This window comes from Arvicola amphibius, chromosome 8 (assembly GCF_903992535.2).
Source record: "Arvicola amphibius chromosome 8, mArvAmp1.2, whole genome shotgun sequence".
Lineage (NCBI taxonomy): Eukaryota > Metazoa > Chordata > Mammalia > Rodentia > Cricetidae > Arvicola > Arvicola amphibius.
This window is the reverse complement of record NC_052054.1, coordinates 126,306,343-126,377,553: the sequence shown is the minus strand read 5'-3', so window position 1 is coordinate 126,377,553 and position 71,211 is coordinate 126,306,343. Positions and strand designations below refer to the sequence as shown.

Genomic DNA, 71,211 nt, shown 5'->3' with positions numbered 1-71,211 from the left:
TTACTTTTATATTGATAGAATTTGTGAAGTGTGAAGGCTCTGAGCGGCTCTGCTGGTTAGCTTTAATGGCTGTGGTTTAATAAGAAATCTTCTCATGAATGTGCACACTTGGTCCCTACAGAACAGATTAGGGAAAATTCACTGGGGCTGGGCTTTGAGAGTTTGCACACGTGGCCCTGCTCCAGTTTGCTCCCTTTGTTTGGGTTTGCAGTTGAAGAAATGCTCTCTCGGCTTTCCGCTCTGGCCTGCTGCTATGCCATGCTGCACTATGGACTCCCCCTCTGCAACTATAAACTTACGGTTCTTTCTTTCCTTAATCGCCTTTGGCCACACTGTCTTACCACAGGAATAGCAAAGTACCTGATACAGTCAAAACAGAATGAGTCGTGAAGAGTCTCTCTCTTGAACAAAACAGGGCTTCTCTGTGTAGTCCTGGCTGTCCTGAAACTCACTCTGTAGACCAGGCTGGCCTCCAATTCGGAGATCTACCTGCCTCTGCCTGCTGGATTAAAGGAATGCACCACCACCACCCAGCAGGAGGTGAGTCTTAACGGAGGAGGATTGTTTAGCTTGGGTGGCACTGGCTGAGAATCTTTCTCACTGGGAGTGGTTTCAGAAAGAAGGGAGTTTTAGCATTGCAAGGATGGTGGCAGCCCTAGCCGTAGGTTAGTAATACTGTGCTCGACAGTAAACAAAATTCCCTAAAGAATTTGGAAAAGCTGTTTGTCAAATAAGGCTCCAACCACTTCTGGGATTAGAAGAAAACGTTGACTATATTGTTTTTCGAGGGCCTCGGCTAACTGCCTTCTCTATAGTAGTTACACTGGTGTGTGCCTTTGGCTTGATCTGTCCTTTTTCCCTCATGCAGGTATACCCTCCCGCCTCAAGTATACGCTCCCCCAACAGGTATACCCTCCCCCACCAGATACAAAGCCCTGTCACTGAGGTACATACATACATCCCAGCCATCTAAGACATGTTCAAACTTACACAATTTAAAAGTTCTTGAACACCTTAACTTCCCCATTGTCATCTCAACCTTTAAACAGGAAGCATTTGCAGGCGGGTGGTTTCGCACACAATGAAAGAATAGCAGAAGTCAGGGTTTGCCAACAATACAGACTAAATACTTTATTAGGTTCCAAAATGAGAAAATGGTAGTGTTAACCTGTTTCAGTATAAATCTACCACCCTCCGCAAAGAGCCTGCCTTAGCATCTAAGGCGCCCCAGTCGTGGAAGCGCCGGTACTCTTGAGGTCTGAGCAGGTACTGCCGTCCTCGGTAGTTGGGCATCTCATAGAGGACCCAGCAGCCTTCCAGCACGTGCAGAGAGCGCACCTCACTGAGGTGGAAGCGGTCCTGGATGCAGGCACAATCTTCATTCAGCTCCATCATGAGGCCTTTGTGGTCTTCTCTCTCATACAGCCGCATTCTGTGGGAGCCCGTCTGCTTAGGACACAGAAAGATTAGAGAAAGGCCGTGGAGTCTTGTCCAGAACTCACCCGAGCAAACAGCGGAAGAGATTGGCTGGCTGAGACAGGAGGCTGTTGGTGTGAAATGGGGCCTCTGAGATTCAGGAGAGCCGTGTACTGACAGACCGGCTGGCGTGGCCAGCTCCTACATACCCCGTTTCTGTTTTTCAACTAAGAGGTGGAATTTTTAAGATATTGAATCAAGATTTGAGGCAAAAATTCGAATATCTTAACTTCCAATTCCCTGTGTTTGTTTTAAGCTGTGTGCTGGAGGAAATACAAATAATGTATATTGATTAGTAGTTTTTTAGTTTTACATATGTTTATATGTGTGTGTGTCCATCATTAAAATAGGATTTTTTTTTTACTTCATTTTTTGGTTTTGGAGAATTTCATACATTAGTAAAACTTACTTTGTGCCAAAAAGCCCCGTTTCCCCTAGTTTATAATTCCCTAGACTGCCTTCAAACTCAATATCCTTCAGCCTTGCTTCCTGGATGCTAGGATTACAGGTTATCCCTGTGCCTGGCTAAAGTAGAGTTCAGAAAAATCAAAGTCCTCTGTGGAGAGTTAATTTACATACCCACTTAACAGAGGGGTTTAGCTGACTTTCAAAACTAAGGAAATTCCAGAATTGGTTTCTGCCTTTACACAGTGTTTGATCACCAGACTTTTCTATGTTTGCTACTCCCCAGTAAAGTATAATTAACTCTCTTATCAGAAACTCCTTTATAGATAAAAATCAGTCTGATGGGTATAATGCCTTCTTGTGACTAACCAGAGTTTCACTTACAAATTTTGTTTTATATTCCAGCATAAGACTGCATTCATTGAGACAACTTTTGATTAACCTAATGGTAACAATGATAAAGTGGATTTTTTTCTACATAGATTCTTATAATTCTGTCTTCCTGCCTGTGTCCCTGTGAGTGTAGGCGGGCACTTAAAACCCACTTAACCCTTAGGTACTTCTACAGAAAAAAACTTTCTCTCTGGACCCCACATCAGTAAAATTGTGAGGACTCTTGGGAAGCAAGAAATGAAGAAAAGAAGTCAACCAGGACTCACGTGGGGGATGAGGCGGCAGGAACGGACAGAGTCGCTGAGGCCCATCCACTGCTGGTAGTCAGGGTAGTCCCCACGCCTCAGAAAGTACTGGTGGCCCTGGTAGTTGGGGCGCTCATAGAGCATCCAGCAGCCACTGTCCACTCGGATGGAGTTGCAGCGGCTGAAGTAGGTCTGCAGGTTGGGGCAGTCGGTGCTGCACTCATAGCAGCGGCCCTGGAAACCGCGGTCCTCGTAGAAGGTGATCTGTAAAGGAAGAGCAGTTATGGATGAGATAATTTTCTCCTTGTGTTAAGGCGGGTCCCTCTGACATTTTGTTTAGTTTGCGTTCTGCTCACCTTCCCCATGGCTGACTGACCGTGGTGAGTTCAGTGTCGAGCCAGAGAGCGGCGGGTCTATATAGCAGGAGGGCTGCTGCGTTAGCGGAACAGCACAAAAGGGGCCCCGGGCTGAGGGGGTTTTACATGCTGCATTCAGTGGCCGTGATTGTGGATTCGCCTGGTTCTCTGGAGTGTTCCAGTGCTGCCCTGGATGAGCTGCTGGGTGCTGTTTTATTTGGATTCTTACTGTTTTTTAAATTTATCAGCAAGTCAGCCTGAACTTTTGACCTGAAGTCTATGTCCTGACATTTTGATTTCATTAAACTTGGTAAGTCTGGGAGAAGCCTGTGCATTTGTAGAAGCACCCTCTAAGCTGAGAAGGTTGGAATTCTGCGAATACTGCAAATGTTGGCCAGTTTCTCAGTACGCCAGAGATTTGCCAACGTTATTTCTCCTTCCAACTGACTTTCTTTACAGGATTTGCTGGTTCATACAGGACGCAAATCTAGATCCTGATCTTTGTTCTTCTCGACATGTTGAACCAATGCTCAGGACCTAACCACTAACTTTCCCTTTGGTGATGGTACACGGTGTGACTCAAAATCAGCCCCCTGCAATCAGCTTGTGCTAAGAACAAAGGGAAAGGAGCCTATAGCCCTAAGATCCAAGACTGACAAGGATGTCTGAATTGCTTTCTCATTTCCAAGGCCAGGGAAAGTTCTAGAATTTCCTAGGAAAGAGTGAGATTTGAACCCAGGCTGCAAGGACACCACAGATCACACCTCAGAGAAATCGTCTTGTGGGAGATTGAATGATGAGAAGGAAAGAAGAGAACGAAGCAAAGCAAACAAATGAGGAGGAAGGAAGGGCATCCTCCATCATTCGGCGACCCGGGCACCTCTACCCAGAACCCGCTATTCGCCTATTAGATAAGTACCCTCAGATAAGGTTACTCAGAGTGATTTTGTCCACACAAGGACGAATCTAAAGCCAACATGCCACCCACAGCATGCTGGACACCACCTTTCTCAACCCAAAGGACCACCCACTTCTTTCAAGTGCTTTCTAGCAGTTTTGTGAATCAAATATCATATCTCATGGATGCTAGATAGAGTTCTGCTAATGAACTAACACACGCGCACACACACACATCATACACACTTGCACACACATCATACACACCTGCACACACGCACACATACATCATACACACATGCACACTGGCACACATGCGCACACACACATACACACACACCACACACACACGCCGCACACACACACACACACGCGCACACACACACCCCACACTACCCCTGTGTCCCAACACTGTTACTTCTTTATTTACAGAGTTGTCTTTGTTCTAGCATCCCTCCAACATGGGAAAGGGTTAACAATATAGCCAGTGATACAGATCCACCCTGATCTCTACAATCTTCCTCCCTCTCTTCCTCCCCACCACCCCACAGGGTCCCACCATGTAGCCTATAAGCTTTGAGCATACTGCAATCGTCCTGTCTCAGACACCTTGGTGCTGTGGTTATAGATGTGTAATGCCAACTCTGAGCTTCCCCCCAGTTTCCCCTCTCTTTTCCCCTCCATTCCACTCTGACTCTGCCTGTGTGTGGCAGTGGTGGGGATTGAACCCAAGGCCTTATTCATGCTAGGTTAGTGGTAGCCCACTGAGATTCTCCACACAGACTTCCACTTTTTTCGAGCTTCCTCAAACCACACAACCAAGGCACACATCCTAGCCACAACTTTTCTGTTGTTAGCTCTCTGAAAACGACCTTATTTCCTCAGTGTGTGTGTTCTCCCTGCAAGCAACAAGTCGTAAACTTAACTGGTCACCGGCAGGCAGTTGAGCTAGCAGACATTAGCATTCGTAAAGGAGATTGTGTATATAACGCCTTTGGCACACTGCTTGATGCAAATGAACACTGGGAATACTAGTGACATTGACAATAGTGTTGGAGAGGCATCATTGAGGATGCCAGCCTATTAACTGACCAGAGATGTTCAGTGTTCTCAAGGGTTTCTGAAATCTTTACTTCCATAGAGCCATTTTGTGGCTGAAAAGGATGAGACTTGGAAAAGACATTAGAAATCTTGTCAGGGGACTGGAGAGATGGCTCAGTAGTTAAGAGCACTGACTGCTGGTTCAATTCTTCTGTCCTTCTGAATAAAACTTCCTTAAGTAGGCAGGCGTACCATACTTTCTTCTTCCACTCCTCTGCTAAAGCTCACTTAAGCGGCTTCCATACCTTGACTATTCGGTCCTCCTTCTCTCTACATAACCCTAGTTCCTGGAACCGGCTCAATCCCCAGCATTTACATAGCAGTCACAACTGTCTGTAGCTCTAGTTACAGGGGATCCAACGCCCTCACACAGACATAAATGCAAGCACATATACACGTAAAAAACACTAATGCACATAAAAAATAAAAAAGAAACATCTTAGTCAGGTGTTTTTTGGCTTTAATTGCTGTAAAGAGACAATATGACCACAGCAACTCTTATAAATGAAAACATTCAATTGAGGAGCTCACTTACAGTTTGAGAGGTTCAGTTCATATCATGATGGTGGGGAGCATGGTGGCATGCAGGCACATATGGTGCTGGAGCTGAGAGTCCTACATCTTGACTCAGAGGCAACAGGAAGTAAACTGACTGTCAGACTGAGGGAAGCTTGAGCAAAAGAGACCTCAGTGCCCAGCCCCACAGGGACACAGTTCCTCCAACAAGGCCACACCTTCTAATAGTGCCACTCCCTTTGGGGGCCATTTTCTACTAAGCCCACCATAACCATAAAAAAGAAATAAGGAAGGAAGGAAAAAAGAAGGAAAAGGAATCCTATCTCAGGGTCTGGGAGTGGTAGTGAATGCCTTTAATCCCAGAACTGGGCAGAGACAGGTGGATCTCTGTGAGTTCAAGACTAACCTGCTCTAAATAAGAAGTTCCAGGAACCAGGGCTATGTAGAGAGAAGAAGGAATGAATAGCCAAGGTATGGAGGCAGCTTAAGTGCCTTTCAGCAGGTGAGTGGATGAAGAAAACATGGTACGTCTGTCTACTCAAGGGAATTTTATTCAGAAGGAAGGAAGAATGAAATGATGTTGCTTGAAATGGATGAAACCAGAGATCATCGTATTAAGTAAATTCAGCCAGACTCACAAAAATGATGGTAGCATAAGGGTTTAGGATCAGTTGGGGTGGGTAGGAGGGATATTGGTAAGGTCATGATATAAGTACAATGATGCAATATTGTACAGGTGTGAAAAATGTCACAGTGTGATGTGGGATCCCCTCTGTATGCTCTGATTATGTTTCATTGCCATTGGTTAATAAAGAAGCTGCTTTTCGCTAATGACTTAACAGACTAAAGACAGAGGGAAATTCAAACAGAGATGGAGAGAGAGAGAGAGAGAGAGAGAGAGAGAGAGAGAGAGAGAGAGAGAGAGAGAGAGAGAGAGAGAGAATTGGTGGAGCCAGGGAGACACCATTTAGCTACAAAAGGAGATAGATGCCTGGAATCTTACTGGTAAACTATGAGCCTTGTGGTAAAATATAAAATAATAGGAATGGTTTAATTTAAGATGTAAGAATTACTTAATAAGAAGCATAAGCTATTGGCCAAGCAGTATTATAATGAACATAGTTTCTGTGTAATTATTTTAGGTCTGGGCAGCTGGGAAATAAATGAGCAGTCTCTGCCTACAACAATGAAATCTATTCTGTGGTATACTAATTAAAATTATTAATAATAAATAAAATAACAGAAATTATAACTTCATATTTCATAAACCTTCTTTTTGCTTAAATTTTTTCACTAAAAAATTCTTTTAATGCATAGTCTTTCCATATAACCCAGTCTGGATATAAATTCTACATGTATTGTGAACTGACCTTGAACTCATTCTCTTCCTATCTTACACTCTGAAGTACTGGAATTACAGATTGCACCACCCTGCCTGGCCCATCTCTGTATTTTTTTTCTTAAGAAAATCCCCACATAAGGTCTTTCCAACAATTTACTAAGATTCCTTTACTGTCTTTACTAGAATACACAAATTAAACATCATGAGTTTCATTGTGACTTTTTCATATGTGTGTATATATTGCATTTTGGTCACATTCACCCCCATTACACTCTTTTATCTCCCTTCCACTCCTACTCACCCTCTTCCCCCCTTCTTCTTCTTAACTAGTCTGTCTAATGCTTTCAGGGCCTTTTCTTGTTTGATGTTGTTTTTGATGATTCAGTGAGTTATGTTTGGGTGTTTCCAGAAGCATGGGTGAAGGGTTTCCAGGAGTTGCACTGCTGAAGAAAATGCCTCTTCCTCCACCAGCATCCATTACCAATGTACAAGTTCTCAGGGAGGAGTAGAACCTGGTGATCTCCTCCCAACGCCCTCACAGGATGATAGCAAGCCAGCTTTGTGCAGGTAACCACACCTACTGTGAGTTCAGGAGGGCAGTGGCTGTGCTGTCCCTGGCAGCTGGTGTCCAACACAACTCTTCTTCTTCCTCTAGCTTTGTATTCTCTCTGCCCCTTCTTCTGTGATGTTTCCTGAGCCTTGAGTGATTGAGCTGATATAGACGTTCAGTTTATGACTGAACAATTGACTATCTCTTAATTATATCATATTGACCAGTTATGAATCTTTGCAATTTCCACAGCCTACTGAAAAACAAAAAAACAAAACAAAAAAACTTCTCTGGTCAAAGCTGATAGCAATAATCAATGTATATACATAGTAGTTATTTAGAAGGCAATTTGATGGGCACATTTAGTGAAATAAGAGCAGTACTGTCCCCACTAAGACCTCTATCAGCCTCAGCCATAGGCTCTTAATTGGATTTGCATGATTCTCTCCTATGGAGAAAGCTTCATATCCAACTAGAGAGTGGTTGGTTTCCCCAACTGTGTGCCTCTATTGTAGTAGTGGGGACATCTTGCTTGACCTGCTTGCTGGTAGTGTGACACTCAGGGCCCACAGCTGGATAAAACTATTGATGACTATTTTCCCCCAGGGGCCTTATACCTTCTACCACTGAGGGCTAGTCAGCAGAGAGGAAGCTTTCAGCCCAATTCTAGTCTGATTTCTCTGTGTCTTGGGACTAGAGCCTGTGGTAACTTCTGCAATAGGGTCTTACCACTAAGAGTCTCTTTAACGCTGAAGTAGAAACACTGTTTGCTATGAAGTCCTCTTCCTTGTTCTGTAAAGTTCATGTGCACATAAAGAGAGGACCAGGTGGAGATTCCATCACATAAAGTTCAGTACTTGCAAGACAAGACAAGCTTCAGATGAACCAGAAAGTGCCCCGGCCAAATTTCAGTATTCTCTCTGAAGAGCATAGTCTTGACTTTCTCCTGCTTCTAGCTCTTTCTCTTTCCTGCCCCTACAAGCCCCTCAATGCCTTGCTTGGAGATTTCATCATACTTTATGTGGGCCTTAGTTGCCTTCTGACTCTGTCCAATCTTGCCTTTCTCCATTCCCTACTGTTCTATACCAGCATGTTAGACTAATGATATTGGACACATAGCAATCCATGTGCTCATGGCCTTGAAACACACCACTGGTTCCTCACTGGCACACCAAACCTAACCTCTCTTTTGCCACAGTGTTTGTCCAGTCACACTGGACATTAATTACATTACTACACCAATTCTCTTACTGTTCATCCAAACGAGTTTTCTCTTCTTCAAGGCTCAGCTCAATCAATTCCACTGTAAAAAACTTTCTAGAATATTTCCTAATCTTCTGGTTTACTAAGTTTGTTTGCTTGCTTTTGTTTTGAGATGGAACTTGCTGTGTAGATCAGACTGACCTCAAACTCAAAAATATCTGTCTGCCTCTGCCCTGCCCTCCCCCCCCCCTCAGTATTGGGAGTACAGGTACTACCATGCCTGACCTGGGCTGACCCAAGTGCCATGTCCAAAAGTAATTATCATGTTTCCATGGCTTTATTTAGACCATGGTTTCTCAAAAGCAGACATGGAGAGTCTTGCAGGACCAGGACTCTTCCACATTTTTCTCACCTTGTTCTGGTTAATTGGCTGGAGGAATTGGAACATAAATGAAACTAAATGAATGCCTGCTATTCTCTAGTCTGGAATTCAGTGTGTCGATAATTTCCAGGACCTATTTCACATACCCAGACTACATGGGCATGCATGCTCACATCAAAGTTCATTGTGTGTGAACTTCAGTCTGTGGCTGACCACACCTTGGGCTTTATAGACTTAACAGGCCAATAGAACAGTAAAGATAAATAATTAAAAGAGAGAAAACAGGAATCCTGCACCCCAAAGCCCTGCCCCTGTCCCGTCCCTTAGTAATTTTAATTGTCTATTTTTAATGCCATCTGAAATGGCAGGTTATTGTTTCGACATTATCAAGCAATCCAAAGCTAAGGTTTGTTAGTGTCTGAAGTCCACTGAGAAGTTGGTTCTGCCACCTGCCTTTCTATTTCTATTTCCATTAATGTAGCATGGGTGCTTGGTTCAATAAGCAGAAGTTATGTGTATGGTGACCACATAGACAAAACTGTCCCAAACAAAGAGACTGCTTAGGACACCAGCCACTAACAGCGCCCCCCTTGTCCACAACTGCAAATAATTTCCTCTTGGCAATTCATCGCAGGTGATTGTGGCTGTTCCGTTTGCTATGACTGATGCCTGGAGGTGGGAGAAAAGGATGTGCACTTCCACCAGGACCTAACTCCATGGCAGCAGGACAGGCAAACTTGGGCGAGCTCTTACACTGAGAACGCTTTCTCGGGACAGAGCAACAGCTGCTGGCACTCCTACCTGCAGTAGAACGCCGTTTTCACTGTTTGGTGCCCCTTATGTAAGGTGGTTAGTCCAAGAAGGCTTAGAGTCGAAGGGGGAAAGAGGGAAGACAAAGATTTAAAGCAGAGCAGGACAGTGACGGTGCACTCCTAGGATAGTAATCCCAGCACTCCGGAGGCAGAGGCAGATGGATCTCTTTGAGTCGGAGGCTAGCCTGGTCTACAGAGCCAGTTCCAGGACAGCCAGAACTGTTCCACAGAGAAATCCTGCCTCAAAAAAACAAAACTACAAACACGCAAAAAGATTTGAAGTAGGACTTAGCGTTAGAAACTAGGGTCTGTAGGCATCTAGAGTGCAGAATATATAGGTCGACACTAGAATTGTCTCAAGCTGTCTGCTTTATATTAACCTAGGTCTTAATTTTAAACACAGGAAGGAGGGAGTGAGTAGCTGGTGGCATTAGAAGCTGGTTTGGGTATAGTACTTTTCCCAAGCCACTCTCCACTGGTGACTTTATCTTTATGCTGGGGACAGCATCTTTCTCTTCGGTATTTCACGGATGAGAGCAGAGGATTTTCAAGAACAATGAAAAAGACTCGGGAAGCTGGGCATGACGGCACATGCCTATAATCTCTGCACCGTGGGGGCGGGGAGTGTTGTGTAAAGGCAGGCAGAGCTCTATGAGTTTGAGGACAGCCTGGTCTACATAGTGAGTTCCAGGAAATCCAGGGCTATGTAGAAAGACCCTGTTTCAAACTATCACCACCACCCTCAAGAGAGAGAGAGAGAGAGAGAGAGAGAGAGAGAGAGCCCTAGGGTACTCTTTTTTTTTCATTTCCAGTTCAGGTGTTTAAGAATAATTTCCATTGCTCAAGTGTGATTTTCTGCCTTCCATGCAAAAAGTGCAAAAGTCAACAGCCAGCAGCTTTTGCACATCTAGCTCTTGTTTGATAAGTTGCCATTGCTGAACAGAGAATTGAATTTATCTCAGGAAGTGGAGTCCAAGGGTTCAACTGGCGCTGAGAGGTTAAAGGTTAAAGAACTTGGGGTTTAGGAACAGTTAAAACCAAATATGACTATCCCTACATTTTATCTTGCCAAATATATATTCATATAAAAGCTGATCATATGCCCCAGTTTTTCAGAACAGTTCGGCTTTGACAAGAATTATTAATAATTATTAATAGGAAATTCCTTAACTCCCAAAAGTGACCCAATTTATGTGCAGATTATATGCTTACTGTGTTTATTCATTACTTAGAACATGAGGTCCTAAAGACATGGAATGAAAGAAGACCCCAAAAGAAATAAATAGCCATGTGTACATGGATAAGTACCAGGAAGAGAGGATCGAGGAAGAGACACGAGCAGACGTGTTTGCTGATATGCACAAACCACCTAAAGTAGTGTCATCTAATTTTTGTTTTTTTTTTCTGATATTATGAATGGAATCCATGGCCTTACATGTTAGACAAATTCTCTACACTGAGCTGCATCCACAAAACCAGGGTCGCCTAGTGTTAAATTTCTATAATTGTGCTTTTCTAAAATAAACTTACACCCACGGTCCCAGAACCTCTATAACAAAAACAGTTGTGTGTGTCAAAGCCGTAAGTGAGAGGTAGGCCAGGAGTCAGTGTGGCCCGGAGGGAAAGCAGTGCTCACTGGGAGGGAGTTATGATCTGCCCCGCGCTAGGCACTGGGGCTCATGGGAAAGGCACAGCGCTCATTCCTTCCCTGGAGACATTGCTTGCATCTGTGTGGGGAGAAGGGAACATATGAAGTTTCTACTCTGGGCAAGACGACATTTGAGCCAATTCACTAGCTCTCAAAGATGGGATAATTTGATGAATTTTGACCGGAACTCATCAGATTTATTTATAAACTGTATAAAAAATAACCCTATGACCACATTTAATAACAACTGTAGTCTATTTTCGATGATTTTTTTTACTCAGTAAACTCTTTTCCAGGACTCATAAGAAAACCCAGGTTTTAACCAGGTGGTGGTGGCACACACTTTTAATCTCAGTACTTGAGAGGCAGAGGCAGATGTATGTCTGTGAGTCTGAGGCCAGCTTGGTCTACAAAGCAAGTCACATGACAGCCCGAGCTGTTATACATAGAAACTCTTCCTTGAAATCCAACCAACCAACCAAAGAAACAACAGACAAACAAACAACCCTCCCCCCCAAAAAAAACCCACCAGGTTTTTTGTAGTACTGGTAATAATTAGGCCTATCTTTAAGTTTCTTTGTTATATTACTTTTATTTTATTTATTTTTTTGTATGCATGGGTGTTTTGCCCACATGTATGTCAGCACACTGTGTATGTGTGGTACTGGTAGAGGCCAGAAGAGGGCACCAAATCCTCCAGGACTGGAGTATCAGACTCCTATGAGCCTTCATGAAGGCACTGGGAGTCAAACTTGGGTCCTCTGGAACAACAAATGCTTTTAACCACTGAGACATCTCTCCTTTATTACATTTTTATTTATTAATTTTATGTATGAAGACTGTGTGAGTCAAAGAACAACTCTTGGGAAAATTGACCACTCTCCTTCTGCTGAATGGGTCTTGGAGATCAAAGCCAGGACACCAGACTTGGGAACAGGCATCTTTACCTGCTAAACCATGTCACCAGCCCAGTATGACTTTTCTTGATAATTTAAAGTTTTCTTCAATTCTGCACATTTTGTCATTAGAGAATGTAGTTATACCAAGAACATTATTCTGCTTTATATAAGAGATGCTTCCCATATTGGAAAGATTATCATGTTTGGTTTGGTGCTGTTTTTGCTCAGGAATGCTTAAGAGATTGAAAGGAAGGCAGGACTCTTCTTGTGGTGCCAGAATCACAAGCTACATATTTTATTCAGTTCTAAAGAAAAAAAAAGCAGAGAATGAAAGGCCTCAGTAGAAATCCATGACTCGTCTAAAAGAACCGACTTTGGCATTTGGAGCCCCCCAGTCAAGATATCTCCTGTATTCCCCGGGCCTCAGCAGGTACTGCCGTCCCCTGTAGCTAGGCATTTCGTAGAGGACCCAGCAGCCTTCAGTTACACTGAGGGAGTGGATTTCGCTGAGGTGGAAGTGATCTTGAAGAGAGAGACAGTCATCTGTGATCTCTGACATTTGTCCTCTGAAGTCATCTCTCTCGTAGATTCTCATTCGGTAAGTGCCAGAGTGCTGGGGACAGCAGACAGAGAGGAAAAGCAAATGAACACAGGAAGAAGCTAAGTTTCCAGCCCCAGCAGCTCCCACACCTCCTCAACATCCCGAGTCCAAGTTTGCATTCAGAAGAAGCATACTGTAGAATTCAGAAGTCTCTACCCCTGAAGCCGGTCACTGAAGAATCTAGGGCTTCAGTGGCCAACCAAGAAACAAAGCTCAGGCTTCTCCATGCCTGTCTACCAGTCCGTCGTCCCTGGCAATTAAAAGTTGCTTAAAATAAAACTTATCACAGTTAACTAAAAATGGCTTAAAATAAAACATCACATTATCTCAGGGCTTGTTGAAGAGCCAGCCCTTGGGCAAGGGAGCAAATTGGGAATTACTGGAAAGGTCACATTTTGATATAACTCTCTTATTGAAAAAATACTAATTTTCTGCAAAATGTGTGTGTTGGTGTTTGTGTGTCCACAGAGCAGGAGAGCAAGCCCCTGTGACACGTAAGGCGCAGTCTTTCCCTTGTTTCTCTTCCCAAGCCTCAGTTTCAGTCCAGATCAGAGCGCATTCAGCTCCCCAGCCTCCTGTGTGTAAACTGCTCCTTTCCGTCTTGGTGAAGTTGTGTTTCCAGGCACTGTGTGTCGCGTCTCCCACACTCCACCAGCCTAGGAATGCTGTGCTCATTCTCCAGAAAGCGTGAATCTTGAATGTTAGTGTTAAACTTGGCCGTTTTGCTGGTGTGTTCTCAAAGATAGCTAGTAGATACTGCTCGCTCCATACGAATAAAAACCAGAAGACGGGGAAAAAAAAAATAATCAAGTAGAAATGCAAGGCCAAGCAAGCCAAAACATTTTAGACGAGACTGGGAGCATTCAGGGTGGCATGGAGCTAGACAAAGGGGTAGCCCAGGCTGGCCTTGAACTCTTGCCACTACCTCTTCAGCATATCCTACCACCCAAAGCACTTTTAGTGACACAAACAGCAGTACATTGTATTTATAGGTTAAGTAGCACTGAATTTCTGTCTTGAAGTGGTTGGGATGAACTAGGGACTTATATGGAGGGGCTTATATTTTGAACAAGTAGTAAATGCATTGTCTTTGATGTCCTATATTTCTCCATTACTCTCTGATGTTTAATTCTCAGTTGCTAATGCAATGTGAAAATGGGGATGAGACCCACTGAGACAGTTTGCCTGAGCTAACCGGAGCTCAACTCAACTGGACTGGGAGTGAACGAGCATGGGATCAGACTAGTCCCTCTGAAGGGGGTTGACAGTCGGGGCAGACTGAGGGGCCACTGACATTGGCACTGGGATTTGTCTCTACTGCATGTACTGGCTTCATGGGATCCTATTCTTTTTGAATGTATACCTTGCCCAACCTAGATGTAATAGGGAGGGCCTCGGACTTTCCACAGGACAGGGTGCATTGCCCTCTTTTAGGATTGGAGGGGGTGGGGAAGGGTGTGTGGAGGGAGTGGAAGGGGACTGGGAGGAGGGGAGGGAGTGGGAATTTGGATTGGTATTTTTTAAAGTAATAAAAAATAATTCAAAATCAAAGAAAGGAAGGAAGGAAGGAAGGAAGGAAGGAAGGAAGGAAGGAAGGAAGGAAGGAAGGAAGGAAGGAAGGAGGAAGAAAATGGGGGATGAGAGTTTTATTTAAAATTCACCACCAAGTTCCTGAGAAATGAGATTCCTCTCTCAAGTATCCTACTGGACACACCCACTAGGAGTCACACCCACCCTGTTCTCTAGTTGGCGGTTTAAGATGACCTTTTACAAGATAATTTGTGTTTCCAGACACTCATTATGAAGATTGAGCCACACTCACATGGGGGATGAGGCGACAGGAGCAGACGGAGTCGCTGAGGCCCATCCACTGCTGGTAGTCAGGGTAGTCCCCACGCCGCAGGAAGTACTGGTGGCCCTGGTAGTTGGGGCGCTCATAGAGCATCCAGCAGCCACTGTCCACTCGGATGGAGTTGCAGCGGCTGAAGTAGGTCTGCAGGTTGGGGCAGTCGGTGCTGCACTCATAGCAGCGGCCCTGGAAGCCGCGGTCCTCGTAGAAGGTGATCTGTAAGGGCAGAAAGAGATCAGACAAGTGTTTCTCCCAGCCAAGGATGCTTAGAGAGGGCAAAGGTCAGGGTCCCAGGACTTACCTTTCCCATGTCGCTGAGAGTAGGTAAGAGACGCCCTATGTGCTGTGAAGCTCCAGGGAAGTGCCCCTGGTATATATAGCTGTCCCAACTGCTGCCTCCACAGGAAATCACACAAAAGGACCCATTCCGGTGAGTAAGGGGATTTGCAAGCTCTGAGCGCTCCCTCCCTCCCACTGCTTGCTGGGGTTGGTACTCTCATTCTTTCTGGTAGGTTCGGGTAACTCTAATTCACTAAAGCTGTTGTGTTGTCGCCACCAACCAGAAAAGTCTTTGCTCGTTTTTTAAAAAAGACTGAGTGAAACTGTAATTCTCTGCTTAAACAACTTCTCAAAGCAAAATGGTTTTAGCAATGTGCCTGCCTCAGATTCCGTCTGTTTGCCTTAAACTTAAAAAAAAAAAAAAAAAAAGAAGACTTTAAGCAATCAGGAATCTTGAGTAAGAGAGATCTAAGAGATAGAATCTGCGGAAGCAACCTGAAAAGCAGAAAGCTTGGTTAAAGTCAAGACCCCGTGATCATTACTGTTAGCTGGGGTACTGCCTTGACTTAGAATTGTTAACTGCGGCTTGGGTTCTCTCCTCTCTACCCTTGCCCTCCGGAACACAGGTTTGATGCACGCTATGTCCTCGCTGTGGCTCTGACTAGAAAGAAAGCAGGTACTCTGTGCATTTCTCATCTCCTTGGAGGACCTAAATCTTCCTTCTGCAGCTGGCTACCTAGAATCTGCTCCTCCTTCAAATGCTCAAAGACTTTTCTCAATCAAAGCCTCTGTTTCTTTGATGAGGGGAATCTCATCAGAGTAGTAGAGTCAGGCAGAAACGTTCCCAGCACCCTCCACCACCTTTCTCAGATTGGGGATTGGATACCACGCACATCATCCATGTATTATTATGGGAACCCCGGGGTCCCCTAGTCAACTTCAAAATGATGTCCTGTCAGGGCAGTTTTCAGATACTTATTATATTGTCCTTTTTAAAAATATTTTTCTTTCACAAATGCTTACTGATGTTTTCCCACTGCATGGCATTAAAGACTTGCAAAACTATAAAACAATACATCTTTTCATTGTCTTTGCTTGGAAAAATATGATTATTCATAGACATATACTGTTTACTTAGCACATAAGACATTTCCTGTTCAAGTCCCTGCATGGCAACAAAAACCTGGACTATGTGTGGGTTTCAAGGATGGCTGGAAATGATCCAGGTTACCATCAAGTGGCTGATGGACTTCCTCAAAGGCCTGTTGTTCTGTCTTTCAGACTGGATGTTGTATAGTTGTAATGGCTGGATTAATGTTGGTCAGGAACAGTTAGACACAGCCTTTCCATAAGCTACTCTGAACATAATATTTGTGAGTTCATTATCCCAATCAATCCTAGATGGTTTAGGGATTTTTGTCATGGGTGCCCTATAAAAGGCATTGATATGTAATAGGATTATCTATGGACAGAAGTTTCTGTCCTGCCTGATCCTGCAGCTGTTCAGTCTCAAAGAAAAACACACAGAGGCTTATATTAATTACAGTTTGGCCTGTTGCTCAGGCTTATTACTAACCAGCTCCTACAACTTAAATTCACCCATAATTCCTGTCTATATTTAGCCATGTGCCTTGGCACCTTTTCTCAGTAAGGCGTTCTCATCTTGCTTCCTCTGCATCTGGCTGGTGGCTGTGTCTCTGCCTCTCCTCTTCCTCACCCTACCCATACTTCCTGCCTGCCTACTGGCCAATCAGCATTTTATTAAACCAATACAAGTGAGAAATCTTTACAGTGTCATGAACACCCTGATCTTGGGCTACTTTTCTTCACATACAAAGTTGTAGTGATGAGCTGCGGGCTGCGTTCCTGCACCCAGCTCCTGGCTGCCTGGCTAGCTTATGCCCTGAAATAACAACACACAAACTGTATTCATTTAAACACTGCCTGGCCCATTAGTTTCAGCCTCTTACTCACATCTTGACTAACCCATTTCTAATAATCTGTGTAGCACCACGAAGTGGTGTCTTACCGGGAAAGATTCGGCATGTCTGACCTGGTGGCTGGCTTCATGGCGACTGTCTCAGAGAGGAGAGGCATGGTGATTGCCTGAGGCATCTGCCTCACTTCCTTCTTCCTGTTCTGTCTACTCCACCCACCTAAATCCTGCCCTATCAAAAAGCCAAGGCAGTTTCTTTATTAACCAATGAGAGTCTTCCATCACAAAGTGTGTTTGTTTTAAGAAAAAATTAAAATGTTTTAATAGTTATTTATTTTATTACTTTATGAGTGTTTGGCTGCAGCTATGTATGCATCCTGGTGCCCACAGAGGTCAGAAGAGAGCTTTGGATCCTTTGGGACTGCAGTTACAGATGACTGTGTGCTACCAAGTCAGTGCTGGGAATCAAACCCAAGTCTTGTGCAAAAGCAACAAGCACTGCTAACTGCTGAGCCAAACTCTAGCCCAAGGCTCCCCTCTGTAAGGTTGCCCTTTGCAGGGGTTTTTCTCGTTGTTATTTTGGGGCCCACCTGAGTGAGTAGTCACCTTCCAATAACACAATTTTTCACTTGAACCCATACATAAAGCCAAGCTATTTGTTGGAATAACTTGGAATCCACCTATCCCTTTTCCTCCAGTCACCTGACCGGCCCATGGGGTCTCCTGCATGCCATTAGAACTGTGAGATAATACAGTGTCAGTGACTTCAGTCAATTCTGCGGGGAACTTGAGAACCATCATGAACTGAGCAAGGGACAGGGACATTGTGCCCCTTCATTGCTCAGTATGTTAATGTAAGCTGCTGCCATGGAGGGGTATGATGTCAGATAACTTAGTAAATCTGTGTAAGCTGCCACCGTGGAGGGGTAGGATGTTGGATAACTTAGCCTTAGCAGCTTTCTTTGGCTGAAGGAAGTCCTGGAGGCACCTTCAGCTTTGGTCCCGACTGATGGTCTGGACAGTGTACCACAGTGCTCACTCCAAGAAGAAACTAAGAACTTATCTTGATCCCACTAGCTAAGGTGAACACAAGTAACACAGTGATGTCTAGCTTCCAGGCTTCAAGGCATGTAAAGTCCATTTCATATTGTTGTATTACGGTTGTAATATTTATACTATGGAGCTCCCCTCTTTTTCCTCAAACAGGGCAGGAACGTGGAGGCAGGAGCTGATGCAGAGGTCATGGAGGAGTGCTGCTTACTGGCTTGCTTCCCATAACTTGCTCAATCTGCTTTCTTACAGAACCCAGGACCAGCAGTTCAGGGGTGGCCCCACCCACAATGGGCAAGACCAGCTCTCCTACTCTTAGAACCTCAGGTGTTGATGGGCAGGCATCTCTTCCCCACCCATCCTGCCACATGACAGATGAGTAATAGGGGCAGTTCTCCCATGCTCCCAACTTCGGGTCTGGTTCACCCACACCTCTGCTAATGGGGTTGGCTCTATTGCATTGCCCACGAGAGGTGCAGGTTCTGCTCTCCCAAGTGTTGCATCATCTGGTCAGAGGACAACTTTAGGAAGTCAGTCCTCTCCTCCCATCACAAGGGTCCCTGAGATCAAACTCAGATATTTAGGCTTGCACTTGTACACACACACACACACACACACACACACACACACACACATTTACACAAAAATAATATATAAATATGGTATAAAATTTCAAAAAGAAAAATAAATCAAGACCAAGGAACAGAAGTTTAAAATGTGATCAGCTCTACTAAAAGTCAAGCCTTAAACATGTCTCCACATCAGCTGTAACCTCTTGTGAAGGACTGGATTTGGCACTTGCCTTCTAATAAGAGATGCTGTTACCTTTCTACCATCGGGTTCTATTTTCTCCCCTGCAGATGGGCATCTCATAGCTGGTGCAAGAGTTTTGTGGTCTGCGCGTAGGAAGATGATGTCCTTGAGAGGAGATGACCCTGAATGAAGCAGCAGTCTTCACAGAGCTCCAACATGGATGAAGCTATCTGGTACAGCTTCAACCCCTGAAGCTGGTGATGAAGATTAGAATGGAAGACAGTAGTACACTCCCCTGTTTCTATGGAATTAGAGGCTCTCTAGTAATTTGTAAAGAAACAAAAGTCATATTTGTTTAGTGCCTAGAGTACACAAATCAAAGCGCTGATCTTGGAATAGGCACACGGGTGCTTGTTATACTGAAAGAAGTAAAATTTCCTGTAAATAATCCTGGGTTTTCATCATGGTCTATAAAAAGTGGCTCTTGACGGTCCACTTCATAGGTGATTGAAGGTTTGGTTTCCTGGCAGAGGTTTGGGAAGCTAATATCCTGTGGGCCTCAAGAAACCAGGCTGCTCCAAAGTTCCCAGGTGCAGGGTATCTCCAGATAAAACACCAGTTACAGCTGTCAGCTCCTGATCCAAGCCACTTGTGTGGTGACTCACACCAGCCTAATAAAACAGGAAGTTGATAGTAGGTCTTAATAAGCAGGAAATTTATACCCCAGTTCTCAGTGGCTTATGGACATACTAATTGTGACATGTTCTCCACAGCCTCATGTTTTGAGAACTTTGTTCCCATATGGTACTGTGTTTATTAGGCTGCGGAACCTCTAGGAATGGGGACTTAATTGAAGGAAGTATGCCAGTAGGGGATGTATCTCCATCTCTTTCCAGTCCCACTTCTCTACCTTCTGGTGGGCTGCCAATATGAGAATCAACAGTCATGGCTTGCTCTCTCTGGTCAGCAAGCCTTCCTTACCATGATAGATTATAATCTTTGATTATAAATGTGAGCCAAAATGCACACTTCCTTTTTTGAGGCCTCTCTATCGGGTAATTTATCACACATGAAAAAGTAGGGGATGGTTATGTTTCTACCTCTTGCCAATTCCAAAGCCTATACCACGTGTTACTGTAGAATTTGCTCCAGCATCTAATTGCTCAAACAGTGGCAGTCCCAAAGGATTCCTGAAGCAAGCTGAAGCAAGTTGAAGATCAAGTAAGATACCTAGAAATAAAATTTTGATTCAGTGATGCTGATTTTATTTAGAACAAGAAATAAATGCAGGTAAAGGAATAACTATGTGGGGGTTTTGTAACGAACAAAGTAGTTTGACCTGAGGCCAATATCAAAACGAAATGAGCAAGTGGAAGTTTGTAATCAATGATGGGGCCTGGTGTCAGTGGAATTTGGCCTCTTTAGATAAATGAGTGATAGCAATGTCTAGCTCTTGAATCAGTGGTCTGTGCTCACAATTTCTAAAGTTGGAGCATCAAAGACTGTTGGCATACAAAAGAGTTCCACAATAGCCCTAAATGGAGTATAACAAAGGTTTATTTACCTGGGAATAAACTCACAGTAAGGGTAGTAATCTGCAGTCCTCTGTCTGCTCTGGGAACTAGAACAGAATCCAGCAGCCAGAAGGCCAGTGCAAGCTTTTTGTCTGCATTTATAGTACATGAGACCTTGCTCAAAGTGGCCCGGTCTCTCAAAGGCTATTGGCTGAAGGAGTTTCCATGACAAAGTACCTGGACACAAGTGATGTTCTGGGGTTTGGATGGCATTGATTTGGAAGAGCCAACACTTGCAAACAGCACCCCAGAATGGCTGCCCCCGTCCCACTCTTAGTTTTCACACTACTTCCTTTACAACTTTTCAGCACAGCAGAACTTCTAAACAGTTGCTCTCCGTGGAGAGCGTGTTAGGGGAGCCATGGTTGCACACACCAACACATATTTTGCAGTTTCTGGTAATGCTTCCTTAATCCCTGAAAAATCACTTAACCTCCAAATCCTCAATTTCCCCATTTTTAAGGTAAGAATAACAATGAAAATCAAAGATATAATTAATTTAAAAGAACATTAAAAAATACCAGTGACAAAAGTTACACCATTTTGAAGGAAAGAATTATTATGAAAGAAAAATTAGTCATAATGTTTGCTAGAGGTGGCAAGGCTGATTTTATTTAGAACAAGAAATAAATGCAGGTAAAGGAATAACTATGTGGGGGTTTTGTAACGAACAAAGTAGTTTGACCTGAGGCCAATATCAAAACGAAATGGGCAAGTGGAAGTTTGTAATCAATGATGGGGCCTGGTGTCAGTAGATGGAAAATTACTAAAAGGAAATATCAAAGTTAGGGAATTTCCAGCTAAACTGATTGGTAAGGTAAATAAGGAAGATAGACCAGGGTGGTCACGGGTGGAAGAGAGTCAGTAAACTGATTGGGCAGGATTGTTGCTCAAATCTGATTGAACAAGAGAATAGAGGTCAAAGTCAAGCTGAGCAATCAGAAGAACCCAGCTCAAGTTTCTACCAGAGGGACGGGCTTAATCCTTGCCAAGGAGAATATTAATAACATCTTTGATATGTCAGTATTTCTAAGTTTTGGTATCATAGTGCCTACACATTTGCTTATATTATAGAAAGTGGAACTGGGAATTGAACTCAAGTCTGTTTGCCCTCAAGACTTAAGTTAACAGCCTTTCTTTATGCCAATGGCTTGCTTTAGATGCCAACTTTTCAGGTGTGCAGACTACACGCTTCTCTAAATTATACACTTCCCATAGTTGATCCAAGGTCTAACTTCAAAAACAAATCATTCAGTCTCTGCCAACCCTAGAGATCTTTGTTCTGGCAGGTTGATAACTGATTTCTTTACCCTTTTTATAATATCTCAACATTTAACCAATCATAAGAGGCTCTCTCTCTCTCTCCCTCCTCTTCTCCCTTCTCCCTTTCCCCTCCCTTTCTCCATTTCCCCTCCCTAACCCACTAAATAAATATCCAACCTCACTCTGCATGGAGTGCCTATCCGTCTCTTGCCCATCACCACGTGGCTCCCTGCCATGGACCAGCCACCTTTGGAGACCTGCAGTGTGGTCTTATGGCCCACTGCAGCTGCTGGGAATCCTGTAGCATTTTACTTTTAACAGTACACACGTGACACATCAGTAATAGGTGAATAGGTTAAAACAGCATAGTGCAGGTAAGGCAGCACATGCCTGTAGTTCCTGCTGCCTGAGAGGTCGAGGCAGGAGGATTGTGATCTTGAGACAAATTGGGAAAAATCAAAGAGGCTATTCACAGTCACTCGAAGTAGAGAAGCTTTCTGGAAAACAGCTCATCCTCTCTGCTCCCTTCTCCTATGACATCCCTGGGGACAGCGCAGGACTGTAGGAGCAGCTCACCGGAGGAGTGATGACCCCTATTTATTCTCCTCTACTATCTGCTGGCACCAACAGGCAGAGTTCCACTTACTTCTCATGAGAGCATGAAATTGCAGAATTGAAGCTAGGGAGAGTACAGACAGGCTCATACAGCCAGAAACCAAGTTCATGGGCTCCCAACTCTGCGCTGAACCATGATGTACCACACCTAGAAACCCAATAGAGCCTTAACATGTCTGTGCCTGAAACAAGGGACTCACCTCACCCACAAGCCTTATTTTGGAAAAGGAAAATTGAGCTGTGTTAAACTTTATCAGCTAAAATGCAGTTCTCTGCACTGTCCAGTTCACCTAGACTAAGATGAGATTTCAAGTTATCAAATTGTTTTCCGTGAGATATGACTCACACTTTCCCTACCACCCAGCACAGTAGGATGGATAACCCAGTGAATTAGCTGAGCTCCGGCAAACCACAGACTTTCTGCACACTCTACCTTGGTAAGAGTCATAGTTTTTTTTAACATATGCATTTCCTGTTTCTAATTTTCCTCACGTGTTTTCTTTCAGTAGCAGAGAATTTATTTTTTGGGGGGAGGGGGGAGGTTTGGAGACAGTATTTCTCTGTAGCATTGGAGCCTGTCCTGGAACTCGCTCTGTAGACCAGGCTGGCATCAAACTCACAGAGACCCGCCTGTCTCTGCCTCCTGAGTGCTGGTATTAAAGGCGTGTGCCACTGCTGCCCGGCAAGAATATTCTTAATAAAGAAACTTGGTGAATTAGATGGTGGCGAGTATTTTGTAAGACAGCGTTTCATGTACACAACTCATGTTTTTCATGTAGTTACAGATATGCTCCTCATCACAGCGAGAAGCTGTATGCTAGCAACCATACCCTTACTTAAGCATCCCCTCAGCCCTAAGCAACCACTAATGTATTTGCTGTTACTATAGTTTTCTCTATGCTTGGTATTTCATATAACTGGATGCATTTGTGTGTAGTCTGCGTAATCTGTAGTCTGTGTGACTGACGTCTTTAACTTTTCATATGGTCACAGCACATATCCGTGCTTCATTCCTTTTTATGGCCAGATATCACCTGTTATATTGGCAGAATACCCTGTGTTTATCCAGCAGTGCATGGACATCTGGACACTGGGCTATGTCCATGTTTAGTCATCATAAAGAATATTGCTATTATTCTATTATTATTCTATTATTAACCACTGAGCTGGAGAGATGGCTCAGTGGTTAAGAGCAGTGGCTGCTCTTCCAGATGTACTGAGTTCAATTCCCAGCAACCACATGGTGGCTCACAATCATCTATAATGAGATCTGGTGCCCTCTTCTGGCCTGCAGGCATACATGCAGGCAGAATACTATATACATAATAAATAAAACCCTAAAAAAGAGAGTATTGCTATGAAATTCTTGTATGTTTCTGATTGGATATTTATTTTCAGTTCCTTTGGTTAAATATCAGTGAGTGGAATTGCTAGATCATAAGATGACTCTAACTGATTTTGAGGAATGGCCAAGTCATTTCCTACAGAAAGAGGTATCCTTTAACATTCCTATCAAAAACTTAAGGGAGTTCCAATTTTTCCATACCCTCACCAACACAGGTTATTTTCTGTTTAGTAAGATTTAATTAAAATTAAATTTTAATAACAATTTAAAAATATTATTGTAGCCATCGGAATAAATATTTAGTGGCATCTTGCCTTGGGTTTAATTTTTTTAATCTCTAATGGTATTGAGATTTTTTTCTATTTGTTTGCTGGTAATTTATATGTCTTTGTGAAAAAACATGTATTTCAATCCTTTTCCCTTCTTAATTGGATCCTTTTGTTGTTGTTGTTGTTGTTGTTACTATTGTTTAGCTCTTTATATATTCTAGATTCTAAGGCCTTAACAGATCAATGATTTTTAAACATTTCTTTCCATACTGTAAGCTGTCATTTTATTTTATTAAGCTTTTTATTTTTATTTTATTATACAGCTATTCTGTAGAGAGAGTTTTAGGACACCCAGGGTTAAACAGACAAGCCCTGTTTCAAAAACAAAGACAAGAGAAAACAAAAGTTGAGTTTTCCAATTTTGTGGAGTACAGGTTTTCAAAATATGACTGATGATCCTTCGTATTTCCTTCATGTCTGTTCTTGTGTCCACCTTTTCATTTCTGATTTTGTTAATTTGGATATTCTCTCTCTGCCTTTTGGTTAGTTTTGATAAGGGTTTGTCTATTTTGTTGATTTTCTCCAAGAACCAGCTCTTTGTCCCATTGATTCTTTGTATAGTTTTCTTTGTTTCTATTTTGTTGATTTCAGCTCTCAATTTGATTATTTCCTGCCATTTAGTTCTCTTAGGTGAGTTTGCTTCTTTTTGTTCTAATGCTTTCAAATGTTCTGTTAATTCATTAGTGTGGGAACATCTTTACTTTTAAAAATATTTTAAATATAAAAATATTTAAAAATATATATCTGAGGTGTGTGCATGTATATGTGTATCTACATGCACATGCATGTTTGTGTGTTGTGTGCAGAAGTCAGAAGGCAACTTTGGTTATAGCTATTTGCCTTCCCCATTGTTTAAAGTGTCTCTTGTTCACTGCTGCTCATGCAAGGCTATCTGGCCTGGAAACTTCTGGGGATTCTCCTGCCTGTCTCCCATCCTATTGCAGAGACGTCGGGATTACAGATGTGCACCACTGCTTTTGGGGATTCTCCTGCCTGTCTCCCATCCTACTGTAGACACATCAGGATTACAGATGTGCACCACCACTTCTGGGGATTCTCCTGCCTGTCTCCCATCCTACTGTGGACACACAACGATTACAGATGTGCACCACCACTTCTGGGGATTCTCCTGCCTGTCTCCCATCCTACTGTGGACACACAACGATTACAGATGTGCACTACCACTTCTGGGGATTCTCCTGCCTGTCTCCCATCCTACTGTGGACACACAACGATTACAGATGTGCACCACTGCTTCTGGGGATTCTCCTGCCTATCTCCCATCCTACTACAGACACATCAGGATTACAGATGTGCACCACCACTTCTGGGGATTCTCCTGCCTGTCTCCCATCCCACTGTAGACACACAGCGATTACAGATGTGCACCACCACTTCTGGCTTTGTACATGTTCTGGGTGTCAGAACTTTGATCCTTAAGCTTGTGCAGCAAGTGTCTCACTCTGAGCATCTCCCCAGCCCCTTGGGCATCTTTTCTTGAATATGTCTTTGTGAGATATCAGCTGCCCCGTCCCTTAGCAACCCCTTGTTGTGGGTGGCGTAGCCACAGGCAGGCTTTACATTTTCTCCTTTCTGAGTTCTAATGGTTGCTTGTACTCATCTTTTCTCTCTCCTGCAGACCCAGAGGTTACTCAGGTGTGGGTCTTCCAATAAGCACTGTTTCCTGACTGGAAGAAAGCAGGTGAGCATTCACAACATTTTCAGGCTTGGGAATGTTTCTTAAGATACCATGTAATAGAATTTAAATATTAAAAATCAACAAGAGCCATTTTGTGCCATGGACGCAAGCTATATATTTATTGCATGTGTGTGGACTGTATCAAGCAAAATGAGGCTTAGTAATCCATGACCCGTCTCAGAGAGCCGACTTTGGCATCCAGGGCGCCCCAGTCGTGGTAACCCCTGTAGTCTCCAGGTCTGAGCAGGTACTGCCGGCCTCGGTAGTTGGGCATCTCGTAGAGGACCCAGCAGCCTTCCAGCACGTGCAGAGAGTAGATCTCACTGAGGCGGAAGCGATCGTGAATGCAGGAGCAGTCTTCCGTGAGCTCAGACACAAGGCCCCGGTAGTCATGTCTCTCGTACAGCCTTATCCTGTGAGAGCTGGTCTGTTTGATGACCAACAAGAGGGGAAAGCAATGATTTGTATGCTTGATATTGCAGCCCGCTTGCACCCTCAGAAAACACGGGTTCCTGGCGAATCTGTCAAGCATGCTTCTCCCCTAATTCTACTGCTTGTGCTGTTGTTCTAACAAATTAGGAAATGCACAAACACAAAGCTGACCTGACCAGTGAACTGGAGGCCTTGCAGAGGACACTCACACCGAAAGGCAGCGTGAAAGCATTTACTGCCCGTGTAACCGAATCCTACCAAGCATGCTTTGAAGCCACCTTTTGTACTCATGGTGTGCAATGATGCAGATTTGCTTTGAGTCCCCATACCTTTATTCTTTTCTTTCTTTAAACACACACACACACACACACACACACACACACACACACACACACACCCCGAGGAAATGTGGACTGTATCTCATGAAATCCCTAATTACCTGTCTCATAAAAAACTAGTCAACAATGACTCCTGAAAAACACAAAGCCACACAAATTGAGACCCATTGTTGTAGGTAAGTGTGAGAGTTTATAGTGAGGAAAAATCTCACCAATACAGCCAGATTACACTAGAACTAACCAGATTTAATTCATTGACTTTCAAATATATATTTATAAATTGACAAATAGTATGTATATATTTATTTGGCATAGCATGGTGCTTTAAAGTAAGCACCATGGTTAAATCTGTCTAACAAATATATATTTACCCCCACATAATTATCATTTTGTGGTGAGAACACACAGAATCAATTCTTTCAGTGTTTTCATTGTATATTTAAGATGTATTTATTTTTGTTTTATGTATATGAGTGTTTGCCTGTGTGTATGTAAAATACTACATGAGTTGTGTTTGGTGCTCATGGAGACCAAAAGAACTCCCTGGAACTGGAGTTACGGAGAGCTGTGAGCCACCTGTAGGTGCTGGGAATTGAACTCAGGTCCTCTAGAAGGGCAGTCAGTGCTCTCAACCACCGAGCCATCTTTCCAGCCTCAGCTTTAGCATTTTTAATGATTCTAATACATAACATGAGCTGTCATCCATGTGCTATAAAATAGATTTTTAGGACGTAGTTCTTCTCTCTAGCTGTGAGTTTTTAATTTTTGATCATCACTGCAAACCTCTGGTCCCCACTCTACCATGCTAGCCTTAGTATAGTAAGACAGAACTGTTGCCGAGGGCAGAACTCAGGACTGCATCTCCAACCCCATCTCCTCTCCCTCCATGAACCTGTGGCTTTAGAGAGCAGGTGGCCTTTATCATTACAGGCTTGGCTTATTTCTTCTAGCACAGTGCCCTCTAGGTTCATCCATGCTATTGAAAATGGCAGGATTTCCTTCTTTCACGAGTGAAGGGTATGTGATTATTCAACCAAGTTTAACTTTACAGATCATGCTATGGTTTTTATGTCCTAAAACAACATTGATGTCCTAAAGTAAGAGCATATATATTCATATTCCTTCTATTTAGGTTTGAGAGTCAGGCCTTGGTATACTTAGTGTGAGCCCTTGTCCAGCATTCCTGTCCTTGCTGAGGACATGGAAATAAACTGACCAACAGGAACAGCTGCTGTTCTCACACCAGTCAGGCTGAAGCAATGCTTACATAAGGAAGGGAGCGGCAGGAGCAGACGGAGTCGCTGAGGCCCATCCACTGCTGGTAGTCAGGGTAGTCCCCACGCCTCAGGAAGTACTGGTGGCCCTGGTAGTTGGGACGCTCATAGAGCATCCAGCAGCCACTGTCCACTCGGATGGAGTTGCAGCGGCTGAAGTAGGTCTGCAGGTTGGGGCAGTCGGTGCTGCACTCATAGCAGCGGCCCTGGAAGCCGCGGTCCTCGTAGAAGGTGATCTGTAAAGGGAAAACAGGTGAACGTGACCAACTGGAAGGCACCTCCCCGACACAGGGAAAACACTCTGCAAACCTGAAGGTTCTTTCTTGACTCACCTTTCCCATCGTCGCTGACAGCAAATGATCAGTGTTGAGTGTGATGGGGACAGGAGTGGCAGCTGATATATATACAGCAGGATGGCTGCTGTGTTGGCAAGAACAACACAAAGGGGACCGCCGGGGGTGACGCATGAGGGGATTTCTGTGTTCTCTAGCTTTTTCACTTGGGATCATGGGGTAGGGGGCTCTCATTCTCTCTGGCATTTTCGAGCTGTCCACCCTAACTCCAGTGAAAGGGATTAAAGTCAGCAGAGCCATTATGACCTTGGAGACAAAAGGGTGCGCACCGCATCCTATGCGGCTCTCTAGAAATACTTTCCGGACCCAGCAGTTCGCAGTGTTTGCCTATAGAAAGTGCTGAGGTGGAGGCTCATGAGAATCATATGAGTTCCAGAAGCACTTTGAGGCACCAAGAGCTAGCAGAAAAACAAACCAAAATCCTCTAACTGGAAAACAGCTGTGTGTCTTTATCTGTATAATACAGATTTAATTTTTTGAAGTTGCACATGTTTACGATAAAAAGATTAGAACTGTGTAGAGACTAAACATCAACTGTGGTCATCAGGGAACAATAAGTTGATATATAGGTCCTCATATTGTTTCTTCCTTTTGGATTTAAATTTTTCTATTATAAATATATATTGCAAATTCAGTGGGTGAAAGTAGTAAAACTAATTTTTAAACGTGTGATTTTTGAGTTGACAGTTAAAAAATATACATATGCTATATATGAGACAAAACACCCAAACACTTCTTGGTCTAAAACTAGTAGATCGGCCAAGAACCCGAGGCACTTTCATCAGCAAAGACACAGGACTTTCCGTTCTTCTTGTCAACACCCTTTCCAGGGTTATGTTTTGTTCTTAAAACCAGTGTTATGGTTTGTCTGCGTTTTTCCTCACCAAATGCAGTTTTCCTGAGCCAGGATGGCGGCCATCAGAACTTCCTTCTTGTTGCCAGCTGAGCAGGTATGGAGGATCATCAAATCTCAAATTACCTTTTGTTATCCCATCCCATGTATATGCAAGAAGTGAAGTCAAACATAATTTTGCTTCATGCCCATGTGGGGACTCTTAAAGGACACCCAACTAAAGTTAGCAATGCGGGCACAACATTTGCATGAAAATCTTCAGCCGTCACTCATTGACATACCCGGATGGTGGAAGCACAGACAGCAAGAAATGTCTCCTCATGGCCAGCAAGCTGCACAGAAGCAAACTGGGCCAAGTCCCCGGCAGCTGGAGTCTTGGCAAGAATCATAGACCACTGATTTCCTCTGCATTCATCCTGTGTTCCAAGCATCCTGGCATCCTGGTGAGCCTTAAGTACAGCTGTGATCAAGCACTAACAAGGCTCACACTGACCTCCTGAGCCACAGCCTCACATGGGAGTGCACCTCTTATTTTCAGAAAAGGTCAACAAACTCACCTGACTTTGCATGTGGCGCCGGGACTATTCTTCCGAAGGCTGGCCAGCCCAGTCCTTAAGGAAGGCGAGGTACAGTATGTTGCCATTCATCTGATGAAGCTGGTTAAACCATGTGCCTTGTCATCATTTGGATGGGCACCCAAAGAGCAGCACACCTCTTTCCCTAGTGGTCACCAGAGAAAGCCAGCATCCATTCCTCTTTGCAAACTTTATTGAATATAAACTTATGAGCTTACATTTTCTCTATTTGGAAGAATGCTAATGTGAAATTAATTCTATTTGGGGTTAACACTTTGGAAAACCACCTCCTTCTCCAGCATTCTCTGCAATATGTAATGCTACACATTTGCTAAAATGTGTATCAAAACCAGATTGTCTAAACCCACCCATCCAGGAACAGTGAGCCCCCTCCAAATTCTCCAGCAGTTTTCCAGGCATAAAATGAAATAGCATAGGATATACACATTTTTTCCTTTTGCCAAAATATAGGTGTGCAATATGCTTCCAAGAGAAGAAGGCTAAGGGCAGGCTTGAGAGTCAATGCTGTTTACAGCAATAGCTAACTGCAGAGAAAGGGTGTGCTGGTGACGGCTGCAGCTTTAAGGCGAAGCTTCCTGTCTGCTCCCAGGGGCTCTGTTATGCATCCATGGTACTAGTTCTCATTTCTAAGTGACCTGTAGAACGAGAGGATGGTTTTGGTACCAAGTACATCAGTATAGCACAGACACATAAACTAGCTTCTTATCGATAGGAAGTTAAAGTCAAACATCAGGTACCAGAGATGGGTTAGATCCATGAAGATGTAAAAGAATTTCCATGGGACGTTCTGAAATATCTGAAAAATGAATTATATTTCTCGACGGACTGCAGTGTGTGATCTCACAACGGATGCTTAAAAGGGACGTTATTCGGGAAATTGAAAACATGCTATTTGGGTGATAGATAAAATAGCGATGTTTTAGATTCTGGAGTTAATAATTGGTTACTTAAGAGAGTGCCTTCACTTTTAGGAGCTTAAAAGTAAAATATGCAGGCTAAGTTGATAGGGTATGTACAAGTTTTAATAGCTCAGAAAAGATTATCAATATCCATATACACAAATAAAACACAGAAGGCGAAGAAACAAAGAGAGCGCATAAAGCTAGTGGAACACACAGCAACGAGAGATGGTGAATCTGGGTCCTTTGTCCTGCGGCAGCGATTCTTTAAGCTTGGAATTGTTTCCAAATTAAATTTAAAAATCATGAAACTCAAACTGCCTTGGTCCGGCATTCCCCAGCATCAGTAGTTTTCCAGTACTGTGCTGGTAACATTATTTTAAGGTTTTGCATATATTGCTTTGGGTTGAAGTCTAAATTTTCCTTCCTCTATCTGGTTTCCTTCCACAATGCCATGGGTTCTCTGGGAATGGGAAGAGAAGGAACAGGTGCCTTTCTTCTTGGTATGGTCTTGGTGACTCTCTGAGCATTTATATGTACATTAGCTCATTTAGTTCTCAAAACAACCCAGTGAAGTTCATAATACTCTTTCTTTTATAGGAAAGAAAGTAAAGCACAGAGGGATTGGCTTTCCCAGGGAATGTTGCTCATATCCATTTTGATTAAAATAAGCCACCAGTGCAATAACAAGAAATCCTTAAAAGTTTCCCAGAATAACTGGGAGTTTTGAAAACAGTTTCTGCCTTTCTCTTAGTTTATGAAGAAACTCAGTGGCTGGAAATGAAAATAAAATTATGAAGAAAGAATTATTTTAATGCTTACAGGTTTAAAAAGAGGATCTTTTTGTCAGCTCAAAGATATGACATTGTATCTATAAGTCATAAGGGAAAATGATGAATCCTAAATATTTCAAATAAAAAAAAATTCCTCAAAAAAAAAAAAGCTGGTCAATGGTGGTGTACGCCTTTAAACCCAGCTCTTGGGAGGCAGAATCAGGGGGATCTTTGTGATTTCAAGACCAATCTGGTCTATAGAGCGAGTTCCTGGACAGCAAAGTCTACACAGAAAAACCCTATCTTGAACTTCCACCCCTCCCCAAAAAAAAGACAAAAGAAAAAGAAAACAATCCCTCAAATAGCAAACTATAAAATCATATTTTCTATATATGTAATAAAATATTTACTTATTTAATTAAAGCAAGAATTGTAAAAAACCAGTGGTACATATGCAGATGTGTTTGTATATATAAAGCAAATATTGGAATATCATAAGAAAGGTGACCAGTTGTTAGTTACGAACCATGGGAAAGGAGCCGGGATGGGAGAATCCGTCCACTTGTTGCACTATGATTTTACCATCCTATTTTATAAAGTAGTTTTAAAAAATAGCCAGGAGTTAGAAGAATGCCTAAATTAAACAAATAATGTGCATGAAAAAGAAAGCACAAATGGTCTGGTGGTGGTGGCTCACACTTTAATCCCCACACTCTGAAGGCAGAGGCAGGCGGATCTCTGTGAGTTCCAGGTCAAGCTGGTCTACAAGTTCCGGGACAGCCGCACAGAGAAACCTTGTCTCAAAAAACTAAAAAGAAAGAAGGGAGGGAAGGAGAGAAGGAGGGAGGAAAGGAGGGAGAGAAGGAGGGAGGGAGGGAGAAAGGGAGGGAGGGAGGGAGGGAGGGAGGGAGGGAGGGAGGGAGGGAGGGAGGGAGGGAGAGGGGGAGGAAGGAAGGACAGATGGACAAATGAATTTTCTGTTTTTAAGAGAGCCCTTTCTGGGAGAAATTCATTTAAAGACGGGCTTGAGCCTGGGATGAGGTCGGTAGACCTGGGTCACGCTTAGGAAGGGGTCTCCAGTCAGCCTAACACCACAGAGCCATTCTCTTAGCTTGTTTGCACAGGAGGTGCAGACCCCACAGCCTGCAGAACTCTCCCTGCACTTGGGAGAGACACACAGGAAATGAGAGTTCCGCTGTCCTCAAGAAGCCAAAGAACACTGATGGTTGTGGAAGGAGATACATGGGATGGAATTATATTCTTGGAAAAGTACCCAAATCATGTCTAAAACTGAAATATTTAGAGCTGTGCTTTTATTAGACAGACCCATACATGAGTGTCAGTGGGTCTGTGGACCAGTTCTCAAGATCTGTCTTCGCACACTTACATTTTGTCCAGATTATCGAGGTGTGTCTGTGTGTGGTATATACGCACATGCAAATGTTCGTGTGTGCTGTTTCTAGAATTCTTACCGATTTTTGTTTGCTGTTTTATTTTGCTTTCCAAAACCTGCTGTTGCCAAATGAAAGCTGGTATCATCTGACTTTATACAGTTCCTTAGAAGCAAAGGTGTGGCTCAAGGAAGTCTTTGCCCTTAAATCTCATAGCAAGTGTTTTCAAAAGAAAACCCAGTAGATGGCTGTTTCCCCAGCTTTCTATTTTTAGAACAGTGTTAAGATTTAACATAGTCAAACAATCCCAGAAGTCCCTAAAGTGACCCCTGTGAGGAGGTCATATGTTTTTTCTATTTTTTAAAATGTGTGTGTATGTATGTGTGTGTGCATGTGTATGTATGTGTGTGCATGCGTATGTGCATGTGTGTACGTGTGTGCATGTGTGTGCATGTGTGTGCATGTGCGTGTAGTGTTGGCTCTATTTCTAATCAGTTAGTTTGTTTCTGGGCCTGAGTAAATCCCTGGCACCATATGGCTCAGTTGGTTTAAAGATTCACATTTGAACATGCACGACACAGCACCAAATGGATGGAAATTTCATTTTAGGTTCCAGCTACAAACACGTTTGCTTCTCAGTTCACAACTCTCTTCCATTTCCTACTTCCTGACCTTCCAGCTCATCTGGAGTCTCCCATTCTACAGATGCCAGATCCCCAAAACATCCCAGAGGACAAATCAGCTTTCCCTCTGGTGCTCTCCCCTCTCAGCTTTTATTACCATGGTGGTTTGAGTGTCATTGGCCCCCATAAATTCATAGGGAGTGGCACAATTAGGAGGTGTGGCCTTGTTGGAGGAAGTGTGGTCTTATTGGAGGAGGCTGGATGACACACACCTTTAATCCAGACCTTGAGGCTGGAAGGTAAACCTTTAATCTGGGCCACACCTTCTGTGGGAAGTGTGTCACTGTGTGTGTGGGAGGGCGGGCTTCGAGGTCTTTCTCTCAAGCTTTACTCAGAGTCGACTTCCTGTCACCTCTGAGCCAAGATGTGTAGCACTCTCAGCTCCAGCACCACATCTGCCTTCATGCCGCCAGGCCCCCTTCCGTAGCAGACTGAGCCACTGAATTGTAAGGAGCCACCACAATTACATGTTTCCTTTATAAGTGCTGACGTGGTCATGGTGTCTCTTCATGACAACAGAAAGCCTAAGACAGGAACACTGACCAAACTGGTCTCTCCAACTTCTGTTTAATTTATTTTTGCCTTATACATTACGGTTGAGAACCCAGAGCTGTGGTAACTATAGCAACAATGACCACTGCAGCAGAATCTTTCTGCTTCCCTCCAGCCCTGTCTACCTCTGACTAGTCTCTACATTCTTCTACATAGCAGTTGAGAACTGGGTGGGTGGAAAAAAGAGAGGGCAGGAGTTGGGAGATGCCATGAAGTTCTCCTTTGTGACTGAATCCTCATCTGGAACATTGTAGGGAGATACTAAAATCAGCCACCCTATCTGAAGAAACTGAGAAGCAGCTGCTTTGCTTGTGAAGAGTGATTTTCAAGAGTTGAAAGCTAGTCATGGCTAATATTTATTTAGGCCTTATTACGTACGAAGTACCATTCTCACCATTCATCCAGAATCCCAATTAATCAGTGAGTTGCTATTCTTCTCATTTTTTTGGAAGGAGGAGCCTAAGGTACAGAATGGTTACTTATCCTGTTCAAAACCATACAGTTGATAAATAATCAATCTAGAACCTCGAACTCCAAATACTCAACGTTCACCACGATATAGCCAACGACATCCCACAGCATCCGTGTTCAGATGTACCTTGTTCTCGAGCTGTGCATATGAGCATCTTTTCCAGGATTTCCATTCTGAACCATTGCTTTCTTGGTAGAGCCGCTGGAGGCAGTTTTTGGCATTGCTGCTCTCCTCAACTTGACACCTGCAGACACGGAGAGTAACCACATCAGAGTATAAAACTTTAGAAGAACGTGTCCACAGTTGTGTTAGATCTTGCCTTTCTGGACTGCACTGCCGCCCTCAACAAAAGTCTAAGAAATAAACTTTCCAGATTAGGGTGATGTCGGGGAGGGGAACATCAAGTTATGAAGGATCCTTGTGTTTTAAAACTCTCACCAGATAGAAACCTATCCGTGTTCATTTGACCTCACTTGGCAGGCCCGCCTCCTAGTTAACTTTCTCTACAGCCAGAAGGGGGCAGACTTACTCTGTCTGCGGTTGCACTCTGCTGCGCTGGGTGCTGTCAACATGGCAAAAGGGTGCAAGGAGCGGCGGGGCAACAGAGCCGGGGAGACCTGAAAGAAGACAGCTCTGTTTTACAGCTGTGTGAGCCTTGTGTAGGGAGCACCTGCTACTTACAGCACATGGTGTGTCTCGCCAACCCCGAGTCCTGGTGAACTGTGTCGATGAGGAGCCCGAAAGGAGGGCAATATGGTCTTCACTTACAGCCTCTGCCCTTGGCTTGGCTCCCATAACGCAGATGTCCCCTTTGCACCAGACATTCCTCACAGCTCCCTCTGCTGGCAACAGTCACTTTTCTGCCTTAGACTCTTGCCTTTCCTTTGCCATGGAGCTCAAGTGTCCCTTGTCTGAGTGAGGAACTTGCCCTGACAACCTGTCCCCGGTAAACCAATGCACAGTATAGGCTGGGCATTGCTATGTATGCTACTGGGAAGTTTTTTTTAACACACTCTTAACTTTATCAGAAACCTTTTTTAAATAAAAAATATAATTATATCACTTCCTCCAATTTCTCTTCTCCCTCCAATTCCTCCCATGCCTGTTTGTCTCTAACTGGTGGCATTATTATTATTATTATTATTATTATTATTATTATTATTATTATTTATTGTTGTTACATGTATATAAATGCATAAATATAACAATACACCCCGATGGGTCCATTTAGTGAGACTTGTGTGCATATGATCCAGGACTGACTACTTTGTATTAAATAACCAGTTAAAAACCTTAGTCCAAGTGAGGCTTACTCCTCCCTGGAATGTTTAAAAGCACTGGTGTGACTGAGCCTAATTTACATTTTAAATTCATCTGGGGCTCAGTTTAAAAAAAAAACTTGTCTACCATGCAAAGATTCCTGATTCACTCCCAGCATTAAATACACACACACACATACACACACACACACACACACACACACACACACACACACAATTAAATCAAAGAATAAAATCATCTTGACTTCTTTGTGAAGAACACATGGGAAGATGAATGCAGAGAGGCCATTTAATCTCAGAACCTTGGAGTGTGCCTAACAGATAATGGCGCCCCCTCCCCCCAAAGTTCTTCAGTAGCAGAAAAACTGCTGCTTTAGTTAGGGCACAGTAGCTAACAACATGGGTGCCATTCTCAAACTAGTTGAGTTTGATGGTGAGCTGCATCCCAGTAAGGCCTAGCAGCAGGACACTTGCTGCTTGTATGTTCTGTATCATAAAGACACGTGTGTACTCCGCAATCAGCTTAGCACACACACTCTGTTCTTAGATTGCTTATTCTGAAAAAATCCTTTCCAAGCCTAGATGCCGCTGGAGGAAGTACAAGGGTGATCCCAGCAGACACTCAGCTGACCCAGCATTTTAAGAGGTGCCTGAGTTCCAGCACCGTCTGCATCGGGAAGAGTAGCAGAGATGGTAATGAGAGCGGGACAGATGTAACTGGTCTTAGACATGGCTGCCTCGCCGTCACAGCGCGGTCTTCCGCACCTCCTCTAACGTTTCTATTTTTATCTTTCACGTGGGAATCTCCAGTTCTTCAGGAAGGACTTTAGTCCGTGGTGTGAGAGGGAGGACAAGAGCGGAACCAGCCCTGTTTGTTGACAACGTCTCCTTCCTACGCACATTGTGTCACCGTTGTTACCTTTGTCCGATGTGGACGGTGTGTGGTTTTGCTGCCAGACTCTACATGATCATTTTGGTTCCTGGTGATTTGCCCAGTGCTTACACCATTGGTGCTGTCCCACAGTTCAAGGCAGCTACATCCCAGCTTTGACCTCTTTTCTAGGACTGTTTACTCTTGGCTGTTTGTGCTTCCTACTGATTTGATAACTGCATGTCAATATGCGAAAAGAGTAAGAGAAATGGGCTGAGGGAGGAAGGAAGGAAGTGTGTGAGTGTGTGTCTGTCTGTCTGTGTTTGGGAACGGAAGGAGTTTGCTAGCTTGCTGTCTGGAGAGAGTTAGTCTCTGGTTTACTTTATGGGGAGATTTGAGACTTTCACAACCATGCATGCTCTAATTCATGAGTGCTGTAGCTCTCTACTCAGGCCTTCTCTAACATCAGCAGCGTTTGCAGTTTGCAGTGTAGAGCCCTTGTGCAGATTCTGTTAGATCCCTAAAGTTTGCAGTGTAGAGCCCTTGTGCAGATTGCGTTAGATCCCTAAAGTTTGCAGTGTAGAGCCCTTGTGCAGATTGCATTAGATCCCTAAAGTTTGCAGTGTAGAGCCCTTGTGCAGATTGCGTTAGATCCCTAAAGTGTCTGTTTTCATCTTATAGTCAGTATCATCTATCCATACTTCATTTTCTCTTTACTCCTGGCTTCCAGAAAAGAATTAAGGTTTTACGCTGATCCTGCATCCAGCCAACTTTGCTAATCCTGCTTATTAATAAACAGTGTGCTGATTCTTTCGGGCTTTCAAAGTACCCATTATGGCATTTTAAAGAATGACAGCTTTCTGTATTCCTGCTGACCTTTTGCTTAATTATTTCTTCTGTCAATGTAAATTAAATATGAAGGAGGACAGTGAGTACTATTTATCTATTTCCTTATTATTTTTTATTTTATGTGCATTGGTGGTTTACATCTTATGAGAGTGTCAGAAATCCTGAAACTGGAATTACAGTTGTGAGCTGCCATGTGGGGCTGGGAATTTAACCCAGGTCCTCTGGAAGAGCAGCGAGTGCTCTTAACTTCTGAGTCATCTCTCCAGTCCCAAAGATTTCTTTATTTATGTGCATGAGTGTTCTGTCTGCATGGCTGTCTGCACACCAGAAGATGGCATCGAATTCCATTACAAGCCACCATGTGGTTGCTGGTAATTGAAATCTGGAAGTTTAATCGCTGAGCCATCTCTTCAGCCACTGATTTATTCCTTACTTCAAGGAAGACACTGCATTAAATATAATCTTTGCTATGGATTTTAAAATATACTTTAACAGGTTAAGGAAATTTTCTATTGTCTTACTTTGATAAGTATTACTTTATTGTGATAAAAAAAATAAAGAACTTAAAAGTATTATCTTAGCCAGGTGATGGTGGCAAACACCTTTAGTTCCAGCACTCAGGAGACAAAAGCAGGTGGATCTCTGTGAGTTTGAGGCCAGCCTTGTCTACAGAATGAGTTTCAGGACAGGTTCCAAAGCTACATAGAGAAACCCCGTCCAAAAAAAAGCTTTATCTTAACTATTTAAATATTTTTGGGTTACCTTTGACATGAACAGTAATTTTCAGTTTATAGGAAAAATAGTGGGGACTATGTAGGAAACTCACACACACACAGCCTCCTCTCCATCAATTTTCTGTCCCACAGTGGAACACTTACGACTGTTCATAAGCATAGGTGGGCACATCATCACCTAAATTCCAAAGCTGTCCATTTTTCTCAAGGATAAATCTGCATTTCCTTTTGTCAAATGCTTTTCTCAGAACATATTTCTCAGGTGAAGGAAAAAGCTCAGTTGTCAAAATGCCTACTATATGCACACGAGGGCCCGAGTTCGGAACCCCAGCTCCCACCTAGAAGCGTCATGAAACACGCGTGTAGCACTAGTGCTGTAGCCGTGGAGAGTGGACAAGGATGACATCTATCATTGACCGTCAGCCTCTGCACACGTGTGCAACCACAAACATGCATGTGTATATACATACAAATACATACAGACACAAGGATAATAAATGGTAAGACGTCTCTTTGTCCTCTCTCAGTGAACATAATTCATTGTTGAGGATTTTATATGCACAAGAGGTTGGTTATATAACTTCCTTTTCTGTGTGTGGTTTCGTCAGGTTTGGAAATAATGGCTACACTGCCTTCGTATGGATCCTTGGAGTTCTGGGAGTTTGGTGAGGCGGGTCCCATTGTTTCCTCCTCTTATCTCCATGTTGAGGCATGGCCAGCAGTGTTCCTGACTGCAGAAGTGCGGTCACCTACTCTTACCCTGCTAAGAACAGCCTTTAAGGCTGAACACCCTTCAGCCTTCAGGTGTAAAATTAGAAATCCCTGATTGCGATCACATCGCAGCCGTCTACTAACTCATGCCTAGAAAATGCGACAGAAGTGTCTAGAACCCTCCCAAGAGTCATCTTCTTTTTTCCTTTGGGGACAGTTAGGCATGCTGTTGTACAGATAAAAATCTGTGTCTCAATCCTTCCTTCAAGCTAAATGTGGCCACAGCAGGAGGCTTCAGCCAGTGAAGCGCAGAACTGCGCTCTCTGTGAGACTCAGGACACATTTCCTCTGCAGCAGAGGTGAGCTGGAAGGCTCTCCAGCAATCATGCTAGACAGCCAGGCTATGAAGTCTACCAACACATAGAGGGCTGAGCAAGACTGAAATGAAGTCTGCGATGGCAACAGACCGTGTGGAATTGCGATGCATGTAACAAGTGGGCCATAGTTCCCTGTATCCATAGAATTCCTGTTGCATCATCCAGGAAGCAAGTAAAATAAGCCACACCCACGTTAACCTGCAAGGCTGATTGGCTGATTAGAACTTTATCACTATGTAGCGTCCTGGGAATGTTACAGATTCAGAGCCCCTTTATCTTGATTCATCTTTAGTGCTACCCATTCATAGCCCAACTCTGACTTAACGCCTTTGCAGCTATCAGACCAAGAAAACCAAAGCCAACCAAACATACAAACACATCCAAAGAACAGCAGCAACGAAACACCTTCAGAATGTACTAACAAACCACTAACTTCTACCCACCTGAAAGCTAAGAATGTCATCAAGCAGTATCTGAGACCTACGACAGAGATTCCCTGGCTTTGCTGAGACCCACCCACCTCATGTTCCTACCCACGAATTTGGAAAACCCCTCCCTTCTTTATAACTTTCTTTGGTAGCATAACTATAAAAACCTCATGACAGCATTTACACACAGAAGCGTGGTATTTGAGACAACCTCTGTGCTCCTGAGCTGTGGTCACTCACATTTGGTTTAAAAATAGCAGAGCTTGGGGGCTGGAGAGATGGCTCAGTGGTTAAGAGCATTGCCTGTTTTTCCAAAGGTCCTGAGTTCAATTCCCGGCAACCATATGGTGGCTCACAACCATCTGTAAAGAGTTCTGGTGTCATCTTCTGGCCTTCAGACATGCACACAGACAGAATATTGTATACATAATTAATAAATAAACATTTAAAAAATAGCATAGCTTGGGCTGAGGAGATGGCTTAGGAGGTAAAGTGCTTGCCACACAACTGCAAAGACTGGAGTTAGAGACTCTTTGCCCATGTAAAAAGCTGGTGTAGAAGCACACGCCTAGAATTTTAGTGCAGGGAAGGAGGGGCTAACAGGAGCCCTGCGGCTTGCTGGCCAGACAGTGTAACTGAAGAGGTGGGTTCCTGCTTCCATGAGAACCCCTATGCCAAAATATAACATTAGTTCAGCCTTCCACACTCAGTGCACACTTATAAATGTGTGCATGCATGCACATGAATGCGTACACACACATAACACATGCACATACAAGTAACTTTTCTTCCCTTTGTGCTTTGTTTTTTTTAAACATATTTATTTATTTATTATGTATACAATATTCTGTCTATGCGTGTGCCTGCAGGCCAGAAGAGGGCACCAGACCCCATTACAGATGGTTGTGAGCCACCATGTGGTTGCTGGGAATTGAACTCAGGACCTTTGGAAGAGCAGGCAGTGCTCTTAACCACTGAGCCATCTCTCCAGCCCCCCCTTTGTGCTTTGTGTCCATGTAAAATTATGTACATTTAACTACATTAGTGATATAAAGAGTTGAGCATAAACATAAACTTGGACCTCTCCCTTCAAGAAGCGCAGAACCTATTGTGATGGTTAGTTTTGAGTGCCAATATCTCACTTGGAAGGAGACTCTCAATCAGTAACTGTGTAGATTGGGTTGGCCTATGGGCATGTCCAGTGGGAAATACTTTCATTGCATTAATTGAGGCGGAACAATCCTCCCCACTGTGGGTGGCACTGTTCCCTAGTAGCAGACAGCAGATTGTGTAGCAGTGCAGAAGCAAGTCAAATACTAGCAAACATGCATTCACTTATTACTCTCTGCTTGACTGGGGATGTATTGTGACCTGCAAGCGCTCCAAGCTCCTGCTTCCTTGACACCCCCACAGTTATGGACTGTACACTGAAACTGTGAGTCACATGAACCCTTTCCTTTTAAATTGTCAGGTTACATTATCAGAGCAACAGGAAACAAACTAAAATACCTGTTTAGAAAGATGATCTTACGGCACAAAAAACTATCAGAAAAGAAGCTTTAGGTCAGTGTTGGTAATTATGGCTGCTGTGTGTCAGGTGTAAGGAAAGGGAAATAGGCTTCTGTGTTGTCCTTGATAAAAACAAAACCGAAAAAGCAAGTATTTATCAGCTCCAGTGTTCCTGCCGCAGCTGAGATTTGCAGAGGTCGCAACTGACCTATCGAATAAAGTGTCCCGAATCCTGATAATCTGTGACTCACATCAGCCGTTCATTTAGCTTTCTGTGTGGGTTATAGGAAGGATTATTATAAAAGTATGGTGATGCTTGGATCCTAATCTGGAGTTAATCACGTTTTCTTAATCTGTTCTCATCGTCTCTCTGCTAAAGGATTATATGAATTACATCCTAGTCCGTGAGCTTGCTAAATGCCACAGCGCAGTCAGCCGAAGCTTTCTGGAGCTGAGGGAAGATGAGTGTGTATTAAGGCATGCGGGGACTGATCCATAGAAGGCATGGAGTGGAGACACAGGGTTAGGGTCATATTTTTACCTCTGCAAACTGAAGCAATGATTTATTAAAATATTGCTGTGGCAACAGTAAAAGGGGAGGAGGATGAGGGGAGGAGAGGTGAAATGATATAAATATACTTTAAATAAATAAATTAAAACATTGTTATGACCTCATCAGGCTGAAGCAGGGAGGACTCTGACCCTTGGTGTCAAAACAATTGGATAGAATCTTAAAGCTATCAGGTTTACCAAAGATGAAACCAGGTATCTTGTCTGGAAAAATAGTTCATGCATATCCAGGGTGTAGTGATATTTCATTTGTATTTTAATAAATAAAGCTTGCCTGAAGATTAGAAAGTAAAACAGCCACTCTGGTCAGCCATACAGACCAGGCAGAGGTGACACACAACTTTAAGCCAGTTCACCATGGAAGCCTGGCGGTAGTGGTGCACACATTTAAACCCAGCACTAGAGAGGACTATAAGACAGGAGAACACAGGTCTCAGCTCAGTTTCATTCTGAGATTCCTGGAGGCAGGATCGCCATTTCTATCTGAGGTAGAAGTTTTGGTTGGCTGCTTTGCTTTTCTGATCTTCAGGTTGAACCCTAATATCTGTCACTGGGTTTTTATTATTTGTGCTGTCCAGGGGATTCTGAAAATGTGGCTGGGTTATTGCAGAAATATATTTCAGAACATTTTAACTTTGATGAAAAAATTTACAAATTACTGGGAAAGCCTATGCCTCGACTGATGCGATCCCATATATAGTAGTTTTTTAAAACAATGACTCATCTTGGGGGGAGGGAGAGGCAGAAAAACAGAAAGAGACAGGACAATTCATCAGAAAGATGGACAAGTGACTTTAATACATGCTTTCCCAAAGAGGAAATATATAGTTGCTGATTAGTGATCAGAACATGAATTATAGCCACAGGTGATGGAGGCAGGGGAATGACAAGTTCAAAGCCATCCTTTCCTACATAGTGAGTTTGATGTTAGCCTGTGCTGTAAGATTCACTCTCAAACAAGCAAACAAATCCATACCCGCCCCCCAACAAAGTGTATGGCGAACTACTAATTTACACATTCGCTCTGTTTCGAAAACATTAGTGTAGATAGCATACACTGTAACACAGTATGTAGAACAGTGTAATCACTTTGGAAAACAACTGACTTCACGGGAGTGTTGAGAAGCCCATATTCCTTGGCTTAGCAGCTTCCTAGGCACACACGGTCCAGGAACTCGGCTGCTCAGCAGAACCTGCTCGACAATAGAGGAGACAACTTCCTCTTATGCTGCAAGATACCGTATCTCAATAAACAAAGAGGAGAGATAAAGGGCCTGGCTCCAGCCTCTGGCTTCCGTATGCAGTTGCATGCTTGGGCATGCACACACATGTAAATATGCATATACACATAATGCACCCTGCACACGCATATAAACATGCAAATCAAAGATGTTCTGTGATTGAAGAGGGCAAATGATGTCAACCCTGGGCCTCCAAACACAGGTGCAGATACGCACACACACACAAAGGCTCAAGATGTAGCTCAGAGATAGTGTGCTTGTCTAGCGGGAGGAGGAGGCACAAGGTCCTGTCTTCAACCTCAGCACTGCGAAGCATGAACAAAACCCATCACTGTGTGAGGTAAAATGGCAAATACATGAAGTTGTATATGCGGTGAGAGCAAGAGTGGCAGGTGAGACTGGTAAGCCCCGGACACCATCTCGTGCACTCGGTGGCTTGTTTGATTAGTCTTTATACTTTAACTATATATACTGTTAATTAGGACATAATTAATATTGGTGATATTAATTATCACCCTCTAGGACCTAGAGTCTAGGTGGACATAACTAATATCAAAGGCATAGTTTTGATTAATGATTACTCCAATGTGTTAAAATCCAGTTTTTGCTGGGCAGTGGTGGCGCACGCCTTTAATCCCAGCACTCGGGAGGCAGAGGCAGGCAGATCTCTGTGGTCTGAAGCCAGCCTGATCTACAAGAGCTAGTTCCAGAACAGCCATGGCTGTTACACAGACAAACCCTGTCTTGAAACACTCCCCCCCCCCCAAAAAAATATTCAGCTTTTGTTGAAAGTATAGGTTCACAGGCAGACCTCTGTGAGTTTGAGGCCAGACTGGTCTACAGAGCTAGTTACAGGACAACCAAAGTGATTACACAGAGAAACTCTGTCTTGAAAAACCAAAAAGAAAGAGAGAGAGAGAGAGAGAGAGAGAGAGAGAGAGAGAGAGAGAGAGAAAGAGGAAGAAAAAGAAGAAGAAGAAGAAGAAGAAGAAGAAGAAGAAGAAGAAGAAGAAGAAGAAGAAGAAGAAGAAGAAAAGAAAAGAAACTGTAGGTTCTTCTGTCTCCAGCAAGGCCCTCATCTTCATGTCTGTACAAATTAATCTGGGGAAAATCCTTCAAGAAGAGAAAGCACATGAAGTAAATGTGAGAGGTAGAGGCTCCTGGTACTGGCAGGGAAGAGGCTGGTGTCCCCGGCAGGGTGGGGTTTGCAGTAATGGCAGTCCTGCGGAAGGCTCCCATCAGTCATTTAACCGATAGGTGTGGTCCCACTTAACCCTCACCACAGTCTGGTGTGTTGGGGAGTAACCGCAGGCCTACTTACACATAGGAAACGCGAAACCAGGGGAAGACAACTTATGGGAGGCCCACAGCTAGAAAGGGATGGATCCAGGTCTGGGCCCAGTCTGCCTTGCCCGGGAGTCTTGATGTTTGAGTGTTGCTTAGGATGGGGTGAGTTTGGGGAAGGCAGAGGAAAAGCTGAGGACCTGAGGTTCTTTATTAAGAGCCCTTCTCTCCTCCACACACTTTTATTCTCTTTGCCTTCCTTTCTTTTGTTCCCTTCTCTTCCATCAAATGAGACTTGATTTATTTATGATTTTTCTTCAATTTAAATCAAGTTGGGCATTTTAAATTTATTTGAAAACAGTTGTAAATACCTCACACTTATGTAAAGCCTTGAATTGAACCTTCTCTGGGTCCAGACTCCTCATCAGAAAAACGAAACAAAACAAACAGAAAACCAAATACCTTATTAACAAAAAATGACCATCTGTCGGACACCTGTGGCTGACAGTGAACAGTACCTGCCTGTGCCGCCTTTCTATCACCAGGGGGCAGCAGAGAGCCCCAGAAAACGGCTCTAGGCTGCACACAGTTGCCACAGGTCCTTTCTAGTTGCCGGAAATTCATCCTAATCTGATTTGTTTTCCCCCCGAGTTTTAAACTCTGGCTTAGAAACTGTTTCAGCTGTTGCTTAGGAGACATTTTATCCAAATGAGTCAAAGGTCACTCCACTGTAAGTAGTAATTAAAGAACCTTTGACAACATCTATTGCTTTTAAACCACTCTGACTCCTAATTAAAACCATTACTTTTGAAGTTATGTTAAACCCCCAAAGACTGTTTTAAGAAAGTCCTACAGTTTAACTTTTGAAATGCTACATTGAGCATACGCTGAGAGATCCTCCTGGTTCCCCATCCAGGTTGCAGAAAGGTCCTTTAGGTGGAGCGGAGCCTGCGATTCTGTTGGTAGGAGCTCCTGGCAGGGATGGGGAGGGGCTGCTAGCGTTGCTTTCGCAAACCACAATCATTTGGGGAACTGGATACCTCAAACAGGCCAAGTTTGCATTGTGATAATAATATACACATTTGATTAGCTGGTTAATGTTTGGATACATAGAGCAGTGAGTCTCAATGAGAAGTGATTTTTGTTCCCAGGACACATTTGGCAGGCAGGAAGCATTTGTAACTGTCACAAATAGAGAGAGGTTTCTTGCCTCTGCTAGCTGGTGGCCAGGCATCGTACTAAACACTTCACTGCACTTGGCAGTTCCCAGTTCCAGCTTCCAACACATGCAACACAGAATTGTCTGGCTCAAGAGGTTAAGAAATCCTGACACAAAGCTAGGCTTGGTGGCGTATCTCAGGGCTCGGGATACTGAGATGAGGATTGCTTCAAGTTCAGGGGCCAGTTTGGCTATACAAAGAGATCAAGGCTAGCCTGGACTACATCACAAGACTTTGTCTCAAAAAAGAGAAAAATAAGCTGAGTGTGGTAGCTCACGCCTTTAATCCCAGCAGTTGGTTCTTGGGAGGCAGAGGCAGGTGGATCTCTGAGTTCCAGTCCAGACTGGTCTATAGAGTGATTTCCAGGACAACCAGGGCTACACAGAGAAATCCTGTCTTGAAGAACAAAAAAAGAAAAAAATAAATAAATGAAACTGATGTATAAGAACATAGAGTAATTCAGTTGCCCAGTCTTGAGTTCCAGAACCTTGATTCTAGCTATTATTTTGAGGTTTTCATGTATTAAACACTAAGGCTTCATTGGACTGATTTGCTTAATGGCCACAACAACCCTACCTTCTAGCCTTGATTTTACGAACGGAGGTTTATAGATATTGGAAATGATCATTGAATTTGGTGGAGCTGCAACTGAAACCCAGGCAGTCCTACAGTTGAGCAGCAGGTAAATTCCTCTCATATGTGAATCAATAGATGATCGCAGCTCATGGCCACAAGGCAGCACAAGTTCCTGAGGAAAATCCCTGGTGCAGTATGACCCAAGTCTCTTCCAAGCGGGTCACTTTGTAGACCAGACACATCCCCACTTCTCACTGTTGGTCTGATGGTGAGGATAAAGACTACGTGCCAGTGAACACGTCTTCCATGACGGACTGAGTGCCCGGGCAGACATGCCCACATGTTAGCAGCACGGCCTCCTGTGCTCAGATATGGACATTTGCAAACCATGACCGATAACCCCACCAAACCAGAAGGTTACAGCCTCGTCCCCTTCAGAATGAAGCATAGGAACTGAGACCTAATCAGTCAACCAGTGTAACTGACCACCTCCTCAAAGCCAGAAGATGAAGGGCAGAAAATCATAAGTGAAACCCAGTGAGCATATTTTGGCTTGGGACGTATTTTGGTGAGGGAGAGAGAAGACAGGGCCACAGAAAGAATGCTTCTGGGAACTGAGCAGTGTGGTGTGTGTGGCTGGGCTTTCTTCGACTTAAAAAGCTGCCCAGTCCCTTGTGAGCACCTGTCAAAATAAGCCTCAGTACAGAATATGAGATTTATATTTTTTAAAAAAAAGGTGTTGTGGGATATTTGTACTCTGTGTGAAGTTGTGTTTGCTGTGATCGATGTAATAAAAAGCTGAATGGCCAATAGCTAGGCAGGAGAGATAGGAGGGACTTAGGAGCAGAGAGAGGAAGAGGAGGATCTAGGCGCAGAGGAGATGCCAGAGGATGCGAAGAAACAGGAGGTTCAAGATGGAAGACAGGAAATACCACGTAATAGAACATAGATTAATATAAATGGTTAAGTTATAAGAGCTAGTTAGGGAACCAGCATAAGCTGTAAGCCGAGCTTTCATAATTAATAAGAAGTCTTTGTGTTATTTATGTGAACTAGAGATCCAAAGGAAAATCCATCCACAAAAAGACACCTTGCCCGACTTGCTCACTGGCTCATCCTTGACATTCAACCATGCAGTTTGAAAGAGCAAAAGAACAAGCAGATAAGCAATGCTTGTGGTCAGGGAGAAAGCTGTGATTTCTGCAAGGACTGGGGGAATTTGGATCTCAGCAGGTGCTGAGAAGAAGGTTTCAAAACCTCAGGACTCGGTTAATACTTGGCTGTGGAGGTGGATGAGGTAGGCATTTGAACTTCTGTGAACCATTGCTTGTACAGTATAATCTGCAGGTACAAGAACAGGGGATAAATAACTGCCCTGTGTCAGTGAGCCTGGCCCTGCCTTGACCTCCTTCTGAATCCTTCAACCTGCCTTGTGGTTGTGACCCACTGCTTACACACTGTGGGTTGTGGGTACAAGTGTTTGTGACCCACTGTTGACATTCTGTCATCTACAGGTGAGGACACAGGGCTGGCAACTGTCCTGCGGCTGTGTTCCTAGGGTGGGCAACTCTCCTGCGGCTGTGTTCCTAGCCCTGGTCTATGCTCGACTCCCTCCCACGTCCGAATGAAACATTTGGGACAATGAAACAAGAGACAATGAGCAGAAATAAGATCAGGGGGTGAGCATGCTGGCTCAGCCCCTCCTCCCCCTCCCCAAAGAAATTTCCGGCGGCACAGGGATCGTAGCTAGTATTTTAACTCTCGTTGAGTCTTCACATATTTATAAACTGTGAGAACAGAACTGGCTTGAAAATCATTCAGGATACTTTTGTTTTTCAAATATAGGATCTCAGGTAGTCCAGGTTGGCCTGAATTACCTATGTTGTCAAGGATGACCTTAAACTCCTGATTCTCCCGCCTCCATCACCTAAGTGCTGAGATTACAGGTGTGTGCCCCCACAGCTGGCAACAGAACACTTTTTAAGATAAAAGGATAAAATGTAGAGGCCCAAGGAAGGAAAGGGGCACCTTGAGGGCTCTGAAGAGGGAGAAAGAGAGCCTTGCACTGGGCGTCCTGCCGGGGATGCCCAAGGCGTCAATGAGAAAGGGGCAGGGGCCACCATTTGCTATGTTTTTTTTTTTTCTTGAGCATAATCCTTATGGATCTGGTCCTCATTCTGGAGGTAGAATACGTCAAACAAATGGCAAGGTGTGACTTTCTAGGTCCGCGTTACTGAAAGCACAAATGAGAAGTTACAGTGTGCAAAAATGATGGGCTCTGGACCCCTAGCCCAGTGCCTCTCTGCTGCCAGACTCAGCCAACCACAGGGCTCACCAGGTTACCATGTGCAGCTCCTCAGCCCTCCACAGAGCCCACCAGGTTACCATGTGCGGCTCCTCAGCCCTCCACAAAGCACACTAGTACCACTTCACTTAAAAGGGAGCATTTTACAAGCACATGTAGCTCAAGATAGGGATGTATCTGGTTTTTACCTTTATTAAAAATAGAATTATTGCCAGGTGGTGGCGGCACTCACTTTTAATCCCAGCACTCAGGAGGCAGGCAGATCTCTGAGTTTGAGGCCATCCTGGTCTACAGAGCCAGTTCCAGGACAGCCAGGGTTACACAGTGAAACAGCTCAAAAAACAAAAACAATACAATTATTTATTTGGAGTGGGGAAGGGGGTGGACAGTTGTGTCCCACAAGCATTCATGCAGCAGTCAGAGGGCAGCTTTCAGGAGTGCGTTCTCTCCTTCCATTACATAGATTTTTGGGAATTGAACCAGGGAGTTGGAATTGACTGCAGGAGCCTTTTTTCCTGAGAAATCTCAATACCTCAGTTTTTACTTTTGGACATAAAATTGTTATTATCTGATGCCTGAAAGTATATCATTGTGAATGTATATTCAAAGTCTGGGAATGCAGCTCAATGGCAGAATGGATGCTTAGCAGGTAGAAAACTCTGAGAAGAGTCCCCAGCAACACACACACATACACACACACACACAGACACACACACAGACACACAGACACACACACACACACACACAGATGCACACACATAAAGAGCTGTGAACATTGGGCTGGGGATATGTCTGTGGTAGAGCGCTTGTTTAGCTTATACTCATAAACAGGCCCTGAGTTCAATCCCTCGCATGTATATATTCTTGGTATCAATAATCCCGTATCACCCATACCTTTGTAGAATCAGGTTCAGTAGAAGAATAGGCCCCGTAAATTTTCAGGACTTCCTCAATTGGGATACTGTTCTGTGAAACAAAAACAGTGTGTTGTCATATTGTGGCTTTTTCTTTATTAAAAAACCAAAATTACTACAATTACAATGGGTCTAGTACAGTATAAGGCAGCACAGCAACTCGGTAATAACTCCTAGATTATTGTGTAAACAAGTTTTCTAGACATTAATATCTCTCATTTTTTTTTCTTGTACCAGAATGAGCTTAGAAATCATGAAATGAAGCTGAGTGTGGCGGCACACGCCTTTGATTCCAGCACTTGGGAGGCAGAGGCAGGTGGATTTCTGTGAGTTCAAGGCCAGCCTGGGCTACAGAGTGAGTTCTAGGACAGCCAGGGCTACACAGAGAAACCCTGTCCTGAAAATGAAAATAACAACGAAGAAAAAAGCCGGACACAGAGTGCTCTTCTCCTCACCAGTAAGACTCCCGCGAAAGATGACAAGATCACCGCTTCGCGCTCTCTCCGGTTTGGATACGTGGATCTGCCGCGAAGTGGCGCTTTCCTAGGGGGAAATATGGATAGAGAAGGTTGGGGTGTGCATGTGCGTATGGAGGACCGAGGTCAGCTTCGGGTGTCATTTCCCTGGAGCCATCCACCTTGGTTTCTGAGTCAGGGTCTCTCACCGGACCTGGGCTCACCATGTAGGCGAGGCTGCCAGCAAACACCAGGAATCCACACCCTTGCCTCTTTAGTGCTGTGATTATAACGTTATGCCACCATGCCCGGCATTTTATGTGGGTGCTGGGGATCAAATCGCACAGTAAGGCTGACTGACCCATCTGTCTTCCAGGCTCCTATTGTTCTTTTTAATACCTGCCAAGGTGATACTAATCCATAAGTAACCAGCCATGGTTGTGGATTATCCACTTTTAAAGTAGGATTAATATGATTGATTTTCTGTTGATCTCCCAACAAAGTGATGAGTTTTTCGTTTTTGTCCGTTTTTACTAAAGCGGTCACAAATGCTGACTGGCCCCATGGGCTAGCAGGAATCCACTCTGCTTCTCATCGTCTACTTGGGGAAACCTGCCTTACTTTACTGTAAGCTTACTTTTAGGGAGGCTGGGATACCCATAGATTCTGGGAACGGGTCTGGCCACTGTGTTCTATGTGTAGACAAATCAGGAAACAGAGACACTGAGACACATGCCACGTCTGCTTGTTGTTTGTTTAAATCTATCCTGGTTTGAACTGAACCTTGTTCTGAACTGAGATGACGTGAATAGTGTCCACCCAGGAAAAGAAACTGGAGGTAGGATCTGGTAGCATCAGGTGAGGTTTAAAAAAAATGCACTGTGTGTGTGTGTGTGTGTGTGTGTGTGCGTGACAGAGAGAGGGAGGGAGAGAGGAGAGAGAGAGCTTAGAAGACAAGACAATTTGAGGGAATTTGCTCTCTTTCCATCATGTGAGGCCCAGTTATTGAACCCCGATAGTCAATTTATTGGCAAATCCTTTGCCCCTGGATTTGAATTACTGTGCCTAACAGTCCAGTTCACAAACTTGGAAGATATACCGGCAATCAAACTTGCCTCCCCGACCTTCTCTCCTCTTGATTTCTCATCTCCTCCTTGCTCCTCCGTTAAAGTTGTTCAAACTGCATTTTCTGCTTATTACAGTCAGTTCAGTGACCTTGAGCCCCGACCACTGAATAGAACTGGTCTCTGGACTTTGGAAAGAGCTATCTGATCACAGCCCCTTAGTTCCCTGTTCTGACCAGTTGAATGTGTGTGCTGAGTCACTACACTTGAAGGAAAAGGCTGATGAGCTTGGGGAGGAATTGATCACATAGACTCAAGTACTTAGATGCTTCCATGCTCCAGAAACTGTGTAAGATGGTCCTTGGGAAGCAATTTCAGGTTCTACCTACAGAAGTAACCATTGAGACTAATAGCTCATATATAATACAGTGAAATCACGCTTCTCATAGGTAATACAGTGAAGTCGTACTTCTCATAGGTAATACAATGAAGTCACGCTTCTCACAGGTGATACAGTGAAGTCACACTTCTCATAGGTAATACAATGAAGTCACACTTCTCACAGGTAATACAGTGAAGTCATGCGTCTCATACATAATACAGTGAAGTCATGCTTCTCAGAGAAAGCTTCCCATGCAAGATTTTTTTTAGACTTCACGGAAACCAATGATTAGAAATACAAACTAGGTGAGCACATCTACAATGTCCTCAAACTGCCCATGGAGCGTGTCTTCAGGTTTCTGGCTGGAGGAGAAGTTTGCCCTGTGTTTCTACTTCAAAGAGCCTCCTAAGAAGACACCGGGTAGGGCTGGACCATCCTCCATCACGTTGTGAAAGGGAAGACCGCAAAGGCTGGGGAGACGGCTCAGTAGGTAAAGAGCTTGTCTTGCGCAAGCATGGGTCCTGAGTTTGGAGCCTTCCCTCATCATTCATGTAAAAACCGGAGCATGGTGACACAGCCTGCAGTCCTAATACTGGGGGCGTGGAGATGGGGACAGGCGCTCTCTGGAGCTTGCTGGCTAGCTAGGCCTTCCGGGGTGAGGTGCAGATTCAGTGGGAGACGGATGCTACTTCAAAAACTAAGATGAAGAGAGACTGAGAAAGACACTGACATTGACCTCTGACTTCTGCATACACCCACATCCATGCACAGGAATGTGTGTGCATGCCTACCTCCTCAACCACACTAAATAAACAGATAGATTAAAAAGAAAAACAGCCAATGTATTTCAACTTACACTTTCTCCCACTGGAGCCAAGTTAAATCTTCTGAGGGATCTACCCATTGACAAGCAACACTGACGGCCAGGTCATAGTGGGCCTGGAAGCAGGAAATAGAGAGCGGAGGGTGTGGGTTCAGATTTTGGACAATCTTCCCTGGACAATGGCCTCACTAAGCCCCATCCTCTGTCAATGGTCGACTTAGGGAAGATCCTTATTTATTAACAGCCTCACGCTCAGTTAGGGATATTCTAGGACCCAGACATTTACTTCATCTGCCAATAAGCAGTTACATGCTGTGTGTCATCCAGAAAAGGGAAAACCTCAACTGGCAGTTGGGGAATGTGGCCTCGCACCGGGCTTGCCAAGGGCTCTGGAATATTCCTGGGTGAGGCACTGACAAGTGCTGGGCCTCCCTCTTCTGTGGCTTAAAAAGGCGAAAGGAGAGAGTGGAGAAAGAAGGCCGTGGAGAATATTTTCTGGTCCTCTTTGGTGTCAGACTGTACTCCAGGGGACAGAAGAGGTGTGGGACCCTGGAGGGAGGCACTGTGGCGCCCAGCTGAGGAGACAGAAACAATCCTGGCTGACTTCACTGAGGAGGCAGCCTCAGGGCTAGAGCCTTGGAAAGGGGGTTTATACAGACGGAGAAGTTCATTCCAGGGGGGCACGGCGTGAGCAATGGGCCAGAGAGACCTGACTGAGAGGTAGGTGGAGAGCCTCACACCTGGTACAGAACTGAAGGTCAATCTTTGGGTTGACTCTCATCACAGCGGGGACCTTCCTGCAGGTCGACTGTCAGCTCTGTTTACCGCTCACTACCAACACTTCCTTTCCATCACCATAGCCAGGAAGGCGAAGGCTGGTCGGGGATTGGTTAAGGTTCTAAACATTTCTAAATAATGTAATGATGCCCTCCAGGGACCTGACTTAAGTAAAATGTCAACCTAAATAATAAATAAGGGGTTTGGACCATGGTCACTTGGTGACACTTCATCAGGAGCTTGATGCTTGGACCAGTTACGCTGGTCGTGTTCATTAGAAATACAAGCACTTAGCCCTACCCTGACCTCCAGAATCAAACCAGCTCCTTAGTAAAACCTCATTAAAGTTTGAGAAGCACTGCTCTGATCTGTTTAATGTCCTGCGTGGTGTGCACACAAAGCGGCAGGCTTAACTACAAACCCTGGCTTTACACAGAGGGAAACTGAGGGAAAGAGACTCATCCCTCTCAGCGCAAGGCTAAGTCATGGGTGTGTGTGTGGGGGGGGGGGTAAATTGAGTTTACTGATTTCGTTTGGATTGAATTTCTCTGTAGTTTCTTCTCTAATTTCTGTGTGACAATCCAGCAGAACGTAACATGAGCCTGAACTCAGTAAGAAGAACGAAAAGGATTCTAGGGTCATGGATCACTTTGCCTTACTGCGCTTATGCAAACGATAGTAAGTGATTAGAATTGAGAACTACCCTATTGCTAGTTCTGGCAAGGTCTTTAACACAGTGAGTCAACACTTTATCTTGTAGTCATTTGGCTTTAAACCTTTTCCCGCCTAGGTTTATTTTCATATTCTCTTTTTGCTTTCTATTTGGTGGGTTAAGATGATGATAGGGACAACTTAGGGTGAGGAAAGCATAGGGAAGAGGACCGGGTGCCTATGTGGTGTGCGTGCGCGTGTGCGCGTGTGCATGTGTGTGTGTGCGCGTGCGTGCGTGTGTGTGTGCATGTGCTTGTGCATGTTTGCACACGTCTGTGCATGTATGTGCGTGTGTGTGAGCGCGCGTGTGCACGCGTGTGCACATGCTTGCGCCCATCCGTGCATGTGCATGCATGCGTGTGTGTGTTTGTTTGCATGCATGCATGCATGCTTGCGCATGTCTGTGCATGTGCATGTGTTATAAGTTACACAGGCATTTGATCCCTGTTCTGGCCCCTTATTACCTACAGAACGCAATGGAGTTGCACCAGCAGGACATTCTTTACCATCTCATCTAGAAAGGTGAGTTGGCCTCTTCCTTTTGGATCAAATTCATTTTCCCGAAGTCTGATGCCAATATACTCTCCCCTTAAAAGCAAGAGAGCAGCATTGAGCTTTGGGGAATGATACAGGGTTCTGTCTTCAGAAAGAGACATTCTTCCCAGTCCCTCCCCCCCACCCCAATAAAAATGCAACAGAAGTCATTGATGGTCTAGAAGCTGTAACATTCAATATTGGCTTGGAGAGTGATCTCCAAAGGCTTCAGGTTTAAAACATCTAATGATAATGAACTTAAATCACATTTATCTTAATATTAAAGTCATCATTGGAAAGCAGGAAGGATGTAAAATGTCAACACATAGAAAAGATTTTTTTTTGTAAGAGGAGGGCTAAGCTCCCTGTATAAAATAAAAGATTTCCTGCTGGGCATTATAGTCCATGCCTTTAATCCAAGCAAGAGACAGAAGCAGATGCAGCTCCTATGGGTGTTTATACTCTAAGAAGAGGAGGCTATAACATAACAGAATATATTTCTGTAATATTTCCCACAGAACACATCAGCATTTGACATTATACCTGGAGTTAGCATGGTCAGCAAGGAAATTATCTATCTATCTGTCTGTCTGCCTGCCTGTCTGTCTGTCTGTCTGTCCGTCCGTCCATCCATCCATCCATCCATCCATCCATCCATCCATCTATCTATCTATCTATCTATCCTCTGTTTGAGACAGGGTCTCTATACAGTCATGGCTGTCCTGAAACTCTGTAGACCAAACCAGCCTTGAACTCACAGAGATTGAGCTGCCTCTGCCTCCCATGGTGCTGGGATTGAAGGTGTGTGCCTCTACACCTGCCAGAGTCACCATGCTTAACTACTGTTTGTGTTTTTTTGTTATAATGGCTCCAAACGCAATATGTAAACATGAGTGAATTCCATACATGTTTATCTGGCATTTCTTAAAGATTTAGTAGAAGACAGTCATTTTATAAGCAGACAAAGGACATTTGATGAAATCTATTATATGGTCTTTGATGAGAAAAAAATCCTAGGATTGTGGGAACAATACATACAAAATAAAATATGTCCTCTTCTTGTTGTATGAGCAGTGATTTTTCACCAACAGTTTTGAAATACCAGGTTAAAGAAAAACTGAATGGGATGGGGGAAATCTGTGGGAAACTTGATCTTTTTTTTATTAGCCAAGAAAGTTTAGAAATCAAGTTGTTAAGCATGGCAATAGAAGTGGCAGAGGCTCTGGTTTAAATGCTGGGCCCCAGGGCACATCTAGGCATCTGTATCTTTTGCCACTAAGTGCTGCCCCTTTCGGTGGTGCATACTGTCCCTCAGGCTGTGGGGGAGCCTGCACATGCATGCTGCTGTAGAAGCATTTGCCCAAGAGATTCTGCATCCTGCCCTGAACCGCATATGCCTTCATGGCAGAGACAGAGACCAGAGTGGCTGCTGGCTTTCTCCTGCAGAGCAGCGAGATCCCTCCTTAGCTTTCTGTGCACCCGCCAGTATCCAGGCCTTCTATCTCCGCGATACTCACAGCAGCCTCTTCACCGCCTGCTTTACATGCCTCTTTTCCATGGCAGAAGGCTGGGACTGAGCGGATAGCTTGTGCTCCACTTGATAGCCTTGAGGAAGAGCAGTTTCTGCAAGCTTAGAAACTACAGCAGCAAATCAGAGAGAATATGAATTAGGAACGCTGTTGCTGCAAATACCAGTCATGGAGTCCGAGGCTGTGGAAGGGATCCAAGAGCATCCAGAATTCAGAACTCCCATCCAGCAAGTTCCAACTCAGAAAGGGACCTGGAGGCTAGCCCTGGACCTTGTGCCCATTGGACAGCTTATTCCTTTCAAATTTTAATTACAAAAATTATTAAGTAACTTAATTTTGTGTACATATGAGTGCAGGTGCGCATGTGCCGTGGCACAAGTGTGGAGGTCGAGGACAACTCTCGGAAGCTGGCTCTCCCATGATGTCACCCAAGAATGGAACTCAGGTTCTTAGGCCTGAGTTTAAGTATCTGACTAAGTATTTTGCCCTGCTGAGCCATCCAGCTTGCCCTCTTTCAAGCTTTTCTCACGCTCACTGTGTGCTCACCCTCACACTAATCTATATTGGAAAACAGGATGGTTCATGCAGCCCTTGACCAGGCTCTTTGGGCAGAAGCACTCATACAGACTGACTTGTGGTCTGATATTATGGAAGTGTCCTGTGTGTGGCTGACACCACGAGTCCCAGTGTGTTTGACAGCCCATGAAGGAACCGCCCATGACTTCCCAGAGCTGTCACTGACTGTCATTTGACAGTCCACACTATAGTGGCAAATGTGTCTTCAGTGCTCACCTTGACTTTGAACTAGAAATCGAAGACAAGGTAATGGAATCAAAGGGGCTCTGAAATGACACACACACACACACACACACACACACACACACACAAAATTATGAAAAAAAACATTACTATTGAATGGGGGAACTCAGCAACTTATGACTAGGAATCAAACCTACCAGCACCATTTGTATTAACTTTTAAAGTTTTTAATCACATTGTGATGGCTAATTTGATGACTGAACCACTATTATTAGCTATTTTGTTAAATGCTATGCTGAGCTGGGTGGTGGTGACACATGCGTTTAATCCCAGCACTCGGAAGGCAGAGGCAGGCAGATCTCTGCATTCAAGGCCAGTCTAGTCTACAGAACTAGTTCCAGGACAGCCAGGGCTACACAGAGACACCTTTGTCTTAAGAAAAAACAAAAAACAAAAACAAACAAAGAAACAAAAGCAAAACAAACAAACAAACAAACAACAACAACAACAACAACAAAACGTTATTCTGGATGTTTTTTGTAAAATTGCTTTCTGGGTGAGATAATCATTTAAATTGATGAACTTTAAAATAAAGTATATTTCCCTCCAGATGTGAGTGGCCCTACCTAACTGGTTAAGAAGGCAATCTGTCAGCAGACAGCTTAGATTCTAACTGCAACTCTTTCTGGTGTCTCCAGACTGCTGGTCTCCTTGATCAAATGCAGACTGACCAAGCCGCTACAATCATGGGAACCAGTTTCTCTAAAGCCAGTCTCTCTCCCTCTCTCTGCAATTTTCTGGTTGTTCAGTAGCTGTTTTCAGTACAAACTGCAACTATTCTCTCTCTCTCTCTCTCTCTCTCTCTCTCTCTCTCTCTCTCTCTCCCTCTCTCTTTTCCTCTCTCTCTCCCTCCCCTCCTCTCTCTTCTCTCTCTCTCTTCCCCTCTTTCTCTCTTCTCTTTCTCTCTCTCTGTCTCTCTCTTGCTCCTCTTCTCTCTCTCTGTCTCTCTCTCTCTCTCTCTCTCTCTCTCTCTCTCTCTCTCTCTCTCTCCTTGTTTTGTTTCTCTGGAGAAGATGTAACAAAAATGTGGACAGACTATTTAAATTGTACATGTGATTTAAAATCCCTGCTTTAAAGGTAATTGAAAAGAGGGCATGTTCTTCCTGCTTGGGCTTCTGCTGCAGCCTATGAGAGGGAGCAAGTGGGGGTGGAGAGGTGGAGGAGCACTGCAGAGAAGATGGTGCATTCCACAGACACTGCTATTGCTCTGATCAGGAGAGGGTAGGAGAGAATGCTGCAAGTCAGGAGGCCTCATGGCCTAGGGGAAGAAAAGCCCTGGCAGAGGGAAGCCAGGCACTGGGACATGGCATCCTCTCTGCAACTGGTTGATGTGACCATGGGCAAGCTGCTCGGTGCTCTGGTGTTACAAAAGACAAAAAGCAAAATGAACAACAACAGGTCTAGTTAACTTCTTGCCAGACTTCACCCTGACATTCTATCATTCCATGAAGGCCGAAATGTGTTAAAATTCTTTTAATTTAATAATTTATAAAAGTATAAGTTCACAGGATTTTATCTTATTTCATTAATAAAAAGTGGACTTTTTTTTTTTGGCATGAAGTGGGCTCGATACCTTGGCAGAAAGCAGGATCATTAGCTCTTACTTTAACCAATTTTCTCTTTCTTTCTTTCTTTTTCTTTCTTTCTTTCTTTCTTTCTTTCTTTCTTTCTTTCTTTCTTTCTTTATTTCTTTCTTCCTTTCTTTCTTTCTTTCTTCCTTTCTTTCTTTCTCTTGTTTTTGTTTTTTGAGACAGGGTTTCTCTGTGTAACAGTCATGGATGTCCTGGAACTCACTTTGTAGACCAGGCTGGCCTCCAACTCACTGAGATCCACCTGCCTCTGCCTCCTGAGTGCTGGGATTAAAGGCGTGTGCCACCACTGCCCAGCAACCAATTCTTTCTTAAAACTCTGAGCAGGCCCTTTGATTTTCATACTTAAGAATTACGAATTTGATTGATCAAATTTCTTTTGATTGATGTCACAGCTTTCTCTCAACACCCCCATCCCAACATGGCATAATCTCTGAAGGTATATCATATATATAATATTTTAAATAATAAGAATACTAGTGCCTACCACCTCTAGATCACGAGGCAGGGGTTCAGGACCTTGAAAGACCAACTCTCTGTGTCATCTTATGCAAAGTAACTTTTTTCTCTTTTCATTTCTTCTTATGTAAAACAACCATTGAATGTGTGCTGAGATTGGACTAACTGGAGAGTTTCGTTCATTTTGTCAGCTTCTCCCAGATGAGAGAGAGCCATTTGCATAGGCTTGAATTCAGTTAGAGTTAAATTTTGCCTGTCACTCTATTTTGTCTATAGAGCTCCAAAGGAATCAAGACCACTAGCTGGAAACACACTAAAGGGACCCTGCTAAGACATCAGCTGCCTCACGCTCTAGCTATTAATAGAGACCAAGTCCACCCCCATCCTTCCCCAAATCACAGCCCTAGAGTTTAAGGAGTCCTGGGCCCTGTGGAATATCGGCACATTCCAAGCAGACCCCCTCTCCACAGTCCCGTCTTAGCGTTTCCTACGCCATGTTGGCTTCAGGCTCATACCAGTTCCCAGAATGTCTCACCAACTGGAACTGACGGCAGCACTTCACCTCTTTCTGGTACCCGCAGGCAGGCTTGGGCATTGGAAGGCTTGAGCTGCTGCTCAGAGTCTTCCTGAACGCAGATGCTTCTGCCTGGTTGCTAGGAAACTGTGCCTGGATGAAACTAGTTTTATAAACATCCTCGTGTCTCCTCCCACGCACATAGTGAAGAGGTCGTATATTTGAGACCAACTGTGACCCTGGCCTTTAGGCGTTCATGTGTCTTTTCACCTGGGTAGGCATAGGTGCACCAGCTAAATAATTAATCAGAAAGCTGAGAAGAGGAGGCCACTTCCCCAGGTTTTCATCTTCCCTCTCCTCTCTTTCTTTCCTTCTTTATTCTTTTCTAAAACAGCATTTGGCTACAATGGAGGAGTCAGCGGACCAGCAAGGATTGCTGGAGAAGCCAGTGGAACTCCAGCTCCTCCATACAGAGTATCCCAAGCAATTTCTTGGGGTGACTCTACCAAATGACTATGAACACAGAGCAGTGAAAAACCAAGGGAGCCACCACCTGGGGACACACTGTCGTGTGCTCATTGGTTTTAGGCCAACTCGACACCAAATAGTCATTTGGAAAGAAGGAACCTTAGTTGAAGGGTTGCCTTCTTCAGACGGCCTGAAGGCAAGTGTGTAAGGGCATTTTCTCATTTAATGATTGATGTAGGAAGACCCAGCCCCCTGTGGGTGGTGCCTCCCCTGGTCAAGTGGTTCTGGGTTGTATAAGGAAGTAGGCTGAGCAAGTCATGAGGGGAAACCAGCAGGCAACACCCCTCCATGGTTTCTGCTGCAATTCCTGCCTCCAGGTTCCAGCCTTGAGCTCTGCCCCTGGCTTCCTTCCATAATGGACTCTAATCTGCAAGGTGTAATAAACTCTTTCCTCCCCAGGTTGGTGATCAGTGTTTGATGACAGCAACAGAAAATCAAAGTAGGCCAAAGCACCACAGCTCTCCTTATGAGTGGTCTCCCTCCTTACACACTCATTCATCTACTAGGAAAGAGTACACCACAGCTCTGCTGATGAGTGGTCCCCCTGCTTACACACTCTCCTCCTCTAACCCTTGTTTCCTTGCTGAAAGCTTGCAGAAGATCTCTCTTTGTTCTCCTGATAACACCTAAATGTCTAGTTGGGTATTCTGCCCCGGGGTTGGAGACATGCTACCAACACTCATTCCTTTGTGTTTATGGTACTGAGAATGGAACCTGTTCATTCTAGGTAAACACGGTACCCGTGAGCATTAGAGCCACAGCCTACAGACGCTTCTATTAATCATCACTTTGGTGAAGGAGAATTGTCTGTATTCTGACAATCATGTATTTTAATAAAACGCTGATTGGCCAGGCAGGAAGAATAGGCGGGTCAACCAGACAGGAAGTAGAGGCGGGCGATGAAAACAGGAGAATGCTGGAAAGGAGGAAACCCATTCCTTCCATTCCACCCCAGACCACCGAGAAGCAAGATGTAATCTGCCCGGCTGAGAAAGGTACCAAGCCACGTGGCTAACATAGATAAGAATAATGGGTTAATATAAGCTACAAGAGCTAATAAGAAGACTGAGCTAATGGGCCAAACAGTTTTATAACTTATGGAGATCTCTGTGTGATTTTCTTTGGGGGCTTGCCGGCTGTGGGGTATCGGGCGGGACAGAAACCCCACAAGCCGGCCCCCTCATGTTACATCACTTTCCTCTCTCTTGGTTATGCTGGGGAGTAAAACATCTTCCCTCATGAATAGCACAGCTCCTGGCTGTGGGATTCCTAATAATAGACTGAGAAATGATAATAAGAAAAAGGCTGGTATACAGCTAGTATGTTTTATATAACATAAGAGACTTCATGCTGAAACGAGGACCCGAAGGAACTGTGTTTCTATGTAGAGTTTTGGAAGAGTGGGCAGAGATTCTATGATCATGCAGTGATTCACTGGGAGATGTAAACCAAGCCTGCTTGCCTGGGTGCATCTCTGCTCCTGTGTCATTGGCTCTCCTCCAGATCAGGGAGGCACCTCTCACCTGTGAAGTCAGGCTCTGCTTCAAGCAAGGATTGGCTGCTGTTGCTTGCTTTGGGGAGAAGGCAACAGTGACCTTCCTGTTGCTATTGATTCCTCAAATGCCCATGTGCCAGGGTCCTCATTTCCCCGAAGAGTCCTGTGTCACATTAAAGCATACAGTAAACAAATTGTTTTCTCCTTTGTGTTTTATGAGAGGAGCCTGGGATTGGAATAGAACAGATAACCTCTCCCATAACTGGTTGTGTTTTTAGCATTTGCATATGGCATACATGGTGATAGGGCATCACACACCCATGTGTGCATGCCCACAGCATATAGCAAACCATTATATACAAATGGAGCATTTTTTCACAAAAGGATATAATTTTATAAACTTCTCTGTGGACAGAAAAGGCCAAACATTCTAGGGTAATAAGGAGAAATAAGCCTGCTCTAGGATTTAGACATGTCTGGGCACATCAGGACCAGTCTGGAGGATTAGAGACTGTTGGAGCATCCAGTTTCTATTTGCATCAGTGGTTCAGGACTTGGCTGTGTGTTCCACCTGAGGAACTTTAAAAACTCCCAGAACCATTACTTTTGAATCCCTGAGGGTGAGATCAAGCCATCATATTTCTTAAATTTCCCCAAGTGCTGTGATGTGCAAAGAAGGTTGACAATCGTGGATGCATGTGGGAGGCTGGGGAGCATCCAGGGGTAGGGACTTCATCACTACACAACTGCACTATCCTTCAGCTGGGGGAGTGCTCTTCATTCCCTAAAAAAGATGACGAATGATGGGAGACAAGGCTGTCACTGAAACATCTTAGAGGTGACCCCCTTCCCCATGTTTAAAAAATCACACACACATACACACACACACACACACACACACACACACACACACACACACACACACTCTGTTTAGTGTTACTTGTATGTATACGATTTGGTACTGGATAATCAATTTACCAGTTAGAGGGCTCCTCCCGAGGGAAGACTATTTCTCCCACTCTCTGTATTCCTTAACTGCCTATAGTTCTTTGTTTAGGGGTGGGGGCCCCATGAGATCCCCAGTTCTATGTTAGCGTGTCTGGCGATGTTGCAGGGGCCCCACGAGTTCCCCAGTTCCACGTTAGCGTGTCTGGCGATGTTGCAGGGGCCCCACGAGTTCCCCAGTTCCACATTAGCGTGTCTGGTGATGGTGCAGGGGCCCCACGAGTTCCCCAGTTCTATGTTAGCGTGTCTGGCGATGGTGCATTGCTTCAGATCTTGTTTCGGGATCGTAGTGTTGAGCTATCGTGGCTGAAGCTACCCTGCCATTTCTAGGAGACACAATCCCACATCCTATTTCCTGGTCCTCGGGTTCTTACAATATTTCTGCCCCCTTTCCCGTGGTGTTCTCTGAGTCCTAAAGTCCAGGAGTTGTACTGTAGATGTATTTACTGGGGCTGGGAACCCTATGATCAATTCGTATTTGCATTTTGACCAGTTTTGGTTTCCTGTGATGGTCTCCATCTGCTGCAAAAAGGTTTTTGTTTGTTATGTGTTTGTTTTCACGTGTGTGTGTGTGTGTGTGTGTGTGTGTGTGTGTGTGTGTGTGTGTGAGAGAGAGAGAGAGAGAGAGAGAGAGAGAGAGAGAGAGAGAGAGAGAGAGAGAGAGAGCCTTATCTGTTAGTATAAGTATTTTGAGCGCAGCTAGGAATTATGTGGGTTTAGTAGTGGCAGAAAGTTCTCTTCTAAGGTCAATGACCTCACTAGTCTGTTGAGAATATTAGTTGAAGGTGTGTTACATTCGTTTATGCCATGAAATATTTGTTTAATGATGCAGAGATGTGTTACATTCTATTATGTTGCATTAGTTTAATTCTGTGAAACTGTGTTACTTTGCCTGTCTAAAACACCTGATTGGTCTAAAAACAGAGCTGAAGAGCCAATAGCTAGACAGGAGAGAGAAATAGGTGGGTCTGGCATGCAGAGCAAATAAATAGAGAAGAGAGGAGCAAAGGAGGAACAAGAAAGAGAAGGAGAGGAGGACATCAGTGGTCAGTCATCCACACAGCCAGCCACGGAGTAAGAAGTAAAGAAAGATAATAGAGTAGAGAAATGTAAAAAGCCCAGAGCCTAAAGGTAGGTGGGATAATTTAAGAAAAAATGCCCAGAAACAAGCCAAGCTAAGGCTAGGCATTTACAAGAAAGAATTAAGTTTCTGTGTATTTATTTGCTAGCTGGGTGGCAGGCCCCCAAAACAGTTTTTAAAAAAAGCAAATAAAATAAAAAGCCAACCAACTACACCAGCCCCAGGTAGTTGGCTAGATTTCTAGTACCAGGCACTATTCCCTTCCTATCAAGTGAGTCTTAAGTCCAATTAGACAGCTGTTGATTACCATGAAGATATGAATCGTTAGGATATCTTGCCTTGCTGGCCATTGTTGTGAGTCATAGGTGATACAGCTGGGTAGGACTCAGTGGCTGCCTCCTTCCATTGGCAGCTTGCATAGAACCTTCTGGTAATATGAAAACTAGTCCTCAGGGAGGAGGCCCTCAGGCCAGAGCCAGCTGGAATCCTGAGTCCTGCACTTGCAATAGAGGCTTCTTTAAACTGCTCCCAACCTCTGGGAGACAACCAAAGCAACAACAGTAGCCTGTACTGCTTGCGGAGTCTCTTGGACAACCTTAACCTACAACTTGAAAGGGGGTGATTCATGCCTGAGAGTGGGGTTTCTGCTAGATAGTCTATGATTCTCGGAGGGGGAACTGTCCATGCAAATGGGATAACTTCATTTACAAACACACACACACACACACACACACACACACACACACACACACACACGCACGCACGCACGCACGCACACACGACTGTGTTATACGTAATTTTAGATAATAAAGAGTAGCATGATTCCTTAACCTTTTCAGACATCCTCAGTGTTATTTTCCCTCCTTATTCCCTTTCCTTTTGCAAAATTTCCATTTCTCTTCCTCGATTAAAGCCACCCAATTTTTCTTCATTTCCCCCTATATACTAAGTTCTTTTTGTTTATTTGGTTTGGTTTCTTTTAACAGAGTTTTTCTAGCTAACTCTGTAGACCATGCAGGCCTTGAACTCACAAAGACCCATCTGCCTCTGCCTCCAGAGTGCTGGTGTTAACGGCTTGCACCACCACCACCCAACTCATATATTAAGTTCTTAAAAGTAGGATTTTCGTTTTATTTTTTTATTTTATTTTTTTCTCTCATTTTTTATTAAAAATTTCCATCTCCTCCCCTCCTCCTCCCCCTTCCCTCCCCTCTCCTCCACCCATACCCCCCCCTCCCTCCCTCTCCAGGCCAAAGAGCCATCAGGGTTCCCTACTCTATGTTAAGTCCAAGGTCCTCCCAACTCCCCCAAGGTCCAGTAAGGTGATCAACCATGTTCCATCAGTCTCATTCCAACTGGACTTGGTGAACTCCCGTTAGTTCTGTCCCGCTGTCTCAGTGGGTGAACGCACCCCTCACGGTTCTGACTTTCTTTCTCATGTTCTCCCTCCTTCTGCTCCTCATCAGGACCTTGGGAGCTCAGTCCGATGCTCCAATGTGGGGCTCTGTCTCTATCTCCACAGTAGCAGAGAATTTACTCTCAAAAGTTGTGCTCTGATTCCCACACACCCACGCGTACATTTATGCACACACTACACACAAATATAGTAAATAAAACATTTAAAATAAGGTAAAGAGCAAATAAGGGAGAAACCTCAATTGATGCCAACCTCTGGACTTACATTCATACACACATGTGTGTACATACATGATCATGTTCACAGACACACAAATAAGTAAAATAACTTGTTCTTAGGTAAGAAAACAATGCTAACTCTTGAAGCAGGGTCTCCCAATTCTTCCAATAGAATTAGTAAATCATTTTCTAAAGTCCTTTTGTCATTTGTTTTTTAAGGAAGGTATTTGCAATGGATGATTGTCCTTTAGGCTGGCTGAGAAACAAGATCCGACTTGTTCCTGCTGTTGCTATGTTTTGAAAACGTCAGTGACCATAAGGAGATGTGTTAGCCATCTTCTCTGCATGCCTCTTGAAGACACGCTCCTCGTCTTATTGATTGCTTGTTTCAGCTCTTATGCACACATAAACGATGCCAAGTGTAAAGTGAATGTAAATGAGGCCAGTGGACCCACACCCTGCCCCTTTTCCCTCCTCCCCACCGCAAGATAGATTTAGCTCATTAGATATACCAGCTATTAAAACACTGATGATAGAAATGTCATGTTGTAGAAACAGTATGCTTTAAAATATCACCTATTGGATTTAAATACAAATGCACTTGCTGATATAGAAAATGAAATTTAGACTAGTTTTATCACCTCTAATAGAAGACTGTGGTTTTTCTTTCTCTACCAGCTGGTCTGGCTGTAGGTGGAGTGTGGGGTAGGGAAGAAAACTTGGGCTATTCAGGGACACAGATATTCAAGCACCTGAGTTGGAATCATGGAATCATAGGTTATGAGCATCAGAAGGGATTTGGGCTGTCTTTCCCTTGACTCTGACAGATAAGAAAGAGAAGGCCCCAAGTCCACAAGCGAGGCAGAGGCCAGAGGCTTCCGACTGAGGGCTGGGGAAATAAGATGTAGAAGTATAGCTGTCATTATCTCTACTTCTGGAGACCCCATAGCAAGAGTATGGAGCCAGCTTCATAGTGAGCTTCTAAACAAAGATAAATGACTTGTTTTAAATATTTGCTTGGTGGAACTTTTGGAAAATAAATCCTTCTTGTAGCCTGTGGAGAGGAAAAAAAATCTCATTGATCTTACCCCAAATGCTTTGTTTTGTCACGTGTGATGATCTACAAAGGGGAGGCATATAAGAAAAGAATGAGAAATGGAGCAAGAAAATACAGGTTAGAATTTTTGCAGAGAATTCTTTGGTGTCAATCTAGGGAAAATGTACCTAACCGGTATATTCTTAGTGGCAAGTGTCTGAAAGAATCCAAGTTCCCGAGTCAGCTCATGCTTCGCTTAAGGACATTTTTTTCCTAGGAAGCATCACACTGAACAGTTCCACGTTCTCTTTTTGACAGTCTCCCTTTCACAGCCATGTGTGAGTGTTGGCTAACACATCCCCTGGTTTAGATGAGTACATTAGGACATGCCTCTCCTGGCTCCTGCATGACAGGATAAGGTACCACCAGGGAAGCCTGTGACACACAGTAATGCTGAACTCAGATAGTAAGCTGGCCTCTACAAGGGTACCATGTAGTAGCATAATTTATTTTGACTAAAATACATATCACAGTCAATATTAAATGGGTGCTGTTAGGGTGCCTGGTGCTGCTTTAAGTTGCATACACGATGAACAAGTTCACAAAACAGCCCATGATGTTGGCATCACTGAGGGCATCATGCAATCTCTTCAATATCAGCTTTATTGGTCATCAAATTAGCACGTTCTTTGCCTGGATCCTGTATCTATCTCCCAATGATTTCAAATTTGGGCAAAGAGAAAACAGATTTTATTTTTGAATCCCTCAAACCAGATACAAGTTAATATCAAGCCTTAGTGTGGTATTCTCAGCAAAGGCTTCAAAGGCACTGAGAAATTAAATAAGTAAAACTGACCTTTATTCTAATGTTTTGGTTCATCCCATATGCTGGTAAATTAAGCATTTATGATCTTCCTTAAGTATTTATGCTCTGCAAACAAGAAGCTCCTCATGGGGCATGCTCCAGTAAACTCTCGACATGCTAGAACATGGTTTTGTAGACAATGTCACCCCTCCCTTCCTGCGGCTACTCTCTCCTTCTTCTTGCCTTCTATTTAAAATCACAAACCTATTTACTACTTGTATATTGGACCCTGCAAACAGAAGGCACAGCTCTTCCAGCATCAGGAATTAAGCAGAAAAGCAGAAAGAACTTAAATTTTCCTTCTCACGTGAGTTAGGTCATCAGTAGCTTCTCTCTTTCTTCCTTGCTCTATTGCAGGAAGGCCGCTCATTCATTTCCCAGCCACCCAGACTCCAGAAATAATCACATAGAAATCTGTATTAGTTGCAATACTGTTTGGCCAATAGCTTAAGTATATTTCTAGCTGGCTCTTATATCTTAACCCATTTCTATGCATCTGTGTATCGTCATGTGGCTGTGGCTTACCAGCAAAGTTCTAACACATCTGTTATGCGACTCCATGGCTTCTCCTGACTCTGTCTTCTTTCTCAGCACTCAGTTTAGTTTTCCTGCCTAGCTCTATTCTTCCCTATCAAACACAGGCCAAAGGAGTTTTTTTATTCAATAATCAATAAAAGCAACACATATACAGGACTTCACATACCATTTCCCCTTTTCTGTTCAAGTAAAAAGGAAGGTTTTTAACTTTAAAATAGTAAAAATCATATAACAAATCAGTTATCAAGCAAGAATTATAGTTACAATATTTATATCTACTTTATCCTTTATCATAACTGTAATTATAAATATCTATTCTTCAACTCCAGCAAAGACCCCAGAAGAATATAATATTACCTAAGTTAACAGAAAGTGCATTTTAAACAACTTCTAAAACTCTAGAATTTACAGAGACATCTCCTTTCCTGGACAGTCACCCAAGGTCTTTCTGTAACATTGGGGCACCTGTCGTCAACCTATAGGACCATAGTATCTAACACATTTTTCCATGAAGCAGTAAATTTCAAAGACAGTTCTGCCAATATTGTCACACTCTCTACTGTGACATGCAGAATGTCTGGCAGAATCTTTCATGAATCAGGAACCCTGAAGGATGGCCCCACCTTCTTTAGATAACTTCAGCAGTCATTTTTCTGTGGCTTCTGCATGTCCAGTTCACACAACATACCATCAAGCTCTCTCTCCAAGAGAGAGCAGTTTCTTGCCCAAATGACTAACAAACTCCATAAGGAGCTTCTTCAATGACTATCTTCCTCTTGAAGTAATTGGTGCTGCCAGGAGCAGATGTGTCTCATTGTCATGAAAAGTCCTAAGATCTTAAAATGTTTTAAATGCCATGTTCTATAGGTCTTTGAAAGTGTTGAAGATTATCTATCAAATTGAAATATATCTCTCTATATATCTAGAAACCTAACATGACAATTATAGATGATTGCCTATTAACCTATATTTCTTAATTATACATTGCATTTTAAATGAGCTGTACAAACACAATACTTTAATGAAGAGCAGAAATATACATGTAGCAAAATTGACCTTAAATTTATATCAATAAACCAAGATCCATATCAATGCAAATATCTATAGCATACTCCCCTTTAAATGTAAACAAACATTTATAAACAATCATTTAGGGAATTTGGGCATTGTTTTCTAGACTACCTCCTGCTGATTGTGGGCACTGTTAATCAGGTCTGTCATGGGGTATCCTGTGTGGTAGGTCCATCTCAGCCAGCAGTCCTGAAGTTGTCATGGATGTTAGACTACATGGGCCATTGTTTCAGGGAGTCTTATTTGGTTAAACCACATTAGTCTGGAAGAAATCCACAGGTCCTCATCTTCTGTGGAAACAAAAGTAGAACCTCTTTTCCAAAACAACATATTCTTAGACCCAAATTTTGAAGTCAAGATACCTTTAAAATATGTATGTAGGTTTAGTTTTGCAGTCTATACAATGAAATGATCTCTGTATTTACACTCACAGTCAAAAAATTCAAAGAACACACCATAATATACATAACCCAGACTCTCTGTGTATATTCCATGTTTATGTGGCTTGTTTTTCTTACCCTATTACCTTTTCTATGAGTTTAATATTTACTTTATTATTTTTACTCCTTTAACCTATGACTATCTGTACTCTTTTACATTATAACTGTCTATACTATTAGTCCTCTTTCTCTCTCAAGCCTACATATATTATTCAACACTGTTACCCATTTAGAGGGTTTTTTTCATCTGAATCTGTCTTTATTGCATATCTGTAATCCCTTTCTGATCAGGACCACGTTTTTTAAAAATGCTAAATGGAAACAGCCAGATAGAATGGCTCAGAGGTTATGAGCACCGACTGCTCTGCCCGAGGTTTAAAGTTCAATTCTCGTCCGTGGTATCGATGGCATAAGTGCGTTATCAATAATAGGAAAAAAAAGTTTTGGGCTGGAGAGATGGCACAGTGGTTAAGAGCACTGTCTGCTCTTCCAAAGGTCCTGAGTTCAATTCCCAACAACGACATGGTGGCTCACAACCATCTGTAATGAGATCTGGTGCCCTCTTCTGGCCTGCAGGCATACATGCAGACAGAATACTGAGACTACAGTATACATAATAAATCTTAAATAAAAAATAAATAAATAGCCGGGCGGTGGTGGCGCACGCCTTTAATCCCAGCCCTTGGGAGGCAGAGGCAGGCGGATCTCTGTGAGTTCGAGGCCAGCCTGGTCTACAAGAGCTAGTTCCAGGCCAGGCTCTAAAAAAGCTACAGAGAAACCCTGTCTCGAAAAAACCAAAAATAAATAAATAAATAAACAAACAAATAAACAAACAAACAAATAAATAAATAAATGCTAAGCGGGCGTGGCTAGGACCAACTCTAAGGTCCTGCCTGTTTGCTCCGTCTAGTCCAACATGGCAGAGGCATGTTTGCTGCCTCTGAGAGCCATGCACATTGCCTCATTTTCAGGCACACAGCAGGTCTATGTTGCAATTAAGTAAGTTGTAACACTCTGCTCACAAACCCCATTTAAGATCCATAGCCAGACCTTCTGAAAGAGTCAGAACAATTTGTGCTGGCGAACCAGGAAGCTGCTGTTTTTAAAGAAGCTGCATAGTTTTTACTGCACCTCTTTTAAAGGAATCATGGTGCCCCTGTTCACCATGGGCCCATCCGGAAAAGAAAAAATGTGATTATGAAGAAGCTGCACTAAACTGTTTGTGTCTAGGATTCCTTTCCAAGCTTTCTCAGGTTTTACATGGATTTAGTCAGTCTCACGATGGCTTGCCAATCTGTTGATGGAGGCTGCTCGTTCACTCCTGGCTGCTCAGACCCAAAATAATTATACAAAACTATATTAATTAAAACACCAATATCTATTTAATCATTACCAGATCAAAGTGGACCAGGTCAAAGATTCCAGAAATGCACTAAGCCTGGCTTCATGTCCCAGCCATACAAGGCTGAGGCAGAGGTTATAATGTTTCATTAACGGCAGCAGGCAACGGCACACTATGGTGCTTTTGTTTCTACTGTGCAATTGATAATTTATTTGAGTCATTAATAAGATAACTCCCTGCTTTTGTGAGTGTTCTTGGACCTTTGGACTCATTCTAACACAGAAGACTCGCGAGTGTGATCTACAATAGTCATTATTCTCACTGCTGTTAGAACTATTGATTAGCTCTTATCAGCTACATGTTTTCCATATACTATTTTACAAATCAAAACATAAAATTTATATCCTTTCAAAATTGTTTAGCTATACAGAGATCCACTTCTCTGGAATTAAATGCATGTGCCACCCATCCCATGTCTTTTGACTAAGACCTCTTGATTTCTCCCACCCTCTGACTCTGGTAACCACTGTTATTCCCTCTTTTTCTATAAATTCATCATCAGAAGGATAAATGTTTAAGTGAGATAATTATACAAAACTATATTAATTAAAACACCAATATCTATTTAATCATTACCAGATCAAGGTGGACCAGGTCAAAGATTCCAGAAATGCACTAAGCCTGGCTTCATGTCCTAGCCATACAAGGCTGTCTTTCTATGCCCAACTTATTATTATTTTTTATGGATTTATAGTCATCTATGTTGTAACAAATGACAGAATTCCCTTTTCTTTCAAGGCTTAATATAAATTTCATTTATATACAGAATCATACTATTTATTTATTCATTATTAATGGGCATTTAGTCTGTTTCTTTATCTTGGTTATTATGATTAATGCAGAAGTGGACATTGGATAGATGTGCTAAGCCTGCCAGCAGTCAGAAAACTGTATGGCTGGGGTTCCTCCTAAACCTACCATTAGTTCAGCAAATGGTCAAATGTAACATGAAGGCCTCCTTGTTGCAGTTTCTGTCCTGCCCAGTTCCCACAGCTGGTAAGCCCCCAAGGAAATTACACAGAGAGTCTGTATTAATTATAAACTGAGTGTCTCATTAGCTCAGGCTTCTTATTAACTCTTGTAACTTATATTAACCCATTATTCTTATCTATGTTAGCCACATGGCTCAGTATCTTTTTCAGTGGGGCAGGTCACATCCTGCTTCTTTGGTGTCTGGTCAGGACTGCAGAAAGAGCTTCCTTCTTCCCAGAATACTTCTGTTCTCATTGCCCCACTTCTACTTCCTATCTGGTTGTTCCACCTATACTTCCTGCCTGGATACTGGCCAATCAGAGTTTATTTTAAACATAATTGACAGGATATAGACCATTGTCCCACACCAGTCAAAGATGAAGCTAAGTTCTTCATTAATTTTTACCCTAAAAAATGTAGGTGAGTTTCATCTCTAGGCTCCAAAGGAAGTTGCACAAGAACTTGTTTTAATATGTGTGTAATAG

At 43.6% G+C, this 71,211-nt stretch overlaps 4 protein-coding genes across 6 annotated transcripts; all 4 read right to left on the bottom strand.

Annotated features, from left to right (window-relative positions):
- Positions 1–1,173: 1,173 nt before the first annotated feature.
- On the bottom strand, positions 1,174–2,884 carry LOC119821011 (gamma-crystallin C). 2 transcript variants are annotated; one of them, XM_038339808.1, is made up of 3 exons: positions 2,876–2,884; positions 2,541–2,783; positions 1,174–1,449 (listed from the first exon to the last, which is right to left on the bottom strand). In XM_038339808.1, exons 1-3 carry the CDS (start codon positions 2,882–2,884, stop codon positions 1,174–1,176), a joined length of 528 nt encoding a protein of 175 aa, XP_038195736.1. The 2 variants fall into 2 exon arrangements, with proteins under 2 accessions (XP_038195736.1, XP_038195737.1); XM_038339809.1 differs by having other exon boundaries at positions 1,174–1,446.
- A 9,678-nt stretch (positions 2,885–12,562) lies between these two features.
- LOC119821005 (gamma-crystallin B) lies at positions 12,563–14,985 on the bottom strand. 2 transcript variants are annotated; one of them, XM_038339801.1, is made up of 3 exons: positions 14,977–14,985; positions 14,643–14,891; positions 12,563–12,838 (listed from the first exon to the last, which is right to left on the bottom strand). In XM_038339801.1, exons 1-3 carry the CDS (start codon positions 14,983–14,985, stop codon positions 12,563–12,565), a joined length of 534 nt encoding a protein of 177 aa, XP_038195729.1. The 2 variants fall into 2 exon arrangements, with proteins under 2 accessions (XP_038195729.1, XP_038195728.1); XM_038339800.1 differs by having other exon boundaries at positions 14,649–14,891.
- A 10,690-nt stretch (positions 14,986–25,675) lies between these two features.
- Positions 25,676–27,903, bottom strand: LOC119820998 (gamma-crystallin A). The gene is made up of 3 exons (XM_038339789.1): positions 27,895–27,903; positions 27,556–27,798; positions 25,676–25,945 (listed from the first exon to the last, which is right to left on the bottom strand). The coding sequence occupies exons 1-3, from the start codon at positions 27,901–27,903 to the stop codon at positions 25,676–25,678; spliced, it is 522 nt and encodes a 173-aa protein (XP_038195717.1).
- A 5,555-nt stretch (positions 27,904–33,458) lies between these two features.
- On the bottom strand, positions 33,459–55,307 carry C8H2orf80 (chromosome 8 C2orf80 homolog). Its single transcript, XM_038341059.2, has 8 exons — positions 55,267–55,307; positions 53,722–53,803; positions 51,761–51,843; positions 49,459–49,546; positions 48,984–49,055; positions 34,664–34,751; positions 34,261–34,378; positions 33,459–33,549 (listed from the first exon to the last, which is right to left on the bottom strand). The coding sequence occupies exons 1-8, from the start codon at positions 55,305–55,307 to the stop codon at positions 33,459–33,461; spliced, it is 663 nt and encodes a 220-aa protein (XP_038196987.2).
- Positions 55,308–71,211: the final 15,904 nt, after the last annotated feature.

Coding starts and splice junctions, on each gene's coding strand:
- LOC119820998 (XM_038339789.1), bottom strand. Junction 25,946..27,555: donor CCTGCCGCTCCCTTCCTTAT/GTAAGCATTGCT, acceptor GTCATCAAACAG/ACCAGCTCTCACAGGATAAG.
- LOC119821011 (XM_038339808.1), bottom strand. Junction 1,450..2,540: donor CCTGCCGCCTCATCCCCCAC/GTGAGTCCTGGT, acceptor CTGTGTCCTAAG/CAGACGGGCTCCCACAGAAT.
- LOC119821005 (XM_038339801.1), bottom strand. Junction 12,839..14,642: donor GCCTCATCCCCCATGTGAGT/GTGGCTCAATCT, acceptor TGCTGTCCCCAG/CACTCTGGCACTTACCGAAT.
- C8H2orf80 (XM_038341059.2), bottom strand. CDS start 55,307: ATGGAAAAGAGGCATGTAAAGCAGGCGGTGAAGAGGCTGCT. Junction 53,804..55,266: donor CAGGCGGTGAAGAGGCTGCT/GTGAGTATCGCG, acceptor CTTGCTTTTAAG/GGGAGAGTATATTGGCATCA. Junction 49,547..51,760: donor TGGCTCCAGTGGGAGAAAGT/GTAAGTTGAAAT, acceptor ATTTCCCCCTAG/GAAAGCGCCACTTCGCGGCA.